The following is a 72,089-nucleotide window of genomic DNA, read 5'->3' on the forward strand; positions in this document are numbered from 1 at the left end:
GCCCTTTCAGAACTGAAACACATACCTTGCCTGGTTCACACCTTGAACCTGGTGGTGCAGTGCTTCCTGAAAAATTATCTGGGGTTACCAGCCCTGCTCCTGAAGGTGCGAAGACTTTGCTCGCACATCCGCTGGTCGCCCGTACACTCCAGCCATATGCAGAAACATCAGCGATCACTGAAGCTTCCCCAGCACCGCCTAATAATCGACGTTGCAACAAGGTGGAACTCCACACTGCACATGCTTCAGAGGCTGTGCGAACAGAGGCGTGCTGTAATGTATTTGTGGGAGGATACACATACACGGGCAGGCAGTTTGATGGCAGACATGGAGTTGTCAGGTGTGCAGTGGTCGAAGCTACAAGACCTCTGTCAAGTCCTTCAGTGTTTTGAGGAATGCACACGGCTGGTAAGTGCAGATGACACCATCATAAGCATGAGCATCCCACTAATGTGTCTGCTGATGCAAAGTTTGAAGCACATTAAGGAGCAGGCGTCTGCAGCCGAGGAGGAGGGAAGCCTTGATGACAGTCAGCCATTGCCTGCTCAGGGAACTCTCCTGGACGAGGTGGTGGACGAAGAGGAGGAGGAGAAGGAGGATGGGGATAAATATTTATGGGAGGAGGATGCTTCTCAGGGGGCAATAGAAACTGGTGGCATTGCAAGGTCAGGTACAGGGTTTTTGCGGGAGACAAGTGATGTTGATTTGCAAGAAAGTGCTCCTCAACCCAGCACAAGCAGTGAATTGACACCTGGAACATTGGCCCACATGGCTGAGTATGCCTTGCGTATCCTAAAAAGGAATCCCCGCATTATCAAAATGATGACCGATGACGATTACTGGTTGGCCTGTCTCCTGGATCCACAATATAAAGGAAAATTACAAAATATCATGCCACATGAGAACCTTGAGCAAATATTGGCTACCAAACAAGCAACTCTTGTAGACCGTTTGGTTCAGGCATTCCCAGCACACAGCGGCGGTGATGGTTCTCACACGAGCTGTAGGGGGCAACATGGCAGAGGTGTTAGAGGTGCACAAATCAGAAGTGGAGTTGGACAGAGGGGTTTTATGACCAGGTTGTGGAGTGATTTCACAGTGACTGCAGACACGACAGGTACTGCTGCATCAATTCAAAGTGACAGGAGACTGCATTTGTCCAGTATGATTATGAACTATTTTTCCTCCCTTATCGATGTTCTCCCTCACAGGTCATTCCCCTTTGATTACTGGGCATCTAAAATAGACACCTGGCCTGAATTGGCAGAATATGCATTGCAGGAGCTCGCTTGCCCTGCTGCTAGTGTGCTATCAGAAAGATTCTTCAGTGCTGCTGGTTCAATACTGACCGAAAAAAGGACTCGTCTGGCTACCCAAAATGTTGATTATCTAACCTTCATTAAAATGAACCAATCATGGATTTCAAATTATTTTGCCCCACCTTCCCCTGCTGACACGTAGCTTGCCTGGAAAATGTCTTGCTTTTGGCCTCCTCTGACTGACTGACCCAATTCCTCTATTTGCAGCTGCTGAATGTCCACCATAGGTCATTTTTTTACCTCCCTAAATGGGCTTACTCCCCCCACAGGGCTGTGGTCACCACCTAGCGCAAGCACCCGTGAGAGTGCCCTTTGCCTGGACAGGTGGGTGTGCCCACTAGGGTTGAGCGAAATGGATCGTTCATTTTCAAAAGCCGCCGACTTTTGGCAAAGTCGGGTTTCGTGAAACCCGACCCGACTCCAGCGTGGGATCGGCCACGTGGTCGGCGATCTTGGCGCCAAAGTCGCGTCTTGTATGACGCCTTCCCCGCCATTTTTTCAGCCAATTAAGGAGTGTGGGCAGCGTGATGACATAGGTTCCGGCCTGGTTTCTGCGGCGTCGAGAGAGAGAGACAGAGAGAGAGAGAGAACATTGACATGCATTGGGTTTCGTGTTCCGGTCCAGAGCCCGACTTTACAGTAGAATCGGCCGATTTCACGCGATCCGACTTTCGAGAAGGTCGGGTTTCACAAAACCCAACTCGAGCCTAAAAAAGCAAAAGTCGCTCAACCCTAGTGCCCACTCTTGGGCGACGGCACTGGCACAGGGTCCCTCATAGTACAATGAAGTGTCTCTGACGGTGGTGGTGCACAACCAACATCAGACACACCGTCGTAATAAGAGGGGCCCTGTGCCAGTACCGCCGCCCACAAGAGAGTGTTCCCCCCCCAGGTCGAACAGTGCTCTACCACTTGCCAAACTTACCTCTTCTTGCTCCACCACTGTGTATTCTGTGCTGTTAAATAGGGTTGAGCGAAACGGGTCGGTCATTTTCAGAAGTCGCCGACTTTTGGCAAAGTCGGGTTTCATGAAACCCGACCCGACCCCTGTGTGGGGTCGGCCATGAGGTCAGCGATCTTCTGAATCTGGTATCGGAATTCCGATACCGAGTTCCGATATGTTTGCGATATCGGGAATCGGTATCGGAATCCATATTTAAGTGTTAAATAATCAAAATAAAAAATATTGATATACTCACCCTCGGACGCGCCCTGGAACTAACCGGCAGGCTTCCTTCCTAAGAATGAGCGCGTGAATGACCTGCGGTGACGTCGCGGCTTGTGATTGGTTGCGAGCGGTCACATGGACAAGCCGCGACGTCATCTAAGGTCCTTCACGCGCTCATTCTTAGGAAGGAAGGCTGCCGGAAAGAAGCAGGGCGCGTCCGAGGGTGAGTATATACCTAATAGGAATGTCCATGTGACCGCTTGCGACCAATCACAAGCCGCGACGTCACCGCAGGTCATTCACGCGCTCATTCTTAGGAAGGAAGGCTGCCGGTTAGTACCAGGGCGCGTCCGAGGGTGAGTATATCAATATTTTTTATTTTGATTCTTTATTTTACACATTAATATGGATCCCAGGGCCTGAAGGAGAGTTTCCTCTCCTTCAGACCCTGGGAACCATAGTATCCCATTGCACTGCATTGGGTTTCGTGTTTCGGCCGACCCCGACTTTTTTATAGGATCGGCCGATTTCACTCGACCCGACTTTTGAGAAAGTCGGGTTTCGTGAAACCCGACCCGATCCTATAAAAATAAAAGTCGCTCAACCCTACTGTTAAATCCTTCAATGGCACTGCCAATACAAATTTTTTGAAATGATAGATGATAGCAAAAATATACAGGGGCCCTGGCCTCCATTTCAACAATACAAAACCCGGCACTCCACTTTGTGGTGAGAAGAAATGAAAGATTTATTGTTTCCCAAATCAGAAAAACGTTTCGGTCACACAAAGGGACCTTCATCAGTAACTGAAACAAGTGTATACATACAATCAAAACAAAGAAAAAATTGGGAGAATATCATTATTTGCCATATTCATATGCACAGGGTATTGCATATGTTGTATATACTTTGTTTTTTTGTTATTATTGATGTTATTTGTATTCTCCCAATTTTGTCTTTCTTTTGATTGTATGTATACACTTGTTTCAGTTACTGATGAAGGTCCCTTTGTGTGACCGAAACGTTTTTCTGATTTGGGAAACAATAAATCTTTCATTTCTTCTCACCACAAAGTTGTGTGCCGGGTTTTGTATTGTTTATTGATTACGGTTTGGGAACCTACCCGTGCACCAGATTTGGTTGTGCACACGTTAATCTAACCACTGGCCTCCATTTAGACGAGTTAATACTTTGCGCCTACTACCACTGTCTGCTACTCAGCAGAGGAGCCCACCCCTGTACCTAGCTATGCCACCTGTTTATTTATGAACATTTTTTGGGCAGACATTTACCTCACTTTATTATATACCAAAAGAGAACTCCTCATATACTTAATAGAAAAAAAAAGAAAAAAACAAATGGGACAATTCCTTCACACATACGCATGTACCAATAGAGAGACAACTGAAGGGGTAATTCCCAATATAACAAATTTTATTGAATATAAAATATCTACAATTAAATAACGTAAAATACCGCGCTACAAGTGTCAAACCAAAACCTAAAAACAGGCCGTGTGTGATAGTGTCACCGCACTAGTCCGTCTGCAGAGGTTGCAAATGTACCCTACTGTACAGAATAACTGATTTCCAAACCACACTCAATAATTGAAATACATTAGGTACGAGCGGAAAGAGGAATATTAGAATAAAACACACAAAGCCTATAACCTATGTAACACTTGCACACTGATGCTGTACACAGCTAAAACACGCGATCCTGGTATAGCCGTAAACAGTGCCTGAGAATCGTGGATGCGCTTACCTTTCTAATGTACGGGGGTGTATGACGGTGTGTGCCCGGTCCCGAACTGCTGATTTACTCCAGGGAGCTGAGATGCAGGACCCGCAGAAGGCACAATCAGCTGCAAATGGCGGTGCTCGCTTGTAGCTGGAGACAAACCCTAATCACATACCAGTCTGAGCGTGCGTGTACCGGCGTGTGTAGAAGCAGATACCGCTAACGGGGATTGCTGGCTGGGGCTTGATGGAGCTACGTGCAGTGCCGGAGACGTCCCTGGATGCACGAGGAAGGATGGCCGGCGCTGACAAGCAGCGTGTGAGGGTCACCCTGATGAAGGAGTGCGGTTCACTCTGAAACGCGTCGGTTAGAATTGACCCTACCTAGTTTCCATAGGCCAGTGACGTCACACGCTGCTTGTCAGTGCCGGCCATCCTTCCTCGTGCATCCAGGGACATCTCCGGCCGGGACGTCTCTGGCACTGCACGTAGCTCCATCAAGCCCCCGCCAGCAATCCCCGTTAGTGGTACCTGCTTCTACACATGCCGGTACACGCACGCTCAGACTGGTATGTGATTAGGGTTTGTCTCCAGCTACAAGCGAGCACCGCCATTTGCAGCTGATTGTGCCTTCTGCGGGTCCCGCATCTCAGCTCCCTGGAGTAAATCAGCAGTTCGGGACCGGGCACACACCATCATACACCCCCGTACATTAGAAAGGTAAGCGCATCCACGATTCTCAGGCACTGTTTACGGCTATACCAGGATCGCGTGTTTTAGCTGTGTACAGCATCAGTGTGCAGGTGTTACATAGGTTATAGGCTTTGTGTGTTTTATTCTAATATTCCTCTTTCCTCTCGTACCTAATGTATTTCAATTATTGAGTGTGGTTTGGAAATCAGTTATTCTGTACAGTAGGGTACATTTGCAACCTCTGCAGACGGACTAGTGCGGTCACACTATCACACACGGCCTGTTTTTAGGTTTTGGTTTGACACTTGTAGCGCGGTATTTTACGTTATTTAATTGTTTTTATTTTTGTGACAGAGTAGGCACAGTATCTGTCTATTATACCGGCAGCACTTGTGTGGCTACTATTTTTAATCTTAGCGCCAGTGTATTTCATCTATTTGAATATAAAATATCATACAAAATGTATAAAGTGCCATAAATAATCACAAAAGAGTACAATTAAGATGGTACAACCATCTATGAATCTGTGTCAGCAGAAAGAGAAAGTGAATGGGAACATAACACTCGGCCCAGAATTAAATCGAATATTGCACTGCATGCTGTACCAAAAACATAGCCTGTGTAGCCATGACATGTAGAATATAATGCAGGTAAGTATATGGGCAAATGGACAATATAAGAGTCTGAACGGGAAATACCTCACAGTGCTAATGCACCTGACCCCCTAAATACAAGAAAGCCATTGGCCCAAAATCCTACACGTACTCCATGGTATGAAAATATGATACAGCTAAAACAGTGAACATCTTTTACCTGCGGTCATGGTGGCCTCAGTGTGCTCCCGAAATGCACAACACCTCGAACATATTTATGAACATTTTTTGGGCAGACATTTACCTCACTTTATTATTTTGGCCTACTAACTGTGTCAGCCACTGCTTACAGTTGTCCTCCACTGAACAAAGCTATGCCGCCTGTGTACTCTTGTAATCAATTTTGAACTGCATGTAGCCTACTTTTTTATTTTAGGCCTACTAAGTCTGTCTGCGCCTCTCCTTACAGTTGTCCTCCACTGAACAAAGCTATGTCGCCTGTGTACTCCTGTAACCAATTTTGGACTGCATGTAGCCTATTTTTTTATTTTAGGCCTACTATATTTGTCTGCGGCACTCCTTACAGTTGTCCTCCACTGAACAAAGCTATGCCCCCAGTTTACTCCTGTTTCGAATACTAAACTGCATTTGGCCTACTTGTTTGGTTGGGCCTACTAACGGTGTCTGCCACTACTTGCTTTTCTCCTCCACTGAACAAAGCTGAGCCGCCACTTTACTCCTGTTTCGAATATTAAACTGCATTTGGCCTACTTGTTTGGTTGGGCCTACTAATGGTGTCTGCCGCTACTTGTTGTTCTCCTCCACTGAACAAAGCTGAGCCACCACTTTACTCTTGTTTCAAATATTACACTGCATTTGGCCTACTTGTTTGGTTGGGCCTACTAACGGTGTCTGCCGCTGTTTGTTGTTCTCCTCCACTGAACAAAGCTGAGCCACCACTTTACTCCTGTTTCGAATATTAAACTGCATTTGGCCAACTTGTTTGGTTGGGCCTACTAACGGTGTCTGCCGCTGCTTGTTGTTCTCCTCCACTGAGCAAAGCTGAGCTGCCACTTTACTCCTGTTTCAAATATTAAACTGCATTTAGCCTACTTACTTTATTGGGCCTACTAACTGCCAGCCACTCATTACAGTTGTCCTCCGCTGAACAAAGCTATGCCACCAGTTTAGTCCTGTTACCGATTTTGAACTGCATTTAGCCTACTTACTTTATTGGGCCTACTAACTGCCAGCCTCTCATTACAGTTGTCCTCCGCTGAACAAAGCTATGTCGCCAGTTTAGTCCTGTTACCGATTTTGAACTGCATTTAGCCTACTTTTTTTATTTTAGGCCTACTAACTCTGTCTGCGACACTCCTTACAGTTGTCCTCCGCTGAACAAAGCTATGCCGCCAGTTTACTCCTGTTACCTATTTTGAACTGCATTTAGCCTACTTACTTTATTGGGCTTACTGACTGCCAGCCACTCCTTACAGTTGTCCTCCGCTGAACTAAGCTATGCCGCCTGTTTAGTCCTGTTACCAGTTTTGAACTGCATTTAGCCTACTTTATTGTCCTGTTACCAGTTTTGAACTGCATTTAGCCTACTTTATTATTTGGGCATATATCTGTGTTTCCGCGTCATCCTGCCCATTGCCCAGCCACTGCTAGATGACTCTGCTGGTACATTGACCCAGACCACTACATTCCCCTTGCACTACACAGCCAGAATCTGACCCTGCTGAAAGTCAGGTTCCCCTTCCCGCATACTATACCACCTTACATGGGGACAAAGAGGAAGGTGCAGATGAAAGTGCAGGTTCCTTCATCAGGTGGGGGGCATACTCGTTGGCAACGTCACTGGCACAGGGCCCCTCATAGTATGCAAAAGTGTCTCTGCCGGTGGGAGGCGCCCCCTCCGTCATACACACGTGCCAGTGCCAATGCGAACGAGTGGGCCCCCCCTTCTTGCTCAGGATCACAGCACTTGCAAAGTTTAAATGCTTATCTCTCCCTGCTCCACTGCCGTGACGTATTCCGCATTTCCTGGGCCAACGAAAAACTTGAGCCAGCCCTACCCCCCCACAACTTTAGCCAAATGACCCCCAGTTTTCAATGCCTAACTATTATTATAAAGTAAATTAAGATTAACAAGCTTCAGTAATAAGAATTGATGTTTTTGGCATTAAAATGGGCACTGTAGGTGTTTTCCTGTCCTCCACTCTCTGCCGACTTTGATTCCCCATTGACTTGCATTGGGTTTCGTGTTTCAGCCGGCCCCCGACTTTTCGCAATAATCGGCCGATTTCACCCGACCCGACTTTTGAGAAAGTCGGGTTTCGCGAAACCCGACTCGATCCTAAAAGCTCAACTCTAGTGGCAACATCATGTTGTGGGGTTGTTTTGCTGCAGGAGGGACTCGGCCATTTCACAAAATAGAGGGCATCATGAGAAAAGAAGATTATGTAGCAATACTGCCAAAATCGTAACAAAGTGGCTTAAGGATAACAAAGTCTATTTTTTTGAGTTGCCATCACAAAGCCCTGATCACAATCCTATTGAAAATTTATGGGCAAAGGTGAAAAGGCAGGTGTGAGCAAGGCAGCCTACAAACCTGGATCAGTTACACCAGTTTTGTCAGGAGGAATGGGCCCAAATTCCAACCAACTATTGTGAGAAGCTTGTAGAAGGATATCCAAAATGTTTGACCCAAGTTATGCTGCTTAAGGCCAATGGTACCAAATACAAATGAAATGTATGTAAACTTTTGACTTTGCAGTAAGTAATAAAAATGCCTTAATACATGCTCTCTCCTTATTCTGGTATTTGGCAAATATTAATAATTATGGTAATCCTAATTGACCTAAAATGGGAATGTTTTTTTCTGATTTCATTTCAGATATTGAGAAAACATGCATATGTGTCTTTTTATATAGTGTTTGTAAACTTCTGATTCCAACTGTTTACACATACAGTACAGACCAAAAGTTTGGACACACCTTCTCATTTAAAGATTTTTCTGTATTTTCATGACTATGAAAATTGTACATTCACACTGAAGGTATCAAAACTATGAATTAACACATGTGGATTTATATACGTAACAAAAAAGTGTGAAACAACTGAAATTATGTCTTATATTCTAGGTTCTTCAAAGTAGCCTCCTTTTGCTTTGATGACTGCTTTGCATACTCTTGGCATTCTCTTGATGAGCTTCAAGAGGTAGTCACCGGGAATGGTTTTCACTTTACAGATGGACCGCAGAGTGAAGGCAAAAGGGCCAAGAAGTGCTAAGCATCTCTGGGAACTCCTTCAAGACTGTTGGAAGACCAATTCCAGTGACTACATCTTGAAGCTCATCAAGAGAATGCCAAGAATGTGCAAAGCAGTAATCAAAGCAAAAGGTGGCTACTTTGAAGAACCTAGAATATAAGACATATTTTCAGTTGTTTCACACTTCTTTGTTAAGTATATAATTCCACATGTGTTAATTCATAGTTTTGATGCCTTCAGTGTGAATGTACAATTTTCATAGTCATATAAATACAGAAAAATATTTAAATGTGAAGGTGTGTTCAAACTTTTGGTCTGTACTGTATATTCAACTTTTACGTTTTAAAAATTACAAAAAGGAAAATGAGTTGATTCAAAAGTTTAAGCACCGTGCATGGCTACTACCTTGTAGCACCTCCTCTTAACCCCTTCATGACCCAGCCTATTTTGGCCTTAATGACCTTGCCGTTTTTTGCAATTCTGACCAGTGTCCCTTTATGAGGTAATAACTCCGGAACGCTTCAATGGATCCTAGCGATTCTGAGATTGTTTTTTCGTGACATATTGGGCTTCATGTTAGTGGTAAATTTAGGTCGATAATTTCTGAGTTTATTTGTGAAAAAAACGGAAATTTGGTGAAAATTTTGAAAATTTCGCAATTTTCACATTTTGAATTTGTATTCTGTTAAACCAGAGAGTTATGTGACACAAAATAGTTAATAAATAACAGTTCCCACATGTCTACTTTACATCAGCACAATTTTGGAAACAAATTTTTTTTTTGCTAGGAAGTTATAAGGGTTAAAATTTGACCAGTGATTTCTCATTTTTACAACAAAATTTACAAAACCATTTTTTTTAGGGACCACCTCACATTTGAAGTCAGTTTGAGGGTTCTATATGGCTGAAAATACCCAAAAGTAACACCATTCTAAAAACTGCACCCCTCAAGGTGCTCAAAACCACATTCAAGAAGTTTATTAACCCTTCAGGTGTTTCACAGCAGCAGAAGCAACATGGAAGTAAAAAATGAACATTTAACTTTTTAGTCACAAAAATGATCTTTTAGCAACAATTTTTTTATTTTCCCAAGGGTAAAAGGAGACACTGGACCATGGACGTTGTTGTACAATTTGTCCTGAGTACGCTGATACCTCATATGTGGGGGTAAACCACTGTTTGGGCGCACGGCAGGGCTCGGAAGGGAAGGAGCGCCATTTGACTTTTTGAATGAAAAATTGGCTCCAATCTTTAGCGGACACCATGTCGCGTTTGGAGAGCCCCCGTGTGCCTAAACATTGGAGCTCCCCCACAAGTGACCCCATTTTGGAAACTAGACCCCCCAAGGAACTTATCTAGAAGCATAGTGAGCACTTTAAACCCCCAGGTGCTTCACAAATTGTTCCGTAAAAATGAAAAAGTACTTTTGTTTCACAAAAAAATTATTTTAGCCTCAATTTTTCCATTTTCACATGGGCAACAGGATAAAATGGATCCTAAAATTTGTTGGACAATTTCTCCTGAGTACACCAATACCTCACATGTGGGGGTAAACCACTGTTTGGGCACATGGTAAGGCTCGGAAGGGAAGGAGCGCCATTTGACTTTTTGAATGAAAAATTATCTCCATCGTTAGCGGACACCATGTCGCGTTTGGAAAGCCCCCGTGTGCCTAAACATTGGAGCTCCTCCACAAGTGACCCCATTTTGGAAACTAGACCCCCCCAAGGAACTTATCTAGAGGCATAGTGAGCACTTTAAACCCCCAGGTACTTCACAAATTGATCCGCAAAAATGAAAAAGTACTTTTTTTTCACACAAAATTTCTTTTAGCCTCAATTCTTTCATTTTCACATGGGCAACAGGATAAAATGGATCCTAAAATTTGTTGGGCAATTTCTCCTGAGTACGCCGATACCTCATATGTGGGGGTAAACCACTGTTGGAGCTCCCCTACAAGTGACCCCATTTTGGAAACTAGACCCCCCAAGGAACTTATCTAGATGCATAGTGAGCACTTATAACCCCCAGGTGCTTCACAGAAGTTTATAACGCAGAGCCGTGAAAATAAAAAATCATTTTTCTTTCCTCAAAAAAGATGTTTTAGCAAGCAATTTTTTATTTTCACAAGGGTAACAGGAGAAATTGGAACCCAATTTTTGTTGCCCAGTTTGTTGTGAGTACGCTGATACCCCATCTGTGGGGGTAGACCACTGTTTGGGCATATGCCGGGGCTCGGAAGGGAAGTAGTGGCATTTGAAATGCAGACTTTGATGGAATGGTCTGCGGGCGTCACGTTGCATTTGCAGAGCCCCTGATATGCCTAAACAGTAGAAACACCCCACAAGTGACCCCATTTTGGAAACTAGACCCCCCAAGGAACTTATCTAGATGTGTGATGAGCACGTTCAACCCCCAAGTGCTTCACAGAAGTTTACAACGCAGAGCCGTGAAAATAAAAAATCATTTTTCTTTCCTCAAAAAAGATGTTTTAGCAAGCATTTTTTTATTTTCACAAGGGTAACAGGAGAAATTGGACCACAATATTTGTTGCCCAGTTTGTTGTGAGTATGCTGATACCCCATATGTGGGGGTAGACCACTGTTTGGGCATATGCCGGGGCTCGGAAGGGAAGTAGTGGCATTTGAAATGCAGACTTTGATGGAATGGTCTGCGGGCGTCACGTTGCTTTTGCAGAGCCCCTGATATGCCTAAACAGTAGAAACACCCCACAAGTGACCCCATTTTGGAAACTAGACCCCCCAAGGAACTTATCTAGATGTGTGGTGAGCACTTTCAACCCCCAAGTGCTTCACAGAAGTTTATAACGCAGAGCCGTGAAAATAAAAAATAATTGTTCTTTCCTCAAAAATTATGTTTTAGCAAGTAATTTTTTATTTTTGCAAGGGTAACAGGAGAAATTGGACCCCAACAGTTGTTGCCCAGTTTGTCCTGAGTACGCTGGTACCCCAAATGTGGGGGTAAACCACTGTTTGGGCGCACGTTGGGGCTTGGAAGGGAGGGAGCACCATTTGACTTTTTGAACGCAAGATTGGCTGGAATCAATGGTGGCGCCATGTTGCGTTTGGAGACCCCTGATGTGCCTAAACAGTGGAAACCCCTCAATTCTAACTTCAACACTAACCCCAACACACCCCTAATCCTAATCCCAACTGTAGCCATAACCCTAATCACAACCCTATCCCCAACACACCACTAACCACAACCCTAACCGCAACACACCCGTAACCCTAATTCCAACCCTAACCCTAATCCCAACCCTAACCCTAATCCCAACCCTAACCACAACTGTAACCCCAACACACCCCTAACCCTATCCGTAACCCTAACCACAAGCCTAATCTTAACCCTATTTCCAACCCTAGCCCTATTTCCAACCCTAACTCTAATTCCAACCCTAACCCTAAGGCTATGTGCCCACGTTGCGGATTCGTGTGAGATTTTTCCGCACGATTTTTGAAAAATCTGCAGGTAAAAGGTACTGCGTTTTACCTGCAGATTTACAGCAGATTTCCAGTGTTTTTTTGTGCGGATTTCACCTGCGGATTCCTATTGAGGAACAGGTGTAAAACGCTGCGGAATCCGCACAAAGAATTGACATGCTGCGGAAAATACAACGCAGCGTTTCTGCACGGAATTTTCCGCACCATGGGCACAGTGGATTTGGTTTTCCATAGGTGTACATGGTACTGTAAACCTGATGGAAAACTGCTACGAATTCGCATCGGCCAATCCGCTGCGGATCCGCGGCCAATCCGCTGCGGATCCGCGGCAATCCGCTGCGGATCCGCAGCCAAATCCGCACTGTGTGCACATGCCATTACCCTAACCCTACCCCTAACCCTAACCCTACCCGTAACCCTAACCCTACCCCTAGTTCTAACCCTAGTTCTAACCCTAACCCTAGTGGAAAACGAAAAAAAAAAAAAAATTTCTTTATTTTATTATTGTCCTTACCTATGGGGGTGATAAAGGGGGGGGTTTATTTATTATTTTTTTTATTTTGATCGCTGTGATAGAACCTACCACAGCGATCAAAATGTACTTGTAAGGAATCTGCCGGCTGGCAGATTCGGCGGGCGCACTGAGCATGCGCCCACCATTTTGGAAGATGGCGGCGCCCAGCGAGGAGACGTACGGACACCGGGAGGATCGGTAAGTATGAAGGGGTGGTGGGGGGGTGGATTGGAGCACAGGGGGGGTAATCAGAGCACAGGGGGGGTGAATCTAAACAAGGAGGGAGCGGACAGGAGGACGGGGGAGCCGGCAGGCGGACGGAGGGGACCGGACCCCATAACGGAGGACTGGGGGGGCGATCGGTGGGTGTGGGGGGGGTCACTTCAGTATTTCCAGCCATGGCCGATGATATTGCAGCATCGGCCATGGCTGGATTGTAATATTTCACCAGTTTTTTAGGTGAAATATTACAAATCGCTCTGATTGGCAGTTTCACTTTCAACAGCCAATCAGAGTGATCGTAGCCACGGGGGGGTGAAGCCACCCTCCCTGGGCTGAAGCACCACTCCCCCTGTCTCTGCAGATCGGGTGAGATTGGAGTTAACCCTTTCACCCGATCTGCAGGGACGCGATCATTCCATGACGCATACGCTGCGTCATAGGTCGGATTGGCACAGACTTTCATGACGCAGCGTATGCGTCAAAGGTCGGGAAGGGGTTAAAGTTTCACAGCTTTTAAATGCTTCTTCCAGTTCTGTGAGATTCCTGTGTTGTCTTGCCACAGATTTTCAGTGATGTTCAGATTAGGGGACTGTGAGGACCATTGTAAAACCTTAAGCTTGCGCTATTTGAGGTAATCTATTGTGGATTTCGACATGTGTTTTAGGATCATTATTCATTTGTAGATTTACAGATGGTGTTATTTTTGCATAAAAAATATGTTGAAATTTGTGGGTGGTCTCCCAGTATTTCAGTGTGATTGGAGATTTAGTTTGTGTCGATGCAGCTGCATGATTTGTGGCTGCTAGACATCCTGCCTGAATACATGTGGGGATTCCCTAATAAACAGGCAATCCCCACATGTATTCATGCTGTCTAGCAGCTGCAAATCATGCAGCTTCGTTGACTAAACTAAATCTCTAAGCACGCCGAATTACTCGGAGACCACCCGAGCATGCTCGGAGAAACTCGAGTAATGAGCATACTCGCTCATCACTAGTTGCAACACAACCCCAAAGCATGATGGATCCACCCACATGCTTAATGGTTGGTGAGATGTTCTTTTACTGAAATTCCGTGCCCTTTTTTCTCCTCACATGCCTTTGATCATTGTGGCCAAAGAGTTTTATTTTATTCTCATCGGTCCACAGGACTTGCTTCCAAAATGAAAAAAAATTGAACCGCCAGAATTACGTTTTTTTTGGCCGACGCAGTATTGCAATAAAATTCAATAACAAGTGACAATGTATCTACTCCAAAATTGTATCAATAAAATGACAGCTCAGAGCGCAAAAAAAAGCCATCACCCAGCCCCAGATCTAAAAAGGAGACGCAATGGGTCTCAGAAAATGATGACATAAGCAAATTATTTTTTCTTACAATTCTGTTTTTTATTTCACCACGTAAATAAAAAAGACTTTGAAACAGGAGAAACAAGAGTCAAAAGTAGCCAATAAATTACAAAATCACATTATTTATTGAAAATTCTGTCACTGATTTTCACATAAAATGTACATAATATTACCAAGTAGTATATAGTAAATGGTTTACAATAACATTGTGACTGCATCCATAGATACAATCAATGACCCAGGTTCACAAAACGGGACAAATGTAAATTCTACAGAAAATGGAGATTTTTACAAATGGACAGCATGTAAATTGCCACCATATGAGTGCTTATACATAGTGACCTAACACATTAGTGCAATCAAATTCACGCCTCTAAAATTTACTACGATGAAATGACGCATGTGTCGTCAAACGCGGCAAAACGCGAACAAACAAAAATGCATGCGTCCCTAATGTTAAATATAGGAATACACAACGCATGCGGATATATGCGGTACAAACGCTGCGGACACAACCGCAAATGTGAAACCAGCCTAACACAGTAGTGCAATCAAATTAGTGTTGGTAGAATCGCTATATATCTCTGTGCAGTTCATACAAAACACATGTTTAAATAAAGGGGATAATTATCCATATGTGCAAATGTCCCGTCTGGATCCTGGTCATTTAACCCCAATGCACGTTTCGCGTGTGATTATTACCGCTTCCTCAGGGGGCATGGCTTGATCAGGATCTCAGTCCGGTTTAAGTAATGATCACATCCGATCATGTGATAATCCAAAAAAGAAAAAGTGCGCATGCGTGAACCGCAAAAAAGCCTCCTCCCTGTGTCTCAAACCTCAGACCAGAACGACAAGCCCCGATCATGTGAGTGAGCCGGAGCCACGCCCACACACCGCGATACAGGGCCGCCACTGGGCAGCAGGCAAGATGCAAGGGATTCTGCCCATCAGCGTGTAAGTGCCGAAAGTATATAAATAAAGTGACTAAGTGCTTATAAAGTGCCTTAATTTGCAATGTACTAGATATATTGCTTACTACACAAATAGCAATACAAAAGAATCTGCCCATATAAAATAAATCAATAAGCAATATTATTATAAATCTATAAAAACATTAATAAACACTGTGGCCATAAACAATGAAAACTAATGTATGGTGACACACATGATACTACAATATCACAAACATATTAGTAGATAATTATAAATCTAAGAATCACATACACCAATCATTTAATTTGATTACATATAGTGGATCTCCATATATCAACAATTGCCTCATTTAATTTATCAATTAGGTTATTAATGTCATAGTCCATATAAACAGATAGTTCAACTTGTAGATCTTTGTGTCTCCTCCATCTACGAACAGTTTATGCCATGTTATAGTTCATCAGTCTTCCGGTTTCACATAAATATCCCCAACATCAAAAGTCATATGGATATGGTCAACAGTACGGCACACTAAAAATATGAAAGAATACGGAACAGAGTCAGTTGCAGGTCACTTCTCAGCAGACAGCCAAGCAGAGCAGTCGGACCACAGCGGACAGCCAAGCAGAGCATACAGACCACAGTACCTTTGAGAAAACAAGCCTCTGAACAATGTGAGTATATCCAGCGTCGGACTGGAGTACCTGGGGCCCACCAGAGAAAAGTCATTCTTGGGGCCCACCATGCAGTTATATAGAAATAGTATAATATATACTACACAAGGGACACATCCTCTATATATTACACCACACGGGACACATCCTCTATATCATACCTCCCAACTTTTGAAGATGGGAAAGAGGGGCAAAGTTTAAATTTTAGGCCACACCTCTGACCACACCCATTCATAATTAGTCACACCCATATCCACGTCCCAACCACACCCATTTAGCACTGCTAATCATACTGTTTCATATACAATAATTATAAACAAAAAAATATGGCCACACAGTGCCCCATACTGTATAATGAACACACATGATGCTGCATACTGTATAATGGCCGCACATGACGCTCCATACTGTATAATGAACACACATGACGCTGCATACTGTATGACTGCACATGATGCTCCATACTGTATAATGACTGCACATGACGCTCCATACTGTATAATGGCCACACATGACGCTGCATACTGTATAATGGCCGCACATTACGCTCCATACTGTATAATGACTGCACATGATGCTCCATACTGTATAATGACTGCACATGATGCTCCATACTGTATAATGACTGCACATGATGCTCCATACTGTATAATGACTGCACATGATGCTCCATACTGTATAATGGCCACACATGATGCTCCATACTGTATAATGACTGCACATGATGCTACATACTGTATAATGGCCGCACATGATGCTACATACTGTATAATGACTGCACATGATGCTACATACTGTATAATGGCCACACATGACGCTCCATACTGTATAATGACTGCACATGATGCTACATACTGTATAATGGCCGCACATGATGCTCCATACTGTATAATGGCCACACATGACGCTACATACTGTGTAATGACTGCACATGATGCTACATACTGTATAATGGCCGCACATGACGCTACATACTGTATAATGGCCGCACATGATGTTACATACTGTATAATGGCCGCACATGATGCTCCATACTATATAATGGCCTCACATGATGCTCAATACTGTATAATGACCGCACATGTTGCTCCATACTGTATAATGGCTGCACATGATGCTCCATACTGTATAATGGCCACACAGTTCTCCATACTGTATAATGATCCCACATGATGCTTAATACTGCATAATGACCCCCCCTCCTGTATTATGCATGGCTCATATTCCCTCTCCTCCTGAACCTGAATGCATGGCTCATATTTCCCCCCCTCCCCCCTGAATGCATGGCTCATATTTCTCCCCCCCCCCTGAAAGCATGGCTCATATTCCCCCCCCTCCCCCCTGAATGCATGGCTCATATTTCTCCCCCCCCTGAATGCATGGCTCATATTTCTCCCCCCCCTGAATGCATGGCTCATACTTCTCCCCCCCCCTTGAATGCATGGCTCATATTTCTCCCCCCCTGAATGCATGGCTCATATTTCTCCCCCCCTGAGTGCATGGCTCATATTTCTCCCCCCCCGAATGCATGGCTCATATTTCCCCCCCTCCCCCCCGAATGCATGGCTCATATTTCTCCCCCCCCCCGAATGCATGGCTCATATTTCTCCCCCCCCCGAATGCATGGCTCATATTTCTCCCCCCCCCTGAATGCATGGCTCATATTTCTCCCCCCCCCCCCGAATGCATGGCTTATCGGGTCCCCTGCCCGCTCGCTCCGCTCCTGCTCCGGCTTATGTCCTCCTCCTTCATCCCCCGTCCCTCATACTCACCTGTCGGCTGTCCCAGACACACCGCGCGGCCGCGCCGACATCCGCTCTGTCCTCACCGGCGCGGCACCTTCTTCCTGCGAGAGCGGTCAGGTGATATCGCTAATTAAAGCTCATGAATATGTGCATATTCATGAGCTTAATGAGCGGTACCACGTGACCGCTCATTCAGGACGAGCTGCAGACGCCGAGACAGGCATCGCTGGAGAAAGGTGAGTATCGTCTTCAAGGAAGGAGGGTGGGTTGGAAGCGGTGAGAGGCGGCTGGCCGGGGGGGGGCCTGGAGCAGTGGGGGACCCTGGAGCAGTGGGGGCCCCAGTCAGTGCCTGGGCCCGATTCTCCGGTGGGCCAGTCCGAGCCTGAGTATATCCTAGCCAATGCCTTTATTTTCTATTTTCTTTCTCTACATGTCCTAATTTATGCCATTTCTTTCTTTCTACATGCATCAGAATGTCTTCTTCGGATTCTTCTCATGAGGAGTTTCTTCCTGGGCCGTCTGAAGTCGAGCATGTCAGTGAGGTGAGTACTTGCCTCGTCAGATTGGTAAGTATTCACTGTCACATCTACACATGTGACAATTTGAATTTTTCTTTTTTTCAGAGCTCTTCTTCTACTGCGGCAGAGACAGGGCAGGAGCAGCGGAGTCAAGGTCTATTGTATCCTCAGTCTAATATTCTTGAATCTTCCTTTCTTTCCATTCGTATTTCTTTACTTTTTTCTTCTGGAATCCTTTTGTATGTTGACTTTCCTATTCATGCCATTTCTCAGCATCTTTTTTCTTTCTTTTTCTTAATTAATTAATTGAGCAAACTTTAATGACTTTGTTTAATTTTTAGGTTTCACAACGGGAGGATGATCTTATTGAGAATGACCTCCTCATCTCCCTGGTCCAGGAGCGAGTCCCGTTGTGGGACACCCGGGATCCACTGCACTCAAACAACATCACGATCCGGCGCTTATGGAATGAGGTGGCTAAAGAGATGTGGGATGGCTGGGACAACGCCCCGAAACGGGTCCGAAATGCATTTGGTAAGTATTGCACTGCAGTGTCAAGCAGCAGAGACCTTGGCCGTGCTCACTCGACTGTGTGTGATGAAAGAAACTCTCAGGAGTTTCTGTCATCACAGACAGTTGTGTGAGCACGGCCAAAAGTCCTTTTTCTGACCACAAATTTTTTTTTAACAGTGGCCAAAGTCAAAACACGTTGGCGTTCGATGAAGGACCGCTTCAACAAGGACCTGCGTCAAGAGAGCTGTGTTCCCAGTGGTTCAGGAGCAAGGATCAGAAGATACAAATACCATTGAGTTCTGGCATTTTTAAGACCGGTCCTTGCCCAGAGAACGTAAGTATTTATCACGTGCATTAGGTTGTATTGTATTGCCATAATCTGTATTTTTATATTCCACAGGATTTTGCATCTGGTTAATTTTTGGTATTAATTTTCTTTTTCCTTTTTTCACAGCACATACAGCACTACTGTTGGCCCAGGTTCTGGAGCGGTCCTTCATCCGACAGCCACGGACCCGTCCCAGCCATCCAGCAGTGCAGCAGCAAGTGGGCCTTCCACACTAACTGGAGACCAGGGAGCTGGTCTATCAGGTCTTCCCCTTTCGCAGTCCTCTTCCACTTCCCCTTTTTTTTGGGTTCCTCCCGGCAGCGGCAGAGGGCTTCGGACAGGTCACTCATGCCCGAGTTTTTGCACTTGAGCTCAGTTTTACACGAAGCAATCAAGGCTTTGGGTGACCGAATGGATGTTTCACATAGCCTCTTGAATGCACGTATCCAGGAGGTCAGGAAAAGCCTTGATCAAGTGAAAGCCAACCTCCAGAGGCCATCACATCATTTTTTTAACCAAATTGAGCAGGGCATGTCGGAACACCTTACTCCTGATCTCCAGCTGAGTGTCATGCAGGCCTGCAATGCTGCTTACGTGCAGGCTATGCAGCAGAGTCGGTATTTCCAGCAGACAGTGGCGGCATATCCACCTGTGCCTTCACTGTCACGATTGACCTCAATGCCGACCTCTGCTGCATCCCACTGCACGGCCACCTCAATTCCTTCCACAGCCGGACACCACTACAGCACCACCACCATGCCGAGTGCAGTTGGACATCCCACCGCCACCACCATGACAACCGCTGCTCCTGCTTGGACCTCCTCCACTGACACCACGATGCAGCAGGACCCTGGCATGGCCTTCCATACCGCCACCACCACGATGCAGCAGGACCCTGGTATGGCCTTCTGTACCGCCACCACCACGATGCAACAGGACCCTGGCATGGCCTTCCGCTCTACAAGCGCTATGGACTCTGGCATGGCCTTCCGCTCTACGAGCACTATGGACTCTGGCATGGCTGCACGCTCTACGAGCACTATGGACTCTGGCATGGCTGCACGCTCTACGAGCACTATGGACTCTGGCATGGCTGCACGCTCTACGAGCACTATGGACTCTGGCATGGCTGCACGCTCTACGAGCACTATGGACTCTGGCATGGCTGCACGATCTACGAGCACTATGGACTCTGACACAGTGCAGCTGGACCCTGACAGGTCACCCACCACCACGCCACACCATATGAGCCCACCAAGACCTCCCACAACCAGGCAAACCCAAAAAAATACACACAAAAAAAGAGGACTCTTAGCATTCCCCCCCTTCACCTCCCAATGTGTCTGTAATGTCATGTTTGTCTCACCCTTCCAGTGCGTCTCAAGCCTCTCATGTGTCAAGCCCCATCCCCGAACTTCCATACCCTTCTAGTTTCATTGCCCCTTCTCCTGCCACCTCTGCGTTGTCCACGGTTAGCCAGGCCTCAGTGCTTCACACCCCCCGTTTACATCACTCTACCCCAAGCCGGTGCAGTAAATACATTTTTTGGTTGTTAAAAAATAAAAAAAATTTGATTTGCCACAATTATGTTTGGTTTATTGTGTCTTCCGCCGCCGGCAACACACACCGTGCGCCAACTAAGAAACTTCGCCACACACTTACTTTTTGGGCCACATCATATCTCCAGTAGTTATAAAAAAAAAGACTGCAGCTTTGTGTGTCTTTAGTATACAGATATGAGGTGGGCCCAAAAATATTAGGTGTATTATCTCCATAATCTCTTCTTGTCTGTGACTAGTGTGGCAGTCTGAAGAGAAAATGGTGGAAATACAGTGCCGAACTCTACTGAACAGGTCAGGTGTCAAAAACTCATTAGTTAGGACACCTGACCTGGTGAGTAGAGAACTGCCTTGAATAACCACCATTTTCTCTTCTTTGTACATAATCTATTACACACAAATTGAAGGGACAATGGTAGTCACACACTGCATATCTATGCTCACCTGCACAGGTGTCAGAAATAGTGAATTCATGAGGCTGTTATATGTGCATCATGAATTCATTATTTCTGACACCTGACTTTATGAGTATAGATCTCTTTAGTGTGACAGTCATTGTCTCTTCAGTCTGTGTCCAATGGATACAGCAGAACAGAATCAGGACGCAATGACGTCAACAAGCTTACCAATAAAGCAACATGGCTGCCATAACACTAGCAGTATGTGGCCAGTGTTTTATATCAGTATTTGTAAGCCAAAACAAGGAGTGGAACAATTAGAGGTAAATTATGATATTAACATAATAACTAGCACCTCTGCATTTATCACCCACTCCCGGATTTGGATTACAAAAACAGATATTAAATACAGACCAAATACTGCCAGTTTTAGGACAGCCTTGGTTTGTAGAGGAAAAACATAGGAGACATGGTCAACACAACCAAAACTAAAATGAAAATAATATTTCTCATTAATAAACATCAGAAAATTACTGGTGTCCTGCCATGACACACGTCCAATATCTAAATCAAAAAAGGCAGCAAATTGGTCCCGCATGTGACCAACTGCTGCAGTTGACCGCAGCGGGTGATGCTGGAAATCGGGCAGTGGGTGTGCAACTGGTTCATCCAGTTCAATGTTGGGTTGCTCCTTAGCCATTATATAATTGTGCAGAACCACACAGGATTTGACCACCTCGTCGACTGTTTCTACTTTTAGATTTATGGCTGATTCAAGAATGCGCCATTTAGCGACCAGAATGCCAAAGGTACACTCTACTGTTCTTCGGGCCCTGGTCAGTCTGTAGTTAAAGATCCTTCTAGTGTGGTTCAAGTCCCGACTGGAATAGGGCTTCAGTAGGTTTTCACACATCTGAAAGGCCTCATCCCCAACCATAACAAATGGCATCGGTGGACCTTGAGTGTTGGGGAGAGGTTGTGGCGGGGGAAAATTGAAATTTTTGCCATACACACGGCGGCCCATATCCGAGTTCTTGAAAGTCTGGGAATCGTTGCCACGGCCAAAAGCTCCAATGTCCACGGCGATGAAGCGACAGTTCGCATCGGCTATTGCCATGAGCATAACAGAAAAATATTTTTATAGTTGAAATACTCCGATCCTGTTCTGGCAGGTTTGATAATGCGGATCTGCTTTCCATCTACCGCTCCTAAACAGTTGGGGAAATCACACACACTCCAGAATTTTTCTGCAATTTCAAGCCACATGTCCAAGGTGGGTAGGGGTATAAACTCATTCCGGAGTACATTCCTCAAAGCCCGGCAGGTGTCCGGAACTATTCCGGACAGGGTGGATATTCGAAGCCGGTATTGGAAGTGGAGGGATGATAAACTCTCTCCGGTTGCCAGAAATCTGTAAGAAAAACAAACCCAAAAAACATTACAATCTATTCTATTTATGGTGTGGTTACGCTAAAGAAAGAAAGGAAAATACCCAAAACATACATGTCAGAAAACACAAAATTTGGACTGTCATTGGTTTAGATTTGGAACGTACCTTAATGTAACCAGCAGACATTCCTCCGGTGGAATCGCTCTACGGAGCTGGGTGTCCTGTCGCCATATGGCTCCTTGGACACGAGCAAGCAAATCCCGGAACGAGTCTTGCAACATCCTTGTGCATTCCTGGAATTTCTCCAGGTTGGCATTAAGCTCGGCATACAGCATGTGATAGGCTCCACGGCTCTCACGTTGTTCAATAATGGGGTGTCTCCAAAAACGCCTACGTTGTCTCCTTCTCCATCTTTCGCGATTTCTGTCTTGCTCCCAAGCAAAAGCACAGGCAAGAAACAGCTTGGTGCTTAAATCCAGGTTGAAATAAAAGCTCTCCATGCGAAGATCCATCATGACACGGCATACAGTAGCAAACTGTTAAGATTTCAGTAGCCCTAGGGTCTATATATATAGAGATCCCATAATACATGCCCTCTGTAGTCCCATTGGCGGTGTCTGGTTATCTTGATTTTTCTCTTGTGAAATTTCTCATCATGCGCACCAAAAACGCAAACACAGGAAAAAACGCATATAAACGCGTACAAACGCGGCGTTATTTTAACCGCATGCGATACCGCATGCGTCTAAAAACGCAGCATTTGTATGCGTTTATATGTGTTTTTTCCACCAACTGCGGATGCGTTTTAAATGCTGCGGATTTAAACGCAAATGTGAAACTAGCCTTAGGTCACTATGTATGTAATAATTATAGGGGATAACTCAGGAGACTCTTTGCGTGGAACAAGACAACTACAGGACACAGTTTTATAAGTGGTAAAGTCTATATTATCACACGGTGATTCAAACAGGTGCAGAGAGAAACTCAAGTCCACAACACGGTGCAAATATCAAATGCAGCTCAGCAGTCTATAGGAAACTTCAGAGGAAAATGCAATCACGCAGAAAGTCTATGAAGCACAATTATTCTTGAGGATACTTGACTCGAATAAGTCCTTGCTTAGTCCAAAACACAGATAGATATGCTTATAAGGCAGTTCAAATAATATCTTAGCTCAACCAGGGAGGTCTGGGTAATAGTCTCAGGTTCTTGCAGAGCAGCAACAGCTTACATGTCCAACAAATGCAGATGGAAGTAAACATGAGCAGCAGATGAAGGAGGATTACTGGAACTGGTGTATGCAGCAGGATAACCCCACAGGTTCACAGGAGCAGGTATATAGCCAGGGAGTCACCAGAGGTCAGGAGCTGGATGCAAGGCAGAATACTCTAGCACAGACTGAAGGCTGGGGTGGTGTTTTATAGCAGGAAGACACAGTGCACATGAGACCAAAGACACCATCTTGGAAAAGGGCAGTAATGCACAAAAGGTAATAAAAAATGTTCAGAGTCCTGACATTACTCCCTCCTTAGAAGCAGCCTCAGGATGATCCTGGACCTGGTTTCTCAGGGAATCTCTGATGAAAACGAGAAATCTTCTGTTGGGCATTGATGTTTTCCACAGGTTCCCAAGAGTCTTCCTCAGGGGGATATCCCTGCCATGTTATCAGATATTGGAGCCGATTCCTGCGAATCCTGGAATCAACAATTTCCTCCACCACAAATTGTTCTTGCCCATCAATCACCACAGGCTGCAGAGGTGGCACAACATGTCCCTGGAAGGTATTAGGAGATACAGGCTTTAGTAAAGATACATGAAAAACTGGGTGTACCTTCATAGTCCTAGGCAGCTTCAGCCGGCAGGCCACAGAGCTCACAATACCGTTGATCTTGAAAGGGCCAATGAATTTCTGTCCAAGTTTTTGTGAAGGAACGTTTAACTTCAGATTCTTAGTTGCTAACCACACAGAATCTCCTACCTTGAACATGGGTGCAGGTTTACGGAATCTATCAGCCGATCTCTTATAACGTTCTTGAGCTGTCGCAGTCAGCCTTTCCTCCACTGCCGGAACCGGAGAATTAATTGGAGACCTAGGTAAGATACACGGATGATAACCCAGATTGGCAAAGAAAGGTGTAATATTTAGTGGAGGCGCTCTGAGAATTGTTATATGAAAATTCGGCTAACGGCAGCAACTCCAACCAATCATCCTGGAGATGGCTGACATAGCATCTTAGATATTGTTCCAGCGTCTGGTTGGTACGCTCAGTCTGACCATTTGTCTGGGGATGGTAAGCGGAAGAGAGACAGACATTAATATTGAGTGCAGAGCAAAACCCTTTCCAGAATCTTAAAGTGAACTGCACTCCACGGTCAGAGATGATCTCATCCGTAACCCCATGCAACCGAAAGACATTCTGTATAACCAAGTTCACTGTATCTTTAGCTGAGGGGAGGCCGATGCACGGAACAAAATGAGCAGCTTTAGTCAGGCGATCAACTACCACTATGATTGTATTCATGCCCCCCGATGTAGGCAGCTCCACAATAAAGTCCATTGATATAGACTCCCAAGGGCGGGACGGAACAGGTAATGGTTGTAGAAGACCCGTAGGTGCCACATGAGGAGTCTTGTAACGAGCACATACCTCACAAGAGAGAACATAGTCCTTGGAATCCTTCAGGCAAGTTGGCCACCAGAAGAATCGGCTCAGGAACTCTTGTGTCTTCTGTACCCCCCTGTGACCAGCCAACTTGGAGTCATGTACCAACTTGAGGATCTGCAGACGGACGACCTCAGGGACGTAGATACGTCGATCTCTGAACCACATGCCACCCTTAAAGAAAAGATTAATATCCACAGGTGGGTTGGCCAGAAATACATCACCGTCATAGGCCTCCCTGCACTCCTTCCACAAGTCCTGATCGTGGATAACTCCGATGAAATTGGCATCAGATAGAATGGTCTTCGGCGGTGCTCCAGGTATAGAATCCGCAGCATGGATTCGGGATAAAGCATTAGCCTTCCCATTACGAGAACCTGGACGGTACGAGATAACAAAGTTAAATTGATTTAAAAATAAGTTCCAACGAGCCTGACGAGGAGAAAGACATCTAGCCGATCTAAGGAACTCTAAATTGCGATGGTCAGTTAGCACTATGATCTGTTGTGCAGCTCCTTGCAGATGATGCCTCCATTCTTTGAAAGCCGCAATAATAGCCAGCAATTCCTTGTCTCCCACGTCGTAATTCTTCTCTGCTGAGGTTAGTCTACGGGAAAAGAAAGCACAAGGATGTAGCAGACCCTTCTGTCCAGTTCTTTGGGAGAGAATAGCCCCCAAAGCATTATTAGAAGTGTCCACCTCCACAATGAAAGAAAGTGTTGGATCTGGGTGTATCAACAGCGGTGCTGATGTGAAACAGGTCTTAAGCCGATAAAAAGCTTCTTGAGCCTGTGATGACCACTTAAAGGGCTTTTCCTTCTTTGTCAAGGAAGTAATGGGACGGACCATATCAGAAAAATTTCGAATGAAGCGTCTGTAGAAATTTGCAAAACCAATAAAACGTTGGACCTCCTTAACGTTCTTGGGTACCGGCCAGTCAAGGATAGCCTGAATCTTACCAGATTCCATGTTCAGCCCCCGGGGAGAGATGATATAACCTAAGAACTGTATCTCAGAATGATGGAACTCGCATTTCTCCGGCTTAATATACAGATGGTTCTCTTTCAGACATCTTAAAACAGTTTTGACATGTTCTTCATGTTCCTGTAGAGAGTCAGAAAAGATTAGTATATCGTCCAAATAGATCACTACAAACTGGTCCAACAAATCGCTGAAAATGTCATTAGCAAGGTGTTGAAATGTTGCAGGGGCGTTACAAAGCCCGAAGGGCATCACAAGAGATTCAAAGTGTCCATACCGGCATCTGAATGCTGTCTTCCACTCATCCCCTGGATGAATACGCACCAAATTATAAGCCCAACGAAGATCCAGTTTAGAGAACACCTTAGCATGGCGGACTCTTTCCAGTAATTCCGGAATCAGAGGCAAAGGGTAACAGTTTTGTATGGTTACCTTATTGAGTTCCCGATAGTCAACACAGGGTCTCAGGGTCCCATCCTTCTTCTTTACAAAAAAGATGGTGCCCCTACTGGTGAGGAAGAAGGACGTATGAAGCCTTTGGCCAGATTTTCATCAATATACTCCTTTAAGGCTTGAAGCTCAGGTGCCGCCAAAGAGTATATGTTACCAAAAGGAATAGCTGCCCCAGGAAGCAACTCAATGGGACAGTCATAATGCCTGTGTGGAGGAAGCTGATCTGCATTCTTCTTGTCACAGATGTCAGAGAACTCTTTATATGCTGGAGGTAAAGAAAATACCTGTACATGTGGTTCCGTAGCCGTGGACTCAGGGACAGCTTCTGTTAACGCTGAGTTGCTCCTTGTTGGAAAGATAATCTCCTTGGTCTCCCAGTAGATAATTGGGTTCTGAGAACACAACCAAGGAATGCCTAAAATCACAGGAAAATGAGGAGAAGAAATTAGCAAGAAAGAAAGTTGCTCCTGATGATTAGGCTCCAACAAAATTTCAAGAGGTACGGTCTCCTGATCCACAGGCCCAGAGATTAAAGGTGACCCATCCACTGTTTCCATGGTAATTGGAGAGGCTCTTTGCTGAATTTCAATACCATGTTCCTTGGCAAATGCGGTATCCATGAAATTGCCACCTGCACCAGAGTCAATCATAGCTGCACTGGAAAACCACTGTCCTGAACACAGGATCTTAATAGGGAGAGAACAGTGAGAGTTCTTTTCCTTAAGCTCCTTGGGGGGTGAAGTCATAGAAAGTGAATGGAATACAGCATTTAAAGGCAGGCTACATTCAGAGATGTTAGATTCATCATCACAGTTGTCATACTCCCCTACTGCTGCTAGCACCTTGTTAGGCCGTCTAGGACACTTAGGACAATTGATCAAGAAGTGGTCAGACTGGCCGCAGTAGAAACATAGACTTTCACGAAGGCGATGCTCCCAGCGCTCATTGATCTCGCGCCTCTGAACGGAATCAATTTGCATGGGCACCTCCTCCACCTCCCGAGATGTTTTACCTGCAGGCTCTTTGGAAGGAAGGGAAAAGTTAGAAATACGGTTATATGCAGCAAACTTCTCCTGCCTACGCTCAGTAAGGCGAATGTCAATGCGCACACAATGCTATATAAATGTCTCTAGCTCTTGTGGTGACTCAGAGTGAGCTAGTTCATCTTTTACTATACTAGACAGACCCTTTTAAAAATAGGCAATTGTGCATAACTGTCCCAATTGGTATCTACCGCTAATCTCCTGAATTCAGTAGCATACTCAATAACAGAACGTTTTGCCTGGCGTAAAGACAATAAAGCAGATTCAGCGGTTGCACGGCAATTCGGATCATCAAACATTAATACCATAGCGGCCAAGAAATCATCCAAGTTATTCAACCGTGGGTCACGAGACTCAATCATTGGATTTGCCCAGGCGAGCGCTCGTGCGGTTAGCAGCATTATTACACACAATACTTTGGATCTATTATTAGGAAAACGGTCAGCATGCACATCAAAATATAGCATATATTGATTCACAAAGCCACAAAATTTGTCGCGATCACCATTAAATCTGAATGGAGGCAACTTAGGTGGGCTAGCTTGTGGGGGTTGCCCAGAGGGATAAGTCGCTTGTGCAGGTATTTGCGTGCTTATGTCCTGAAAAGCCCATCCACACTGGGACTCTATGCCAGCAAGTTTGTTTTCCTGGGCTGCCATGCAGGTGCTTAAATCCTGCAAAGTCTGTCCAAACACTTGTTGATTGTGTTCAAAGTTTCCAAACTTCTATTGCAGACCTTCCACATCTTTCTGCAGTGATCTAATTATGAAAAACACCTGCTCTAGTCTTCTTTCTGCAGTCATTGTTCCAGCAGTCTCCTTTTTTTTAGGATAGAGTATCCTGTAATATATATAGGGGATAACTCAGGAGACTCTTTGCGTGGAACAAGACAACTACAGGACACAGTTTTATAAGTGGTAAAGTCTATATTATCACACAATGATTCAAACAGGTGCAGAGAGAAACTCAAGTCCACAACACTTGGTGCAAACATCAAATGCAGCTCAGCAGTCTATAGGAAACTTCAGAGGAAAATGCAATCACGCAGAAAGTCTATGAAGCACATTTATTCTTGAGGATACTTGACACGAATAAGTCCTTGCTTAGTCCAAAACACAGCTAGATATGCTTATAAGACAGTTCAAATAATATCTTAGCTCAACCAGGGAGGTCTGGGTAATAGTCTCAGGTTCTTGCAGAGCAGCAACAGCTTACACGTCCAGCAAATGCAGAAGGAAGTAAACACGAGCAACAGATGAAGGAAGATTACTGGAACTGGTGTATGCAGCAGGAACTCAGAGCAGAGTAGCAGGATCACCACACAGGTTCACAGGAGCAGGTATATAGCCAGGGAGTAACCAGAGGTCAGGTGCTGGATGCAAGGCAGAATACTCTAGCACAAACTGAAGGCTGGGGTGGAGTTTTATAGCAGGAAGACACAGTGCACATGAGACCAAAGACGCCATCTTGGAAAAGGGCAGTAATGCACAAAAAGGTAATAAAAAATGTTCAAAGTCCTGACAATGTATCTGAGATATAAGCAGTCACATGGTGGCAATTTACACTGTCATGGTTCTCAATGGCAAGAGAACATAGAAAGCATACAAAAAGGACTAGCTCTTGGAAGATGGGAACTCGAGCTGACTGTGAGCTAAACCTACCGCACAAATAACAGTGGCCGGGTAGCGTGCCTACGTTTTATCCCTAGACGCCCAGCGCTAGCCGGAGAACTGACTGACCCTAGCAGAGGAAAATACAGACCTGGCTTACCTCTAGAGAAATTTTCCCCAAAAGGCAGACAGTAGCCCCCACATATATTGTCGGTGATTTCAGAGGAAATTGACATACGAAGTATGAAGATAGGTTTAGCAAATTGAGGTCCGCTTACTAGATAGTAGGAAGACAGAAAAGGGAACTTCACAGTCAGCTGAAAACCCTTTCAAAACACCATCCTGGAATTACTTTAAGACTCTAATATCAACTCATGACACCAGAGTGGCAATTCCAGCTCACAAGAGCTTCCAGCCTCAGAAATAAACAATCACAGAGAACTGGAACAAAAATGCAAAACAAACTTAGGACTACAAGTCCAACTTAGCTGATAGTAGTCTAGGAGCAGGAACATGCAACAGAAAGGCTTCTGGTAACATTGTTGGCCGGCATAGAAATGACTGAGGAGTAAGGCTAAATAGACAACTCCCACATCCTGATGGAAACAGGTGAACAGAGGCGATGAAGCACACAAGTTCAGTACCACCAGTGACCACCGGGGGAGCCCAGAAACCAAATTCACAACAGTACCCCCCCCTCAAGGAGGGGGCACCGAACCCTCACCAGAACCACCAGGGCGATCAGGATGAGCCCTATGAAAGGCACGGACCAAATCGGAGGCATGAACATCAGAGGCAGTCACCCAAGAATTATCCTCCTGACCGTAGCCCTTCCACTTGACCAGATACTGAAGTCTCCGTCTGGAAACACGGGAGTCCAAGATCTTCTCGACAACGTACTCCAACTCACCCTCAACCAACACCGGAGCAGGAGGCTCAACGGAAGGCACAACCGGTACCTCATACCTGCGCAACAATGACCGATGGAAGACATTATGAATAGAAAAAGATGCAGGGAGGTCCAAACGAAAGGACACAGGGTTAAGAATCTCCAATATCTTGTACGGGCCGATGAACCGAGGCTTAAACTTAGGAGAAGAAACCTTCATAGGGACAAAACGAGAAGACAACCACACCAAGTCCCCAACACAAAGACGAGGACCAACACGACGACGGCGGTTGGCAAAATGCTGAGTCTTCTCCTGGGACAACTTCAAATTGTCCACCACATGCCCCCAAATCTGATGCAACCTCTCCACCACAGCATCCACTCCAGGACAATCCGAAGACTCCACCTGACCGGAAGAGAAACGAGGATGAATCCCCGAATTACAGAAGAAAGGAGAAACCAAGGTGGCAGAACTAGCCCGATTATTGAGGGCAAACTCCGCCAAGGGCAAAAAGGCAACCCAATCATCCTGATCCGCAGACACAAAACACCTCAAATAAGTCTCCAAGGTCTGATTAGTTCGCTCGGTCTGGCCATTAGTCTGAGGATGGAAAGCAGACGAAAAAGATAAATCAATGCCCATCCTAGCACAGAACGCTCGCCAAAATCTAGACACGAATTGGGTTCCCCTGTCAGACACGATATTCTCCGGAATACCATGCAAGCGAACCACATTTTGAAAAAACAGAGGAACCAGCTCGGATGAGGAAGGCAATTTAGGCAAGGGAACCAAATGGACCATCTTAGAGAAACGGTCACACACCACCCAGATGACAGACATCTTCTGAGAAACAGGGAGATCAGAAATAAAATCCATGGAGATGTGAGTCCAAGGCCTCTTCGGAATAGGCAAAGATAACAACAATCCACTAGCCCGAGAACAACAAGGCTTGGCCCGAGCACAAACATCACAAGACTGCACAAAACCTCGCACATCTCGCGACAGGGAAGGCCACCAGAAGGACCTAGCCACCAAATCCCTGGTACCAAAGATTCCAGGATGACCAGCTAACGCAGAAGAATGGACCTCCGAGATGACTCTACTGGTCCAATCATCAGGAACAAACATTGTACCAGGCGGGCAACGATTAGGTCTATCCGCCTGAAACTCCTGCAAGACCCGTCGCAAATCTGGGGAAACAGCAGATAATATCACACCATCCTTAAGGATCCCTGTAGGTTCAGAATTACCAGGGGAATCAGGCTCAAAACTCCTAGAAAGGGCATCCGCCCTCACATTTTTAGAACCCGGTAGGTAAGAAACCACAAAATTAAACCGAGAGAAAAATAACGACCAGCGCGCCTGTCTAGGATTCAGGCGCCTGGCAGACTCAAGATAAATCAAATTCTTGTGGTCAGTCAATACCACCACCTGAAGTCTAGCCCCCTCAAGCCAATGACGCCACTCCTCAAAAGCCCACTTCATAGCCAAGAGCTCCCGATTACCAATATCATAATTTCGCTCAGCGGGTGAAAATTTACGAGAAAAGAACGCGCAAGGTCTCATCACGGAGCAGTCGGAACTTTTCTGCGACAAAACCGCCCCAGCTCCGATTTCTGAAGCGTCGACCTCAACCTGAAAAGGAAGAGTAACATCAGGCTGACGCAATACAGGGGCGGAAGAAAAGCGGCGCTTAAGCTCCCGAAAGGCCTCCACAGCAGCAGGGGACCAATCAGCAACATCAGCACCCTTCTTAGTCAAATCAGTCAACGGTTTAGCAACATCAGAAAAACCAGTTATAAATCGACGATAAAAATTAGCAAAGCCCAAAAACTTCTGAAGGCTCTTAAGAGAAGAGGGTTGCGTCCAATCACAAATAGCCTGAACCTTGACAGGGTCCATCTCAATGGAAGAGGGGGAAAAAATGTACCCCAAAAACGAAATCTTTTGAACCCCAAAAACGCACTTAGAACCCTTTACACACAAGGAATTAGAGCGCAAAACCTGAAAAACCCTCCTGACTATTGTCGAGCGATACCGTCCGATACTTGAAAGTATCGGTATCGGAAAGTATCGGCCGATACCGGCAAAGTATCGGATCCAATCCGATACCGATACCCGATACCAATACAAGTCAATGGGACTCATGTATCGGACGGTATCCCTGATGGTTCCCAGGGTCTGAAGGAGAGGAAACTCTCCTTCAGGCCCTGGGAACCATATAAATGTGTAAAAGAAAGAATTAAAATAAAAAATATCGCTATACTCACCTGTCCGACGCAGCCGGGACCTCAGCGAGGGAACCGGCAGCGTTGTTTGCTTAAAATTCGCGCTTTTACTTGGTTACGTGAATTCCCGGCTTGTGATTGGTCAGGGCGTCCATGTTGCCGGGACGCGGACCAATCACAGCAAGCCGTGACGAAATTACGTCACGGCTTGCTGTGATTGGTCCGCGTCCCGGCAACATGGCGCCGTGACCAATCATAAGCCGGGACGTCACTGGAGGCTGGACACGCGCGCTTTTTAAAAAGTGCGCAAGTCCAGCCTCCCGTGACGTCACGGCTTGTGATTGGTTAATGGCGTCCATGTTGCCGGGACGCGGACCAATCACAGCAAGCCGTGACGTAATTTCGTCACGGCTTACTGTGATTGGTCCGCGTCCCGGCAACATGGCGCCGTGACCAATCATAAGCCGGGACGTCACTGGAGGCTGGACACGCGCGCTTTTTAAAAAGTGCGCAAGTCCAGCCTCCCGTGACGTCACGGCTTGTGATTGGTTAATGGCGGCCATGTTGCCGGGACGCGGACCAATCACAGCAAGCCGTGACGTAATTTCGTCACGGCTTGCTGTGATTGGTCCGCGTCCCGGCAACATGGCCGCCCTGACCAATCACAAGCCGGGAATTCACGTAACCAAGTAAAAGCGCGAATTTTAAACAAACAACGCTGCCGGTTCCTTCGCTGAGGTCCAGGCTGCGTCGGACAGGTGAGTATAGCGATATTTTTTATTTTAATTCTGTCTTTTACACATTTTTACATTAATGTTGTTTCGATACCGATATCCGATATCACAAAAATATCGGATCTCGGTATCGGAAATTCCGATACAGCAAGTATCGGCCGATACCCGATACTTGCAGCATCGGAATGCTCAACACTACTCCTGACCTGTTGGACATGAGAGTCCCAGTCATCCGAAAAAATCAAAATATCATCCAGATACACAATCATAAATTTATCCAAATATTCACGGAAAATGTCATGCATAAAAGACTGAAAGACTGAAGGGGCATTTGAAAGACCAAAAGGCATTACTAAATACTCAAAATGGCCCTCAGGCGTATTAAATGCGGTTTTCCACTCATCCCCCTGCTTAATTCGCACTAAATTATACGCCCCACGAAGATCAATCTTAGAGAACCACTTGGCCCCCTTTATTCGAGCAAACAAATCAGTAAGCAGTGGCAAAGGATACTGATATTTAACCGTGATTTTATTCAAAAGCCGATAATCAATACACGGCCTCAAAGAGCCATCTTTTTTAGATACAAAGAAAAAACTGGCTCCTAATGGAGATGACGAAGGACGAATATGTCCCTTTTCCAAGGACTCCTTAATATATTCCCGCATAGCAGCGTGTTCAGGCACAGATAGATTAAATAAATGACCCTTTGGAAACTTACTGCCCGGAATCAGATCTATTGTACAATCGCAATCTCTGTGCGGAGGTAGTGAACCAAGTTTAGGCTCCTCAAAAACGTCACGATAATCAGATAAAAATTCCGGAATCTCAGAGGGAATAGATGACGAAATGGAAACCAAAGGTACGTCCCCATGAGTCCCCTGACATCCCCAGCTTAACACAGACATTGCTTTCCAGTCAAGGACTGGGTTATGAGATTGCAGCCATGGCAATCCAAGCACCAACACATCATGTAGATTATACAACACAAGGAAGCGAATAATCTCCTGGTGATCCGGATTAATACGCATAGTTACTTGTGTCCAGTATTGTGGTTTATTACTAGCCAATGGCATGGAGTCAATACCCTTCAGAGGTATAGGAACTTCCAGAGGCTCTAAATCAAACCCACAGCGTTTGGCAAAGGACCAATCCATAAGACTCAAAGCGGCGCCAGAGTCGACATAGGCGTCCGCGGTAATAGACGATAAAGAGCAAATCAGGGTCACAGATAGAATAAACTTGGACTGTAAAGTACCAATTGAAACAGACTTATCAACCTTCTTAGTACGTTTAGAGCATGCTGATATAACATGAGTTGAATCGCCACAATAGAAGCACAACCCATTTTTTCGCCTAAAATTCTGTCGTTTGCTTCTGGACAGAATTCTATCACATTGCATAATCTCTGGCGCCTTCTCAGTAGACACCGCCAAATGGTGCACAGGTTTGCGCTTCCGCAAACACCGATCAATCTGAATAGCCATTGTCATGGACTCATTCAGACCTGCAGGCACAGGGAACCCCACCATAACATCTTTAATGGCATCAGAGAGACCCTCTCTGAAATTCGCCGCCAGGGCGCACTCATTCCACTGAGTAAGCACAGACCACTTACGAAATTTTTGGCAGTATATTTCAGCCTCATCTTGCCCTTGAGACAGGGCCATCAAGGCCTTTTCAGCCTGAATCTCTAAATGAGGTTCCTCATAAAGCAACCCCAAAGCCAGGAAAAACGCATCCACATTGAGCAACGCAGGATCCCCTGGTGCCAAAGCAAATGCCCAATCCTGAGGGTCGCCTCGGAGCAAGGATATTACAATCCTGACCTGCTGTGCAGGATCTCCAGCGGAGCGAGATCTCAGAGACAAAAATAATTTACAATTATGTTTGAAATTCTGGAAGCGAGATCTATCCCCGGAGAAACATTCAGGCAAAGGTACTCTAGGTTCAGATATAGGAGCATGAATTACAAAATCCTGTAAACTTTGAACCTTCATAGCGAGATTGTTCAGACCAGTAGCTAAACTTTGAGGATCCATTTTCATCAGGTGAAATCAGAACCATTCAAGGATTAGAAGGAGAGAGAGACGAAGGCTGCAGTAAGCAGAGATGCTAGAGAATCAACTAATGAGCAAACTCAGGAAAAAAAAAAAAAAAATTCTCTGCAGACTTCTTTTCTCTCCTTTCTTCTGCCAATAATTTTAACCCTTGGCCGGCCAAACTGTCATGGTTCTCAATGGCAAGAGAACATAGAAAGCATACAAAAAGGACTAGCTCTTGGAAGATGGGAACTCGAGCTGACTGTGAGCTAAACCTACCGCACAAATAACAGTGGCCGGGTAGCGTGCCTACGTTTTATCCCTAGACGCCCAGCGCCAGCCGGAGAACTGACTGACCCTAGCAGAGGAAAATACAGACCTGGCTTACCTCTAGAGAAATTTTCCCCAAAAGGCAGACAGTAGCCCCCACATATATTGTCGGTGATTTCAGAGGAAATTGACATACGAAGTATGAAGATAGGTTTAGCAAATTGAGGTCCGCTTACTAGATAGTAGGAAGACAGAAAAGGGAACTTCACAGTCAGCTGAAAACCCTTTCAAAACACCATCCTGGAATTACTTTAAGACTCTAATATCAACTCATGACACCAGAGTGGCAATTCCAGCTCACAAGAGCTTCCAGCCTCAGAAATAAACAATCACAGAGAACTGGAACAAAAATGCAAAACAAACTTAGGACTACAAGTCCAACTTAGCTGATAGTAGTCTAGGAGCAGGAACATGCAACAGAAAGACTTCTGGTAACATTGTTGGCCGGCATAGAAATGACTGAGGAGTAAGGCTAAATAGACAACTCCCACATCCTGATGGAAACAGGTGAACAGAGGCGATGAAGCACACAAGTTCAGTACCACCAGTGACCACCGGGGGAGCCCAGAAACCAAATTCACAACATTACACGCTGTCCATTTGTAAAAATCTCCATTTTCTGTAGTATTTACATTTGTCCCGTTTTGTGAACCTGGGTCATTGATTGTATCTATGTATGCAAACAATGTTATTGTAAACCATTTACTATATACTACTTGGTAATATTATGTACATTTTATGTGAAAATTAGTGACAGGATTTTCAATAAATAATGTGATTTTGTAATTTATTGGCTACTTTTGACTCTTGTTTCTCCTGTTTCAAAGTATTGCTTTTTGAGTCGCCATTTAAATGTATATGGTATAATTTACAACTGATATTTATTTGTTTAAATAAAAAAGAACCTATACATGTTTGGTACCTGCATACTTGAAGTGACCTGGAGAATCATATTGTCAGGTCAGTTTTAGCATTTAGTGAACATGATAAATGCCGTAATAGTAATAAAAAAAACAATTGTGGAATTGCACTTTTTTACATTTTCAACACACTTGGAACTTTTGTTACCCTTTTTCCAGCACGTTTTATGGTAAAATCAATGGTGTCCTTCAAAAATACAACTCGTCCTGCTAAAAATAAGCCCTCATAGGGCTATATTTATGGAAAAATAAAAAAAAGTTATGCTCTGGGAAGAAGAGGAACAAAAAGGTCATGATGGGGTTTAGCACTGTCTTATAGAAAAGTTCTAAAACTTCCTAATGTTTTTTTTTTCTCAGTTTAGAACCCTTTTTTAAATATTTGTAATCTTTGTGTAAGAAGTACATGGCAAGTTCAGCTCTTAGCTGAGGTGTGAATACTACTGCATGCAGTCTGGGCTCTGATCTGTGAACCAAAAGGTGCAGCTTCTGCTGATGTACATACAGTGTTTAGCTCGTTTTGCAGCCTCTCCATCACTAACAGCAAAAAAGTAATGGGGAACTAAACCAAAGTACATTGGAAAGTTGCATAATGTTTCATTTATATAGTAACTAGAGATTATCAGCCGCAAATAGGAAAATACCTTTAACCCCTTAAAGAGGACCTCCAGTCACAACTGTTGACAACTTGTTTTTTTTTTTCTTTGCAATTTTATCCTGAAATTACTGGCACCTAATGTGTGACATTTTTTATAATTCAGTCGAGCTTTTCATTTCTTTCAGCTCTGTGGGCGACATAGTGGGCTAAAAGGACATGTCCACATTTTAGGTGGCAGTAAATTCACATACTGTATCTCCACAATAAAATGGAGAAAATAACAATGGAAACAAATCTTTTATCTACATTTCTGCTACTACTGTATATGCAGAGTTGTACAGTTTATAAGGTCAATCATTGCGAAAGGTCTTCTTTAACCCCTTAAGCCCCGAGGGTGGTTTGCACGTTAATGACGGGCCAATTTTTATAATTCTGACCACTGTCCCTTTATGAGGTTATAACTCTGGAACGCTTCAACGGATCCCGGTGATTCTGACTCTGTTTTCTCGAGACATATTGTACTTCATGATACTGGCAAAATTTCTTTGATATTACCTGCGTTTATTTGTGAAAAAAAATGAAATTTGCAGAAATTTTGAAAATTTCGCAATTTTCCAACTTTGAATTTTTATGCCCTTAAATCACAGAGATATGTTACACAAAATACTTAATATGTAACATTTCCCACATGTCTACTTTACATCAGCACAATTTTGGAAACAAAATTTAAAAAAAACAAAATTTTAGGGAGTTATAAGGGTTAAAATTTGACCAGCAATTTCTCATTTTTACAACACCATTTTTTTTAGGAACCACATCACATTTGAAGTCATTTTGAGGGGTCTATATGATAGAAATTATATAGATAGACACCATTCTAAAAACTGCACCCCTCAAGGTGCTCAAAACCACATTCAAGAAGTTTATTAACTCTTCTGGTGCTTCACAGGAATTTTTGGAATGTTTAAAAAAAATGAACATTTAATTTTTTTTCACAAAAAATTTACTTCAGCTCCAATTTGTTTTATTTTACAAAGGGTAACAGGAGAAAATGGACCCCAAAGGTTGTTGTACAATTTGTCCTCAGTACCCCGATACCCCATATGTGGGGTAAACCACTGTTGGGGTGCATGGCAAAGCTCAGAAGGGAAGAAGCGCCATTTGACTTTTCAATGCAAAATTGGGTGGAATTGAGATAGGATGCCATGTTGCTTTTGGAGAGCCACTACTGTGCCTAAACATTGAAACCCCCCACAAGTGACACCATTTTGGTAAGTAGACCCCCTAAGGAACTTATCCAGTTGTGTGGTGAGCACTTTGACCCACCAAGTGCTTCACAGAAGTTTATAATGAAAAGCCATAAAAATAAAATATAATTTGTTTCACAAAAATGAACGTTTCACCAACCAATTTTTTATTTTCCCAAGGGTACCAGAAGAAATTGTACCCCAAATGTTGTTGTGCAATTTGTCTTGAGTACGCTGATACCCCATATGTGGGGGTAAACCACTGTTTGGGTGCATGGCAGAGCTGGGAAGGGAAGGAGCACCATTTGACTTTTCAATGCAAAATTGGCTGGAATTAACCCCTTCCCGACCTTTGACGCCACGTAGGCGTCATGAAAACCCGTGCCAATCCGACCCATGACGCCTATGTGGCGTCATGGAATGATCGCGTCGCTGCAGAGCGGGTGAAAGGGTTAACTCCGATTTCACCCATTCTGCATGGACAGGGGGAGTGGTACTTCAGCCCAGGGGGGGTGGCTTCACCCCCCCGTGGCTACGATCGCTCTGATTGGCTGTTGAAAGTGAAACTGCCAATCAGAGCGATTTGTAATATTTCACCTAAAAAACTGGTGAAATATTACAATCCAGCCATGGCCGATGCTGCAATGTCATCGGCCATGGCTGGAAATACTGAAGTGACCCCCCCACCCCACCGATCGCCCCCCCAAGCCACCGATCTGTCCCGTAGTCCCCTCCGTCCTGTGCTCCGCTCCCCCGTCCTCCTGTCCGCTCCCCCCGTGCTCCTATGTCACCCCCCGTGCTCCGACGCCCCCCCGTGCCCCGATCTCCCCCCCTTATACTTACCGAGGCTCCCGGTGCCCGTCCGCCTCCTCCATGGGCGCCGCCATCTTCCAAAATGGCGGGCGCATGCTCAGTGTGCCCGCCGAATCTGCCGGCCGGCAGATTCATTACAAAGTACATTTTGATCGCTGTGGTAGGTTCTATCACAGCGATCAAAATAAAAAAAATAATAAATAAACCCCCCCCTTTATCACCCCCATAGGTAGGGACAATAATAAAATAAAGAAAATATATATATATTTTTTTCCACTAGGGTTAGAGTTAGAACTAGGGTTAGAACTAGGGGTAGGGTTAGGGGTAGGGTTAGGGTTACGGGTAGGGTTAGGGTTAGGGGTAGGGTTAGGGTTATGGCATGTGCACACAGTGCGGATTTGGCTGCGGATCCGCAGCGGATTGGCCGCGGATCCGCAGCGGATTGGCCACGGATCCGCAGCGAATTGTCCGCGGATCCGCAGCGGATTGGCCGCTGCGAATTCGTACCAGTTTCCCATCAGGTTTACATTACCATGTACACCTATGGAAAACCAAATCCGCTGTGCCCATGGTGCGGAAAATTCCGTGCAGAAACGCTGCATTGTATTTTCCGCAGCATGTCAATTCTTTGTGCGGATTCTGCAGCGTTTTACACCTGTTCCTCAATAGGAATCCGCAGGTGAAATCTGCACAAAAAAACACTGGAAATCTGCTGTAAATCCGCAGGTAAAACGCAGTGCCTTTTACCTGCAGATTTTTCAAAAATCGTGCGGAAAAATCTCACACGAATCCGCAACGTGGGCACATAGCCTTAGGGTTGGGGTTGGAATTAGAGTTAGGGTTGGAATTAGGGCTAGGGTTGGAAATAGGGTTAAGATTAGGCTTGTGGTTAGGGTTACGGATAGGGTTAGGGGTGCGTTGGGGTTACAGTTGTGGTTAGGGTTGGGATTAGGGTTAGGGTTGGGATTAGGGTTAGGATTAGTGTTGGAATTAGGGTTACGGGTGTGTTGCGGTTAGGGTTGTGGTTAGGGGTGTGTTGGGGTTAGGGTTGTGATTAGGGTTATGGCTACAGTTGGGATTAGGATTAGGGGTGTGTTGGGGTTAGTGTTGAAGTTAGAATTGAGGGGTTTCCACTGTTTAGGCACATCAGGGGTCTCCAAACGCAACATGGCGCCACCATTGATTCCAGCCAATCTTGCGTTCAAAAAGTCAAATGGTGCTCCCTCCCTTCCAAGCCCCGACGTGCGCCCAAACAGTGGTTTACCCTCACATTTGGGGTACCAGCGTACTCAAGACAAACTGGGCAACAACTGTTGGGGTCCAATTTCTCCTGTTACCCTTGCAAAAATAAAAAATTACTTGCTGAAACATAATTTTTGAGGAAAGAACAATTATTTTTTATTTTCACGGCTCTGCGTTATAAACTTCTGTGAAGCACTTGGGGGTTGAAAGTGCTCACCACACATCTAGATAAGTTCCTTCGGGGGTCTAGTTTCCAAAATGGGGTCACTTGTGGGGTGTTTCTACTGTTTAGGCACATCAGGGGCTCTGCAAATGCAACGTGATGCCCGCAGACCATTCCATCAAAGTCTGCATTTCAAATGTCACTACTTCCCTTCCGAGCCCTGACGTGTGCCCAAACAGTGGTTTACCCCCACATATGGGGTACCAGCACACTCACAACAAACTGGGCAACAAATATTGGGGCCCAATTTCTCCTGTTACCCTTGTGAAAATAAAAAATTACTTGCTAAAACATCTTTTTTGAGGAAAGAAAAATGATTTTTTATTTTCACGGCTCTGCGTTGTAAACTTCTATGAAGCACTTGGGGGTTCAACGTGCTCATCACACATCTAGATAAGTTCCTTGGGGGGTCTAGTTTCCAAAATGGGGTCACTTGTGGGGTGTTTCTACTGTTTAGGCACATCAGGGGCTCTGCAAATGCAATGTGACGCCCGCAGACCATTCCATCAAAGTCTGCATTTCAAATGTCACTACTTCCCTTCCGAGCCCTGACGTGTGCCCAAACAGTGGTTTACCCCCACATATGGGGTACCAGCACACTCACAACAAACTGGGCAACAAATATTGGGGCCCAATTTCTCCTGTTACCCTTGTGAAAATAAAAAATTGCTTGCTAAAACATCTTTTTTGAGGAAAGAAAAATGATTTTTTATTTTCACGGCTCTGCGTTGTAAACTTCTGTGAAGCACTTGGGGGTTGAACGTGCTCACCACACATCTAGATAAGTTCCTTGGGGGGTCTAGTTTCCAAAATGGGGTCACTTGTGGGGGGTTTCTACTGTTTAGGCATATCAGGGGCTCTGCAAATGTAACATGATGCCCGCAAACCATTCCATCAAAGTCTGCATTCCAAAACGTCACTACTTCCCTTCCGAGCCCCGGCATGTGCCCAAACAGTGGTTTACCCCCATATATGGGGTATCAACGTACTCAGGAGAAACTGGACAACAACTTTTGGGTCCAATTTCTCCTGTTACTCTTGCAAAAATAAAAAATTCTGGGCTAAAAAAATATTTTTGAGGAAAGGAAACACATTTATTATTTTCACGGCTCTGCGTTATAAACTTCTGTGAAGCACTTGGGGGTTCAAAGTGCTCACCACACATCTAGATAAGTTCCCTTGGGGGTCTAGTTTCCAAAATGGAGTCACTTGTGGGGAGTTCCTACTGTTTAGGCACATCAGGGGCTCTGCAAAAGCAACCTGACGCCCGCAGAGCATTCCATCAAAGTCTGCATTTCAAAACGTCACTACTTCCCTTCCGAACCCCGACGTGTGCCAAAACAGTGGTTTACCCCCACATATGGGATATCAGCGTACTCAGGAGAAACTGGACAACAACTTTTGGGGTCCAATTTCTCCTGTTACCCTTGGGAAAATAAAAAATTGTGGGCTAAAAAATCATTTTTGAGAAAAGAAAAATTATTTTTTATTTTCATGGCTCTGCGTTATAAACTTCTGTGAAGCACTTGGGGGTTCAAAGTGCTCAACAGACATCTCGGTTAGTTCCTTGGGAGGTCTAGTTTCCAAAATGGGGTCACTTGTGCGGGAGCTCCAATGTTTAGGCACACAGGGGCTCTCCAAACGCGACATGGTGTCCGCTAATGATTGGAGCTAATTTTCCATTCAAAAAGCCAAATGGCGTGCTTTCCCTTCCGAGCCCTGCCATGCGCCCAAACAGTGGTTTACCCCCACATATGGGGTATCATCGTACTCAGGACAAACTGGACAACAACATTGGGGGTCCAATTTCTCCTATTACCCTTGGGAAAATAAAAAATTCTGGGCTAAAAATCATTTTTGAGGAAAGAAAAATTATTTTTTATTTTCACGGCTCTGCGTTATAAACTTCTGTGAAGCACCTTGGGGTTATAAGTGTTCACTATGCATCTAGATAAGTTCCTTGGGGGGTCTAGTTTCCAAAATGGGGTCACTTGTAGGGGATCTCCAATGTTTAGGCACACAGGGGCTCTCCAAACGCGACATGGTGTCCGCTAACGATTGGAGCAAATTTTCCATTCAAAAAGTCAAATGGCACACCTCCCCTTCCGAGCCTTGCCGTGCACCCAAACAGTGGTTTACCCCCACATATGAGGTATCGGCGTACTCAGGAGAAATTGCCCAACAAATTTTAGGATCCATTTTATCCTGTTGCCCATGTGAAAATGAAAGAATTGAGGCTAAAAGAAATTTTGTGTGAAAAAAAAGTACTTTTTCATTTTTGCGGATCAATTTGTGAAGCACCTGGGGGTTTAAAGTGCTCACTATGCCTCTAGATAAGTTCCTTGGGGGTTCTAGTTTCCAAAATGGGGTCACTTGTGGAGGAGCTCCAATGTTTAGGCACACAGGGGCATTCCAAAAGCGACATGGTGTCCGCTAACGATGGAGATAATTTTTCATTCAAAAAGTCAAATGGCGCTCCTTCCCTTCCGAGCCTTACCATGTGCCCAAACAGTGGTTTACCCCCACATGTGAGGTATCGGTGTACTCAGGAGAAATTGCCCAACAAAATTTAGGATCCATTTTATCCTGTTGCCCATGTAAAAATGAAAAAATTGAGGCTAAAATAATTTTTTGGGGAAAAAAAAGTACTTTTTCATTTTTACAGATCAATTTGTGAAGCACCTGGGGGATTAAAGTGCTCACTATGCTTCTAGATAAGTTCCTTGGGGGGTCTAGTTTCCAAAATGGGGTCACTTGTGGGGGAGCTCCAATGTTTAGGCACACGGGGGCTCTCCAAACGCGACATGGTGTCCGCTAAAGATTGGAGCCAATTTTTCATTCAAAAAGTCAAATGGCGCTCCTTCCCTTCCGAGCCCTGCCGTGCGCCCAAACAGTGGTTTACCCCCACATATGAGGTATCAGCGTACTCAGGACAAATTAGACAACAACATCTGTGGTCCAGTTTCTCCTTTTACCCTTGGGAAAATAAAAAAATTGTTGCTAAAAGATCATTTTTGTGACTAAAAAGTTAAATGTTCATTTTTTACTTCCATGTTGCTTCTGCTGCTGTGAAACACCTGAAGGGTTAATAAACTTCTTGAATGTGGTTTTGAGCACCTTGAGGGGTGCAGTTTTTAGAATGGTGTCACTTTTGGGTATTTTCAGCCATATAGAACCCTCAAAATTACTTCAAATGTGAGGTGGTCCCTAAAAAAAATGGTTTTGTAAATTTTGTTGTAAAAATGAGAAATCACTGGTCAAATTTTAACCCTTATAACTTCCTAGCAAAAAAAAAAATTGTTTCCAAAATTGTGCTGATGTAAAGTAGACATGTGGGAAACGTTATTTATTAACTATTTTGTGTCACATAACTCTCTGGTTTAACAGAATAAAAATTCAAAATGTGAAAATTGCGAAATTTTCAACATTTTCGCCAAATTTCCGTTTTTTCACAAATAAACTCAGAAATTATCGACCTAAATTTACCACTAACATGAAGCCCAATATGTCACGAAAAAACAATCTGAGAATCGCTAGGATCCGTTGAAGCGTTCCTGAGTTATTACCTCATAAAGGGACACTGGTCAGAATTGCAAAAAACGGCAAGGTCATTAAGGCCAAAATAGGCTGGGTCATGAAGGGGTTAAAATGGGACGCCATGCTGCATTTGGAGAGCCCTTGATATGCCTAAACATTGAAACCCCCCACAAGTGACACCATTTTGGAAAGTAGACCCCATAAGGATCTTATCTAGATGTGTTGTGAGAGCTTTGAACCTCCAAGTGTTTCAATACAGTTTATCACGCAGAGCCGTGAAAATAAAAATCCTTTTTTTTCCACAAAAATTATTTTTAGCCCCCAGTTTTGTATTTTCCCAAGGGTAACAGGAGAAATTGGACCCCAACCGTTGTTGTGCAATTTGTCCTGAGTACGCTGATACCCCATATGTGGGGGGTAATCACCGTTTGGGTGCATGGCAGAGCTCAGAAGGGAAGGAGCACCATTTGGAATGCAGACTTAGATGGAATGGTCTGCAGGCATCACATTGCGTTTTCAGAGCCCCTAATGTACCTAAACAGTAGAAACCCCCCACAAGTGACCCCATATTGAAAACTAGACCCCCCAAGGAACTTATCTAGATGTGTTGTGAGAACTTTGCACTCCCAAGTGTTTCGCTACAGTTAATAACGCAGAGCCGTGAAAATAAAAAATCCTTTTATTTCCACAAAAATTAAGTTTAACACCCAGTTTTGTATTTTACCAAGGGTAACAGGAGAAATTGGTCCCTAAACCTTGTTGTCCAATTTGTCCTGAGTACGCTGATACCCCATATGTGGGGGGAACTACCATTTGGGGGCATGGCAGAGCTCGGAAGGGAAGGAGCGCCATTTGGAATGCAGACTTAGATGGATTGGTCTGCAGGTGTCATGTTGCATTTGCAAGCCCCTGATGTACATAAACAGTAGAAACCCCCAACAAGTGACTCCATATTGGGACCTAGACCCCCCAAGGAACTTATCTAGATTTGTTGTGAGAACTTTGAACTCCCAAGTATTTCACTACAGTTTATAATACAGAGCTGTGAAAATAAAAAATAAATTTTGTCCCACAAAAATGTTTTTTAGCCCCACAAATTTTTATTTTCCCAAGGGTAACAAGAAAAATTGGACCCCAGAAATTGTTGACCAAATTGTCCAGAGTACACTGATACCTCATATTTTGGGTAAACCCCTGCTTGGGTGCACGGGAGAGCTCGGAAGGGAAGGAGCACTGTTTTACTTTTTCAACGCAGAATTGGCTGGAATTGAGATCGGACACCATGTCACATTTGGAGAGCCCCTGATGTGCCTAAACAATGGAAACCCCCAATTCTAACTGAAACCCTAACCCAAACACACCCCTAATCCCAACCACACCCCTAACCCCAACCCTAACCACATCCCTAACTCCAACACACCCCTAACCCTAATCCCAACCATAACCCTAACCACACCCCTAATGCTGACACACCCCTAACCCTAATCCCAACCGTAAATGTAATCCAACCCCTAACCCTAGCCCCAACCCTAACCCTAGCCCTAAGCCTAACCCTAACCCTAGCCCTAACAGTAACCCTAGCCCTAACCCTAACCCTAGCACTAACCCTCACCCTAACCCTAGCCCTAACCCTAGCCCTAGCCCTAACCCTAATCCTAGCCCTAACCCTAATGGGAAAATGGAAATAAATACATTTTTTTATTTTTTTTATTTTTCCCTAACTAAGGGGGTGATGAAGGGGGGTTTGATTTACTTTTATAGTGGGTTTTTAGCGGATTTTTATGATTGGCAGCTGTCACACACTAAAAGATGTTTTTTATTGCAAAACATTTTTTTTGCGTTACCACATTTTGAGAGCAATAATTTTTCCATATTTTGGTCCACAGAGTCATGTGAGGTCTTGTTTTTTGCGGGACGAGTTGACGTTTTTATTAGTAACATTTTCTGGCACGTGACATTTTTTGATCGCTTTGTATTCTGATTTTTGTGAGGCAGTATGACCAAAAACAAGCTATTCATGATTTTCTTTTTTTTGGGGGGGGGGGGGGGGGGGGAAGGCCTTTATACCATTCCGCATTTGGTAAAATGGATAAAGCAGTTTTATTCTTCGGGTCAGTATGATTGCAGCGATACCTCATTTATATCATTTTTCTATGTTTTGGCGCTTTTATACGATGAAAACTATTTTATAGAAAAAAATTATTTTTGCATCGCTTTATTCTGAGGACTATAACTTTTTTATTTTTTCACTGATGACGCTGTATGGCAGCTCATTTTTTGCGGGACAAGATTATGTTTTCAGCGGTACCATGGTTATTTATATCCGTCTTTTGATGGCGTGTTATTCCACTTTTTCTTTGGCGGTATGATAATAAAGCATTGTTTTTTGCCTCGTTTATTTTTACGGTGTTCACTGAAGGGGTTAACTAGTGGGACAGTTTTATAGGTCGGGTCGTTACGGACGCGGCAATACATTTTGTATTTTTTTCTGACAAAGAAAAATGGTCAAAATAAAAAAACAGTGCTGTCAGACCTCAAAAAATGCAAAGAAAACAAGTTCATAATCATTTAGAAACAACATTACTAATGTTTTAACTCAGGAAGAGTTCAGAAATCAATATTTTGTGGAATAACCATGATTTTTAATCACAGCTTTCATGCGTCTTGGCATGCGTCTTTCCACTAGTCTTTCACACTGCTTCTGGAGCAAAAATGTAAGCAGTTCATCTTTGTTTGATGGCTTGTGGCTATCCATCATCCTCTTGATTACATTCCAGAGATTTTCAATGGGTTCAGGTCTGGAGATTGGGCTGCCTATGACAGGGTTCTGATGTGGTGGTCTTTTAATTTTTCCAGAGCTGTATATTCATAGAGTATCATCTTACCTCAAGGAAGAAATCTGTAAGTGATGAGATTGTAGAGGCAGAAGGATATATACTCATTATGAGATAAGTGTCCATTCATTGAGAGTTCATAGACATGCAGGTAGGGCAAAGAACACCTCAGTGACTCACATTCATTACAGGAAATGTGCTTAATTTACAAAGCAGAATTGTTTCCAGAAAATATATATCAGAATTCCGATGTGCATTGTCAGTGCTGGGAATCAAATAACATATCAATTTCAACACATATGTATATATATGTATACACCACCACACATGCATAGGTACATGGACAACTGCAAAACAACGTTTAAATAAGAAAAAAGAGCACCAAGCAGTCATTAAATCCAATAATAAGAACACTTTATTGATAACACAATAAAAAACCAGACAAACAGTGCATAGTAGTATCACTTAGACCATAAAGCCATTAGGCAAATAGCTCAAATCGGACAATAGTCCAGTTATGAATAATGACTGAATAATAAAGGTAATATTAGAGCATGCACATCACCTCAAGGGGCGCCCCTTGAGGAAAGTACCAAACCGAAACGCATGTCGGGGTGGACGGGTGTCCTTACGCTATCTACCATCGTCATCAGGTGATGTGCACGCTCTAATATTACCTTTATTATTCAGTCATTATTCATAACTGGACTATTGTCCGATTTGAGCTATTTGCCTAATGGCTTTATGGTCTAAGTGATACTGCTGATATTGCTTCTTGCAATCTGCACTTTATAGCCCACCTGTATGTTTGGTTAGGGTCACACCGTACCTTGGGCTTAGCATGATGTTGGTGACATTCTTTGTCATCTTTTATCCCTACTATGCACTGTTTGTCTGGTTTTTTATTGTGTTTTGTATCAATAAAGTGTTCTTATTATTGGATTTAATGACTGCTTGGTGCTCTTTTTTCTTATTTCCCAGAAAATATGCCTGACATATAACAGCAGATTTAACTTATAAATTATGCTTATTCAGGATTGGTATGTTTCTGAATATTACCAGAAAGTAAATATCTACAGATTGAAAAAACCATTAAACATTAGATAGCTTATTCCCTCCCCTTCTTACAAGAGCCATTTTTTTTAACATTTTTCTATTGAAATAGCCATTCAGCATATCCAGATTTGTATAAATTTTTGGCTTGTGTCTCCATGTTTTTATTATTTACAAATTTCCAGAGGCAAATAAACTGTTGGAATCTGTTTAGTTTGTGACTATCCGCCATTTTCTGGTGGTGTTGTGGCTGCTGGTCTTTTCCCTCTTGTGCTGGGTTTGTCTTGGGTCAGGTGATTGTATCACTCTTTATTAACCAGCACCTTCCTCCCAGTCCTTGCTGGACAACAGTGTTAATCTGCTTTAGCTCTGGCTTGGTGCTTTGCTTTATCTTCCGTGTGTGTGTAATTTGTGCAGTACTGGGAGTTCTGGTTCAGCAAGTCTTAGTTTCTGTTTTCTGTTTGTATCTGCAGCCTTCCCTGTGTTTTCTATTAGGAGGTGACCTGTTTTTGTACCCAGTCCTTAGATCTTTCAGCCAAACCCTTCCCCCGATCTATAGGTCTTCGCTTGAGATTAACATAGGATCGTCGGTGGGTCTATTCGCAAGGAATGGGTCGCCCACTCCATCGTAGGGTATCAGCCTAGTGATAGTGCAGGGTCAGTTTTCCCCCTTCTATCCTAGTCCTGTGTTGCAGTTCCGTAACAGTTTGTCCAGCCACACATATATAAAAAAAATAAAAAATCCTCTCCCGGATTCCTTCAATATGAGCAGCGTCCAAGAACTTGCTCAACGCTTGCAAGGGTTAACTTTGGAAGTAGCCAACCTGCAACAGCACGTGAGTAATTACCCTGGAGCACGCTCTGAAGTACCAAAGGTAGGATTACCTGAGTTTTTTTCTGGTAAATGGCAGGATTTTTTTACTTTTAAAAATGCATGTTTGCTATATTTTCGGCTTAGACCTAGATCCTCAGGGAGTGAATTACAGCGTGTGGGGATTATTATGTCTTTATTGCGAAATGAACCCCAAATCTGGGCATTTTCATTACATCCTGATGATCCTTGTTTGACATCAGTAGAAGCATTTTTTACTGCTATGGGGTTGTTATATGATGATCCTGATCGGGTCACATCAGCTGACGCAGAGCTCAGTGGGCTTAAACAGCGTTCTGTTGATGCTGAGAGGTATTGCACCCTGTTCAGACGATGGTCCGCAGAGGTCAGGTGGAATGACCCAACACTTAAGAGTCAGTTTTTAGCAGGTTTGAGTGAAAGAGTTAAAGATTTGCTTATTGCGTATCCTGCACCTGATACTTTGGAAACTGCTATGCAGTTAGCTATCCGTGTGGATAGAAGATTGAGAGACAGGCAGAATGAAGAGAAGGCTCTTATAATACATAGTAACATAGTTATTAAGGTTGAAGGAAGACTTTAAGTCCAACTAGTTCAATCCATAGCCTAACCTAACATGCCCTAACATGTTGATCCAGAGGAAGGCAAAAAAAACCCATGTGGCAAAGAGTAAGCTCCACATTGGGGAAAAAAATTCCTTCCTGACTCCACATATGGCAATCAGACTAGTTCCCTGGATCAACGCCCTGTCAAGGAATCTAGTGTATATACCCTGTAAGGGTATACCTTTCTGGAAAGGTATCCAGTCCCCTCTTAAATTTAAGTAATGAATCACTCACTACAACATCATACAGCAGAGAGTTCCATAGTCTCACTGCTCTTACAGTAAAGAACCCGCATCTGTTATCATTAGTGTTGAGCGATACCTTCCGATATCGGAAAGTATCGGTATCGGAAAGTATCGGCCGATACCGTCAAAGTATCGGATCTAATCCGATACCGATACCCGATCCCAATGCAAGTCAATGGGACGAAAATATCGGAATTAAAATAAACCCTTTATAAACTTGTAGGTTCATTCTACATGAAGGAGAACAACTAAGAATAATGTAGGATGTATTGGGGGACGTGGAGGAGACATTAAAGGCACAGAGGTTTAGCCCAATGTAATAGAATAGCAGGATTTTGTTTTGTTTTTTATGACGTTCGGCGTTAGAAAGATTTTGACTATGTTAATTTTTTTTTTATTTTGTCAGATATTGATGTTTCACTACTTCCACGCCCTTCACCTTCTTTTTTACTTCTCCCACACTTTCTTCTTCATTATCCTCATCATCAGCTTCTTTGACATCAACTTCTTCACCTTATTCATCTTCTTCTTCATCTTCTACCTATAATTTTTTTGGTTACATTGTTCATATTCTTTTTATTTTACTATTATCTTCATCATATTCTACTTCTTCATCATATTCTTATTTGTGACAGGCATTCCCGTAGTTGTTATCTATAAAAGTTTGAAGATTACACCTTCCGTTCTGCCTGTCACAAAACAGTTACATTTGTCCGCGTTCAGTTTGGCCTGCAGCATCAGGCTTTATCCAGGGGCACCACGAGGAGGAACGGACTCACCCCCATACACTGCTTAGTCTTCTTCTGCTTATAATTTAGATAATATCTTTTGCTCTGATATTTAGTCTTATGCTTAATGTTCTTCTGCTCTTTGTTCTGCAGCCTCTTGTTCTTCTGCTTCTCGGTCTTCCAGGTCGTCGTCGTCTCCAGGGTCGTCGTCTCCGGGGTCGTCGTCATCGGGGTGGTCTTCAGGGTCATCATCTCCAGGGTCGTCGTCATCACGGTGGTTGTCGTCTCTGGGGTCGTCGTCATCGGGGTGGTCTTCAGGGTCATCGTCTCCAGGGTCGTCGTCATCACGGTGGTTGTCTTCTCTGGTGTCGTCGTCATCTTAGGGGTGGTCTTCCGGGTCATCGTGTTTAGTCTCTTGAACTTGGAAATGTAGCAGAAGGTACAAGAAGGCTGAGAAAATGCCGAGAAACAGCTGATGGAACTGTAACTCAGATGGCTACCCGAAGGTCCAAGAGCCAATGGAACTACCGAGGACCAGCTGACGTTACTGGAACCCGGTTACTAAGCAGGAGGTACCCGTGCCTGAAAGCACTACCAAGGACCACCTGACGTTGGTGGAACTCGGATACCCAGAGGGAGGCACCTAAGCCAAAGGCTCTGCCCGGAACCAGCTGACGGTACTGGAACCAGGATGGGGAGCAGAAGGTACAAGAGCAAAAGACACTGCCGAGAACCAGCTGACGGTGCTGGAACCCGGATGGGTAGCTGAAGGTCCAAGAGCCAATGGAACTACCGAGGACCAGCTGACGTTACTGGAACCCGGTTACTAAGCAGGAGGTACCCGTGCCTGAAAGCACTACCAAGGACCACCTGACGTTGGTGGAACTCGGATACCCAGAGGGAGGCACCTAAGCCAAAGGCTCTGCCCGGAACCAGCTGACGGTATTGGAACCAGGATGGGGAGCAGAAGGTACAAGAGCAAGTGTCTGCGTGGCTTTTGCAGGACACGATGCCGGCTGCACAGCAGGGGAACAGCTGGCGGTGCTGAACCCCACTGACACATTGGCTGGTGTTTTTCTCTGTGCAGCTAGCAGTACCGGGCCCCAACTGGCGGTGTTGGAGCCCGGGCTCTGCAGGGGGAGCAGAGTGTAGGCCGAAGCCTAATTGAACCAATTTCAAAGGTAACCTTTAACCCCCCCTCAGGGGTTACAAAGTAGAAGAGCCACAGCTTATGCAGCAGTAGTGCTGCACAAGTCAAAGGTTGCTCTTTTAATTTTGCTCCTTGCACACGCTGAATGAAACACGTATAACATTTAGCCCTTTATACCGTCAAACTGTGTTGGAGGCGCGAGTTCCCTTTGTAATGAGACGCAGCACAGATGTCAAGAATCCCACCTTGGTGCTGGGTGCAGCCTCCTGAGCGTTGTTATTTGCTGTACAGGAGTCTGCGCTGTCGTGTTATCCCCTGGCCTAGCGCTGTTAGCGCTGCCCATCTTCTGCCATCATTTAATGTCGGCCGTTGCGGTTCGCGATGACCATGAATCCCAGACCCGCAGTGTCTTAACATTGTTAAAACACTGCGGGGCTGGGATTCATGGCCTGGCGCAGCACATATGTTCGCCTCTCACACTCGGGTCCTTACACCCGCTTCAGACTGTGCGGCGTCAGCTGATCCCTTATCGCATGCCACGGCCATGAAGCCGCACAGTCTGAAGAAGGCGGAAGGAGATGAGGGACAGGCGAACTGATGCACTGCTCATGCCCATCAATCACACCCTCGCAGTCCCAATAAATAAGACACCGAGGGGCGTTGTGTGGGTCAGGGCGGCCGCAGAGGCGCAGGCAGCCAAACAATGATGCCAGAAGACGGGCAGCGCTACCAAGGGGGTTGCAGCGTGTCATTACAAAGGAAAATCACACCTCCGGGACGGTTAAATGGTCACACAGAGGACAGATTTTAGACGTGTTTTCAGTTCCACATGTGCGAGGAGAATACGTTTATGAGCGACCTTGCACACATGCAGCATTACCGCTGTACAAGGTGGCTGTAAAACGTACAAACGCCTGGGGGAGGGGGGACAGGTTCCCTTCAATTTCAGTTCTTGTGTCTGCGTGGCTTTTGCAGGACATGATGCCGGCTGCACAGCAGGGGAACAGCTGGCGGTGCTGAACCCCACTGACACATTGGCTGGTGTTTTTCTCTGTGCAGCTAGCAGTACCGGGCCCCAACTGGCGGTGTTAGAGCCCGGGGTCAGCAGGAGGAGGAGAGGGAGCAGAGTGTAGGCCGAAGCCTGCACTGGCGGCAGCTTTGGGTCTGTTGTGTCTGCGTGGCAGTTGCAGGACACGTTGCCGGCTGCACAGCAGGGGAACAGCTGGCGGTGCTGAACCCCACTGACACATTGGCTGGTGTTTTTCTCTGTGCAGCTAGCAGTACCGGGCCCCAACTGGCGGTGTTGGAGCCCGGGCTCTGCAGGGGGAGCAGAGTGTAGGCCGAAGCCTAATTGAACCAATTTCAAAGGTAACCTTTAACCCCCCCTCAGGGGTTACAAAGTAGAAGAGCCACAGCTTATGCAGCAGTAGTGCTGCACAAGTCAAAGGTTGCTCTTTTAATTTTGCTCCTTGCACACGCTGAATGAAACACGTATAACATTTAGCCCTTTATACAGTCAAACTGTGTTGGAGGCGCGAGTTCCCTTTGTAATGAGACGCAGCACAGATGTCAAGAATCCCACCTTGGTGCTGGGTGCAGCCTCCTGAGCGTTGTTATTTGCTGTACAGGAGTCTGCGCTGTCGTGTTATCCCCTGGCCTAGCGCTGTTAGCGCTGCCCATCTTCTGCCATCATTTAATGTCGGCCGTTGCGGTTCGCGATGACCATGAATCCCAGCCCCGCAGTGTCTTAACATTGTTAAAACACTGCGGGGCTGGGATTCATGGCCTGGCGCAGCACATATGTTCGCCTCTCACACTCGGGTCCTTACACCCGCTTCAGACTGTGCGGCGTCAGCTGATCCCTTATCGCATGCCACGGCCATGAAGCCGCACAGTCTGAAGAAGGCGGAAGGAGATGAGGGACAGGCGAACTGATGCACTGCTCATGCCCATCAATCACACCCTCGCAGTCCCAATAAATAAGACACCGAGGGGCGTTGTGTGGGTCAGGGCGGCCGCAGAGGCGCAGGCAGCCAAACAATGATGCCAGAAGACGGGCAGCGCTACCAAGGGGGTTGCAGCGTGTCATTACAAAGGAAAGTTACACCTCCGGGACGGTTAAATGGTCACACAGAGGACACATTTTAGACGTGTTTTCAGTTCCACATGTGCGAGGAGAATACGTTTATGAGCCACCTTGCACACATGCAGCATTACCGCTGTACAAGGTGGCTGTAAAATGTACAAACGCCTGGGGGAGGGGGGACAGGTTCCCTTCAATTTCAGTTCTTGTGTCTGCGTGGCTTTTGCAGGACACGATGCCGGCTGCACAGCAGGGGAACAGCTGGCGGTGCTGAACCCCACTGACACATTGGCTGGTGTTTTTCTCTGTGCAGCTAGCAGTACCGGGCCCCAACTGGCGGTGTTAGAGCCCGGGGTCAGCAGGAGGAGGAGAGGGAGCAGAGTGTAGGCCGAAGCCTGCACTGGCGGCAGCTTTGGGTCTGTTGTGTCTGCGTGGCAGTTGCAGGACACGTTGCCGGCTGCACAGCAGGGGAACAGCTGGCGGTGCTGAACCCCACTGACACATTGGCTGGTGTTTTTCTCTGTGCAGCTAGCAGTACCGGGCCCCAACTGGCGGTGTTGGAGCCCGGGCTCTGCAGGGGGAGCAGAGTGTAGGCCGAAGCCTAATTGAACCAATTTCAAAGGTAACCTTTAACCCCCCCTCAGGGGTTACAAAGTAGAAGAGCCACAGCTTATGCAGCAGTAGTGCTGCACAAGTCAAAGGTTGCTCTTTTAATTTTGCTCCTTGCACACGCTGAATGAAACACGTATAACATTTAGCCCTTTATACAGTCAAACTGTGTTGGAGGCGCGAGTTCCCTTTGTAATGAGACGCAGCACAGATGTCAAGAATCCCACCTTGGTGCTGGGTGCAGCCTCCTGAGCGTTGTTATTTGCTGTACAGGAGTCTGCGCTGTCGTGTTATCCCCTGGCCTAGCGCTGTTAGCGCTGCCCATCTTCTGCCATCATTTAATGTCGGCCGTTGCGGTTCGCGATGACCATGAATCCCAGACCCGCAGTGTCTTAACATTGTTAAAGCACTGCGGGGCTGGGATTCATGGCCTGGCGCAGCACATATGTTCGCCTCTCACACTCGGGTCCTTACACCCGCTTCAGACTGTGCGGCGTCAGCTGATCCCTTATCGCATGCCACGGCCATGAAGCCGCACAGTCTGAAGAAGGCGGAAGGAGATGAGGGACAGGCGAACTGATGCACTGCTCATGCCCATCAATCACACCCTCGCAGTCCCAATAAATAAGACACCGAGGGGCGTTGTGTGGGTCAGGGCGGCCGCAGAGGCGCAGGCAGCCAAACAATGATGCCAGAAGACGGGCAGCGCTACCAAGGGGGTTGCAGCGTGTCATTACAAAGGAAAGTCACACCTCCGGGACGGTTAAATGGTCACACAGAGGACACATTTTTGACGTGTTTTCAGTTCCACATGTGCGAGGAGAATACGTTTATGAGCCACCTTGCACACATGCAGCATTACCGCTGTACAAGGTGGCTGTAAAACGTAGAAACGCCTGGGGGAGCGGGGACAGGTTCCCTTCAATTTCAGTTCTTGTGTCTGCGTGGCTTTTGCAGGACACGATGCCGGCTGCACAGCAGGGGAACAGCTGGCGATGCTGAACCCCACTGACACATTGGCTGGTGTTTTTGTCTGTGCAGCTAGCAGTACCGGGCCCCAACTGGCGGTGTTAGAGCCCGGGGTCAGCAGGAGGAGGAGAGGGAGCAGAGTGTAGGCCGAAGCCTGCACTGGCGGCAGCTTTGGGTCTGTTGTGTCTGCGTGGCAGTTGCAGGACACGTTGCCGGCTGCACAGCAGGGGAACAGCTGGCGGTGCTGAACCCCACTGACACATTGGCTGGTGTTTTGCTCTGTGCAGCTAGCAGTACCGGGCCCCAACTGGCGGTGTTAGAGCCCGGGGTCAGCAGGAGGAGGAGAGGTAGCAGAGTGTAGGCCGAAGCCTGCACTGGCGGCAGCTTTGGGTCTGTTGTGTCTGCGTGGCAGTTGCAGGACACATTGCCGGCTGCACAGCAGGGGAACAGCTGGCGGTGCTGAACCCCACTGACACATTGGCTGGTGTTTTGCTCTGTGCAGCTAGCGGTACCGGGCACCAACTGGCGGTGTTGGAGCCCGGGCTCTGCAGGGGGAGCAGAGTGTAGGCCGAAGCCTAATTCAACCAATTTCAAAGGTAACCTTTAACCCCCCCTCAGGTGTTACAAAGTAGAAGAGCCACAGCTTATGCAGCAGTAGTGCTGCACAAGTCAAAGGTTGCTCTTTTAATTTTTCTCCTTGCACACGCTGAAAGGAACACGTATAACATTTAGGCCCTTACACAGTCAAACTGATTTTGAGGCGTGATTTCCCTTCGTAAAGAGATGCAGTACAGCTGGCAAAAATGCCACCTTGGTGCTTTGCGCGGCCTCCTGAGCATCGTTATTTGTTGCACAGGAGTCTGCGCTTTTGTATTATCCCTTGGCCTTGCGCTGTTAGCGCTGCCCATCCTCTGACATCATGTAATGTCGGCCGTTGCGGTTTGCGATGACCATGAATCCCAGCCCCGCAGTGTCTTAACATTGTTAAAACACTGCGGGGCTGGGATTCATGGCCTGGCGCAGTACATATGTTCGCCTCTCGCTTGGGTTCTTACACCCGCTTCAGACTATGCGGCGTCAGCTGATCCCTTATCGCATGCCACGGCCATGAAGACGCACAGTCCGAAGAAGGCGGAAGGAGATGAGGGACAGGCGAAGAAATGCACCATTCATGCCCATCAATCACACCCTCGCAGTCCCAATAAATAAGACACCGAGGGGCGTTGTGTGGGGCAAGGCGGCCGCAGAGGTGCAGGCAGCCAAACAATGATGCCAGAAGACGGGCAGCGCTACCAAGGAGCTTGTTGCGTGTCAATACAAAGGAAAATCACACCTGAGGGACGTTTTAATGGTCGCAGAGGACTCATTTTTAGACGTGTTCACTTCAACATGGGCAAGGAGAATAAGTTTCTGAGCCACCTTGCACACATGCACACACGGTGTCACGGCTGTGGCATGCTATTAGGGACCAGCTGACACCGCACAGTTTGAAGAAGCCGTAGGGAGATGAGTGAGAGGTGGAGGTTCAGATATGCACTGCGCATGTCCATGGATCTCAGGCCCCCAGTGGGATTAAATCAGAAGACAGTACGAGGCGGGATCTCGGCCAGCGCGGCCGCACAGGCGCAGCTAGCCTGACACCAAATGATGTCAGAAGACGGGCAGCGCAAAATGTGTGCATGGCCAAGGGCTAACCTAACAGCGCAGGCTACGGGACTGATTCAAACAACGCTCAGGAGGCAGAGCACGGCGCCAAGGGGGTAAGAATGACGGCTGTGCTGCGTCACATCACAAATGAAAGTTCCACCAACCGGACGGTATCACGGTAGGAGGGGACACTTTTCATAAGTGTTAGGTTCAGCATGTGCAAGGACCACCACGAAAAGAGGCGCTTTTTCCCTTTGCATCATTACTGCTGCACAAGGTGGCTCCTTCAGTAACAAACGCCTGGGGGGGGGGGGACAGGTTCCCTTAAATTTAACTTGTTGTGCCTGCGTGGCGGTCGCAGTACACGTTGCCGTATACACAGCAGGGGAACAGCTGGCGATGCTGAACCCCACTAACACATTGGCGAGCTGTTTGGCTCTGTGCGGACAGCACTTCTGGACGGCAACTAGCGGTGTTGGAGCCCATGGACAGGTGGAGGAGGGGGAGGTGGAGGTGGAGGAGGTAGGAGGGATTGCCACACACACAGCAGGGGAACAGCTGACGTTACTGAACCCCAATAACAGAGGAGGGACTGTTGACTGTGCGGACAGCACTTCTGGACGGCAACTAGCGGTGTTGGAGCCCAGGGACAGGTGGAGGAGGGGGAGGTGGAGGAGGTAGGAGGGATTGCCACACACACAGCAGGGGAACAGCTGACGTTACTCCACCTCTCACTCATCTCCCTACGGCTTCTTCAGACTGTGCGGTGTCAGCTCGTCCCTAATAGCATGCCACGGCCGTGACACCGCACAGTCTTAAGAAGCCGTAGGGAGGGGAGTGAGAGGCGAGGATATGCACTGCGCATGGCCACGGATCCCAGGCCCGCGGTGGGATTACATTACACGACACTGCGAGGCGGGCTCTCGGCCAGCACGGCCGCACAGGCGCAGCCATCCTGACACCAAATTATGTCAGAAGACGGGCAGCGCTAAGTGTGCCTGGCCAAGGGATAACATAACAGCGCAGGCTCCGGGACGGAATCAAACAACGCTGAGGAGCCGGGGCACGGCGCCAAGGGGGTAGGAATGACGGCTGTGCTGCGTCATATTACGAAGGAAAGTCCCACCTCCGGGACGGTTTTACGGTATCAGTGGACACATTTTATAAGTGTTAAGTTCTGCGTGTGCAAGGAGCTAAACAAAAATAGCTACCTTTTCCTTGTGCAGCATTACTGCTGTACAAGGTGGTTCTTTCAGTAACAAACGCCTTGGGGGGGGGACAGGTTCCCTTACATTTCAGTTGTTGTGTCAGCGTGGCGGTCGCAGGACACATTGCCGGCTACACAGCTGGGGATCAGCTGACGTTACTGAAACCCAATAACACTGGGTCGTATGTTTTGACTGTGCAGACGGCACTTCTGAGCCTCAACTGGCGGTGTTGGAGCCCAGGGACAGGTGGAGGAGGGGGAGGTGGAGGTGGAGGAGGTAGGAGGGATTGCCACACACACAGCAGGGAACAGCTGACGTTACTGAACCCCAATAACAGAGGAGGGACTGTTGACTGTTGACCTAATTATTTAATCAGGAAGAGGAGTGGCAAATTCCTGCGAGATCCAGGCCTTGTTCATTTTCAGGAAAGTAAGCCGGTCAACGTTATCGGAGGATAGTCGAATGCGACGGTCAGTTAGTACACCACCTGCAGCACTAAAGACACGTTCCGATAATACACTGGCCGCAGGGCAAGACAGCACCTCCAATGCATACTGGCTTAGCTCTGGCCATGTATCCAGCTTTGAGACCCAAAACTTGAAAGGGGAAGAGCCGTCTGGGAGTACAGCAAGAGGGCAAGACATGTAGTCTGTCACCATCTGACGGAACCGTTGCCTCCTGCTGACTGGAGCCGTCTGTGATGGTGTAGACTTTTGTGGTGGGCACAGAAAACTGTGCCACAGTTGGGCCATACTGGTCTTGCCTTGGGCAGAGGCACTGCTTCTGCTCCCTCTTTGTGCAGAGCCTCCACCACTGCCTGGACGCACTGAGCTGCTTTGGAATGCACTAGCAGCACTTCTCTCAGTTGGAATGGAGAAGTTGATGGAATTCACCAGTGTGTCTTGGTACTCCCGCATTTTTCGCTCCCGGTTCAACGGTGTGATGAGGCTTTCTACGTTGTCCCGGTAGCGAGGATCGAGGAGGGTGAACACCCAATAATCAGACATGTTGAGAATGTGGGCTATGCGGCGGTCGTTTCTCAGGCACTGCAGCATGTAATCCACCATGTGCTGCAGACTGCCAACTGCCCAAGAAGCGCTGTCCCCTGCTGGAGGCGTGATCTCTGCCCGCTCGTCATCACCCCACCCTCGCTGTACACACTGAGTACTGGACAATTGTGTAACTCCCTCCTCTGTACGGATGTCTTCCTCCTCCATTGACTCCTCCTCATCCTCCTCACAAACTGTCCCCTGCCTACGCGTTTGTGAGGAACCACGTGGCGCTGACTGTCCAGAAGATGATGGAAATGCTGAATCCTCATCCTCCACCTCTTCCACAACATCATCCCTTAGCGCTTGCAGTGATTTTTCAAGCAGGCACATAAGGGGGACAGTCATGCTGACTAGTGCATCATCTGCACTCGCCATCCGCGTGGAATAATCAAAGGGACGCAAAACCTGGCAGACGTCATTCATAGTGGCCCACTCTGTGGTTGTGAAGTCTGTACGGCGCTGACTGCGACTTCTTTGCGCCTGAAGCAGCTGGTACTCCATTACAGCTTGCTGCTGCTCACACAACCGCTCCAACATATGTAACGTGGAATTCCACCTGGTAGGTAGGTCACATATGATGCGATGTTCCGGCAGGCGGTGTCGGCGCTGCAGAGCCGCAATGCGCGCTTTTGCCGTGCTGGAACGCCGCAAGTGAGCACACTCTAGGCGGACCTTGTGCAGCAGTGCATCAAGATCCGGATAGTCCCTCAGAAAACTCTGCACGACCAAATTGAGCACATGTGCCAGACATGGGATGTGAGTGAGGTTGCCGAGGCCCAGAGCTGCCACCAGATTTCGGCCATTATCACACACTACCATGCCTGGCTGGAGATTCGCTGCCACAAACCACACATCGCTCTCCTGCTTGATGGCATTCCAGAGCTCCTGCGCTGTGTGGCTTCGATTCCCCAAATAAATTAATTTCAAGACGGCCTGTTGACGTTTGGCCACGGCTGTGCTCATGTCGGTCGTAACAGGTACACGTTCAACACGGGTCCATGTGGAGGTGGACTGTGACGGCTCCTGCAGCGATGATTCTGAGGAACTGGTGTAGGAGGAGGAGTCAATGCGTACAGAATGGATTCCTGCAATCCTTGGAGTGGGCAGGACACGTCCTGCGCCACTCGCACGGTCTGTACCCGGCTCAACGACATTAACCCAATGGGCAGTGAGGGAAAGGTATCGCCCCTGTCCATGTTGACTGGTCCACGCATCAGTGGTGAGGTGGACCTTGCTACTGACGGCGTTCAGTAGCGCGTGTTTTATGTGTCCCTCCACATGCTTGTGCAGGGCAGGGACGGCTTGCCTGCTGAAGTAAAAGCGGCTGGGCACATTGTACTGTGGGACTGCCAATGACATCAAGTCACGGAAGCTGTCAGTCTCCACCAGCCTGAATGACAGCATTTCCAGTGACAGAAGTTTGGCAATGCCTGCAGTCAGAGCCTGTGCTCGTGGGTGGTTTGACGAGAAAGGCCGCCTTTTCTCCCATGCCTGTACTACCGATGGCTGTAGACTGGGCTGGGAGTGTGTGGATGACTGGGAAAGTGGTGCTGCGGGTGGAATTACAGCGGGTCTCTGGACAACAGGGCCAGAGGTTCTTCCACGGCGATCCTGGGAGGAAGCCGAACCAGCTGCGTGTGAGCTGGAGGAAGAGGCAACACGAGCTGAAGAGGTGGTAGCTGCCGCTGTTGGTTGGCCTAGCTCTTCAGTGTGTTTTTCTAACTCCGCCGGGTGCCTGGTGCGCACATGTTTCCACATGTTGGAGGTATTGAGGTTGCTGACATTTTTCCCTCTTTTGACTTTGTAATGACACACCTTGCATTTGACATAGCAAATGTCATCTGCAACTGTGTCAAAAAAGGACCAGGCACTGCAAGTCTTGGGAGTGCCCTTTTTGGCTTTTGGAAGAGACATGCTCCTAACGGGTGCCAAAGCGGAGGCTGCAGGATCCGCAGTCTTCCCCCTCCCTCTCCCTCTTTGGGCCGTACGGGGAATCTCTTCCTCAGAGCTGCTCCCACCACCTTCCTGTCCCTCACGCCAAGATGGGTCAAGGACCTCATCATCTACACTACCTTCTGCCCCCAACTGCTCCTCCTGGGTAGTCTCAGCAGCAGAGCACGCACCAGTAAGTGGCACCTGAGTGTCATCATCAGCTGATGCGGCCTGCGATGTGGTGAACGGAGCCACTGGCCCACCCGCCTCTTCAGAGGAAGAGAGAAAAAGCTGTTGGGCATCACTGCACCCTGCCTCTTCTTCCATTTCTCCAATGCTGCTTGGCTGGCCCCCTGTTTCCAAGCCAAGAGATTCAGAGAACAGAAGTAGAGACGGCTCCTGTCCTGGGCTCTCTGTCTGCCTGGGCAATTTGGCAGGTGGTGAAGAGACAGATGGCTGCTCTCCAGTGCTCTGTGTCTGGGAGGATGTGGCACTAATTGAAGTTGATGCATTAGCTGCCATCCATCCGACAACGGCTTCAATTTGTTCTTCACGCAGCAGCGGTGTACGGCGCTCTGCCACAAAGCTGCGCATGAATGACTGTTCCCTTGTGAAAGTGGGTGCTGATGAGTCACCGGTGCCCGCAGCAGGCACAGAATCCCCACGTCCCCTCCCTGCTCCGCGCCCACGCCCACGTGCCTTACTCACTGCCTTCTTCATCTTGGTTGACTGATAAAGATAAGCAGAAAAGTACTAACGGCTTTGTGTGCTTATTCCTGAACAACTCCTCCTAACAGGTATAAGAAACACTAATTTTCTAAAGTGTGGACTAGACTTTAATATGAGCTAATGTGGCCTACACAAATGTAAAGTGGTGTCACTGGTGTGTTTGGTGAACTTTATTATTTATTTATTTTTTGGGGGCTGAACTGACAACGGATAGAGCTGCAGTCACACGGAGACCGTGCAGACAGCCGTAAACGGCGCTGCAAGGCCCAAAAACCCTCCTCTACGTTATCCTATGTAGTGTTTTTCCACAAATTAGCTGGAGACGGGTGGAAAGACACTAATAGAAATTTTTTGAAAAAATGTGCAGCAGCCTGCACTACTTAAAACAAAAGGAAAATTGATTTTGCGGTATGACGCAGTGAAGAACCCTGAGCTGGAGACAACCAGGCTATGGCTGCTCACAGACTACAGGGCGAGCTGCAGTCACACGGAGACCGTGCAGACAGCCGTAAACGGCGCTGCAAGGCCCAAAAACCCTCCTCTACGTTATCCTATGTAGTGTTTTTCCACAAATTAGCTGGAGACGGGTGGAAAGACACTAATAGGATTTTTTTGAATAAATTAGCAGCAGACTACACTACTTGAAAAAAAAAAAAAAAAAGGACAGTATGAGGCAATGAACCACCCTCCCTGAACTGAATACAACCAGCTATGGATGGCCTATGTGGCTGCACTCAGACTAGAGAGTGGGCTGCACTCACACACACACACACACAGACCTTGCAGATCGCTGTGAAAGCAGCGCTACAAGGCAAAAGCAAGGTGAATAGTAGGTGAACACAGCGGTTGCTAAATTAGCCTTTGGAAAGCACAAAGAAGCAAATCGCTATCTCTAAACTGGCCCTCAGTAAGCAAACAGCGTCCTGTCACTAACTGAATTCACAGCAGAGTGATCGCAAAATGGCGCCAGCGACTTTTAAACTGCATCATGACATCATTTCAGCAGCCAATCACAGCCATGCCAGTAGTTTCATGCCCTCCATGCTGAACAGGATGTGCCCACACTTGAAATCATTCTCATTGGCTGAATTTCTGCATTTTGAATCTGGGAACTTCCGATTCCGGTATCCGATACGCGGCAAGTATCGGAATCCCGGTATCGGAATTCCGATACCGCAAGTATCGGCCGATACCCGATACTTGCGGTATCGGAATGCTCAACACTAGTTATCATTAGTGTTGAGCATTCCGATACCGCAAGTATCGGGTATCGGCCGATACTTGCGGTATCGGAATTCCGATACCGGGATTCCGATACTTTTGTGGTATCGGGTATCGGTATCGAAACAACATTAATGTAAAAATGTGTAAAAGAGAGAATTAAAATAAAAAATATTGCTATACTCACCTCTCCGACGCAGCCTGCACCTTACCGAGGGAAGCGGCAGCGTTCTTTGTTTAAAATTTGCGCTTTTCTTTCCTTACGTGAAGTCCCGGCTTTGTGATTGGTTGCATCGCAGTCACATGGGCGACGCAACCAATCACAGCAAGCCGTGACGTAATTTCAGGTCCTCAAGGATTTTAAAATTACGTCCCGGCGTTGTGATTGGTTGCGTCGCAGTCACATGGGCGACGCAACCAATCACAGCAAGCCGTGACGTAATTTCAGGTCCTTAAGGATTTTAAAATTACGTCCCGGCTTTGTGATTGGTTGCGTCGCAGTCACATGGGCGACGCAACCAATCACAAGCCGTGACGTCACGGGAGGCTGGACACGCACGCATTTTAAAATGCGCGCTTGTCCAGCCTCCCGTGACGTCCCAGCTTGTGATTGGTTGCTTCGCGGTCAACCAATCACAAGCCGGGAGGCTGGACACGCGCGCATTTTAAAATGCGCGCTTGTCCAGCTTCCCGTGACCTCCCGGCTTGTGATTGGTTGCTTCGCGGTCAACCAATCACAAGCCGGGAGGCTGGACACGCGCGCATTTTAAAATGCGCGCTTGTCCAGCCTCCCGTGACGTCCCGGCTTGTGATTGGTTGCATCGCGGTCAACCAATCACAAGCCGGGAGGCTGGACACGTGCGCATTTTAAAATGCGCGCTTGTCCAGCCTCCCGTGACGTCCCGGCTTGTGATTGGTTGCATCGCGGTCAACCAATCACAAGCCGGGAGGCTGGACACGCGCATATTTTAAAACCCTAATGGTAATTCACTTACATTCTTTCAATGGAGAAGAGCCTGTTTGCTGGCGGAGAATGGTCATACTACAACTTGCTTTATTAGTTGGGACACGGCTGCTCGTGGCAAGTTCATGGCACGATGTGTTAAGCAAAGACTTAACACATTTTAAACGATGCTTTGCTTAACACATCGTTAACACATTTTAAAATGCGCGCGTGTCCAGCCTCCCGGCTTGTGATTGGTTGACCGCGATGCAACCAATCACAAGCCGGGACGTCACGGGAGGCTGGACAAGCGCGCATTTTAAAATGCGCGCGTGTCCGGCCTCCCGGCTTGTGATTGGTTGACCGCGATGCAACCAATCACAAGCCGGGACGTCACGGGAGGCTGGACAAGCGCGCATTTTAAAATGCGCGCGTGTCCAGCCTCCCGTGACGTCACGGCTTGTGATTGGTTGCGTCGCCCATGTGACTGCGACGCAACCAATCACAACGCCGGAACGTAATTTTAAAATCCTGAAGGACCTGAAATTACGTCACGGCTTGCTGTGATTGGTTGCGTCGCCCATGTGACTGCGACGCAACCAATCACAACGCCGGAACGTAATTTTAAAATCCTGAAGGACCTGAAATTACGTCACGGCTTGCTGTGATTGGTTGCGTCCCGGCCACATGGGCGGCACGCGACCAATCACAAGCCGGGACTTCACGTAAAGGAAAGAAAAGCGCGAATTTTAAACAAAGAACGCTGCCGCTTCCCTCGGTAAGGTGCAGGCTGCGTCGGAGAGGTGAGTATAGCAATATTTTTTATTTTAATTCTTTCTTTTACACATTAATATGGTTCCCAGGGCCTGAAGGAGAGTTTCCTCTCCTTCAGACCCTGGGAACCATCAGGAATACCGTCCGATACATGAGTCCCATTGACTTGTATTGGTATCGGGTATCGGTATCGGATTGGATCCGATACTTTGCCGGTATCGGCCGATACTTTCCGATACCGATACTTTCAAGTATCGGACGGTATCGCTCAACACTAGTTATCATGCTTAAACCTTCTTTCCTCCAGACGTAGAGGATGCCCTCTTGTCCCTGTCTCAAGTCTATGATTAAAAAGACCATCAGAAAGGTCTTTGTACTGTCCCCTCATATATTTATACATTAAAATAAGATCCCCCTTTAGTCTTCGTTTTTCCAAACTAAATAGCCCCAAGTGTAATAACCTATCTTGGTATTGCAGAGCCCCCGGTCCTCTAATAACCTTGGTCGCTCTTCTCTGCACCCGCTCTAGTTCAGCTCTGTCTTTCTTATACACTGGAGACCAGAACTGTACACAGTATTCTAAGTATGGTCGAACTAGTGACTTGTATAGAGGTAAAATAATGTTCTCCTCATGAGAATCTATGCCTCTTTTAATGCATCCCATTATTTTATTTGCCTTTGTAGCAGCTGCCTGACACTGGCCACTGAATATGAGTTTGTCATCCACCCATACACCCAGGTCCTTTTCATTGACGGTTTTGCCCAGAGTTTTAGAATTAAGCACATAGTTATTCATCTTATTACTTCTACCCAGGTGCATGACCTTACATTTATCCCCATTAAAGCTCATTTGCCATTTATTAGCCCAAGCTTCTAGTTTACATAAATCATCCTGTAATATAAAATTGTCCTCGTCTGTATTGATTACCCTGCAGAGTTTAGTGTCATCTGCAAATATTGAAATTCTGCTCTGAATGCCCCCTACAAGGTCATTAATAAATATGTTAAAAAGAAGAGGGCCCAATACTGACCCCTGTGGTACCCCACTGCTACCCCACTGCTAACTGCGACCCAGTCCGAGTGTGCTCCATTAATAACCACCCTTTGTTTCCTATCCCTGAGCCAGCTCTTAACCCACTTACACATATTTTCCCCTATCCCCATTATTCTCATTTTATGTATCAACCTTTTGTGTGGCACCGTATCAAAAGCTTTTGAAAAGTCCACATACACTACGTCCACTGGGTTCCCTTGGTCCAGTCCGGAACTTACCTCTTCATAGAAGCTGATCAGATTAGTCTGACATGAACGGTCCCTAGTAAACCCGTGTTGATACTGGGTCATGAGGTTATTCTTCTTCAGATACTCCAGTATAGCATCCCTTAGAATGCCCCTCAGGATTTTACCCACAGTAGAGGTTAAGCTTACTGGCCTATAATTACCGAGTTCAGTTTTTGTCCCCTTTTTGAATATTGGCACCACATTTGCTATACGCCAGTCCTGTGGTACAGACCCTGTTATTATGGACTCTTTAAAGATTAAAAATAAACAATTTTAGTGATGTTTAGATGCCGCCATACTTCCTGCTGGGTTAAGCAGGTGACATTTAAAGGGGAATTTTTATCACTAGTCATTTTATCTGCCATGGGATTTTCTTGTGTAAATACTGATGAAAAAAAGTAATTTAGCATATTGGCTTTTTCCTCATCCTCATCCACCATTTCACCCAGACTATTTTTAAGGGAGCCAACACTATCATATTTTAGTTTCTAACTATTTAGTTAAAGAATATTTTGGGATTATTTTTACTCTCTCTGGCAATGAGTCTCTCTGTCTCAATCTTAGCTGCCTTGATTTGCTTTTTACTGAATTTATTAAATTTTTTGTATTTATTTAATGCCTCATCACTACCTACTTCGTTTAATTCTCTAAATGCTTTCTTTTTGTCACTTATTGCGCCCCTTACAGCTCTATTTAGCCTTATTGGTTTCCTCCTATTTCTAGTATGTTTATTCCCATACGGTATATACTGTGCACAGGTCCTATCCAGGATGCTAATAAACGTCTCCCATTTTCTTTGTGTATTTTTATGTCTCAGGATATCTTCCCAGTTATTTGCACCAACATCCTCTCTCATCCGTTGGAAATTTGCCCTCCTGAAGTTTAGTGTCCTTGTAACCCCCCTACTACACATCTTATTAAAGGATACATGAAAACTTATTATTTTGTGATCACTATTCGCCAAGTGACCCCCAACCCTTATATTTGATATGCGGTCTGGCCTATTGGTTAATATTAGGTCTAGCAGTGCCCCCCTTCTTGTTGGGTCCTGAACCAATTGTGAAAGGTAATTGTCATAGTTGTCAAAAACCGATTACCTTTGCTGGAACTGCAGGTTTCTGTTCCCCAATCTATTTCAGGGTAGTTGAAGTCCCCCATAATAATGACTTCTCCTTGAGTCCCAGCTTCATCTATTTGCTTTATGAGGATATTCTCCATTGCTTCCATTATTTTTGGAGATTTATAACAAACCCCTATCAGTAATTTATTATTTTTTCCCCCTCCCCTTATCTCCACCCACAGGGACTCTACATTTTCATTAGATTCACCTATATTATCACGCCGGATGGGTTTTGTTGCTGGACCCAGTCTCTCAGGATAGCCCCATCGACAGCGGGGAACCGATGCAACTTGGGGCGAAGTTCTCTCGTTCCCAAGGGAGGGAGAAGAGGTTTTCGCTGGGGCTATGCTTGTATTGTGGTAAGGCTGACCATTTTATTAAGCAATGTGAGGTTCGCATAAGGGAAAAAAAGTCAATCAGAGTATTCCTCCAGTTTGCATTGCATTTATACGGTCAGCAGGAGTTTCTTTTTCTGGTAGTTCTACCTGTCATGGTCATTCAATTGATTTTCAAGTGATGGTGGATTGTGGTTCTGCACTTAATTTGATTGATCAACAATTTCTTGACAAGTATAAGATTGAGTCTCTACCTTTAACATGCCCTTTTCCTGTAGTGGCGATTGACAATACTCCTCTAGAGCATGGGCATGTTTCTCGAAAGGTCACCGGGTTTCCACTCACTGTGAGTATGGAACACCAGGAATCTTTACATTTGTTTGTACTTGATAAATTGCCTTTTCCAGTTGTCCTGGGGTTACCCTGGTTAAAGATGCACAATCCTGTACTGGACTGGTGGTCAAATACGATAGGATCCTGGGGTCAGGAGTAGGGTTGAGCGACCTTGACCTTTTTAGGGTCGAGTCATGTTTTGCGAAACCCGACTTTTTGAAAAGTCGAGTCGGGCGAAATCGGCCGATTACTGCGAAAAGTCGAGGATCGGCCGGAACACGAAACCCTATGCACGTCAATGGGGTTTTTTTTTCTCTCTCTCTCTCTCTCTCTCTCTCTCTCTCTCTCCCCTCCGTCCCAGCACAGAAAATCTCGTGTTACACATTGCAAATCCCTACTGCGCACAAGCGATAAAATGATGATAGCCGTGCACGCCCTTAACCCCTATGTCATCACTCTGCCCACACTCCTTCATTGGCTGAAAAAATGGCGCTAAACGCGTCATACGAAACGCGACTTTGGCGCCAAGATCGCGTACCGCATGGCCGACCCCACACAGGGATCGGGTCGGGTTTCATGAGATGCCGACTTTGCCAAAAGTCGGCGACTTATGAAAATGAACGATCCGTTTCGCTCAACCCTAGTCAGGAGTGTTATGGGAAATTTTGTGATGTACACATTGCTGCTGTTGTGAAAAATGAGCTACCTGAAGCCATTCAGGAATTCTGGAAAGTATTTTCAGAGGTGGAGTCACAAACTCTATCCGCCTCATAGAGATTACGATTGCACTATTGAGTTCGTCCCAGGTGCTACTCTCCCTAAGAATCATTAATTTAATCTGATGATTCCCGAGAGGGAGGCCTTAAAAGAATACCTGCAGACTAGTCTTGCTGCAGGTCATATAAGACCCTCTAAATCCCCTGTGGCTGTGGGATGTGAGAAATTGTCAAGTGGATGCGTCAGTGTACCGTGTGCGCTAGGTCAAAGGATTCTCATGATCCGGTGGCAGGGTTGCTTTGCAAATTAGAGGTTCCTAGTCCTCCATGGACGCATCTTGCAATGGATTTTATTACCGACTTGCTGGTCTCTGAGGGTTTTTCTGTCATCTGGGTTGTTGTGGACCGCTTTAGTAAGATGTGTCATCTGGTCCCATTCAATAAATTACCCTGCGCTAAGACACTTGCCAGGGCATTTGTGAAAGAGATTGTCAGACTCCATGGCATTCCCACGGATATTGTCTCCGATAGGGGACCACAGTTTGTGGCTCGCTTTTGGCATGCTTTTTGTGACAAACTTAAGGTTCATTTGTCATTTTCGACGGGTTATCATCCGGAGTCCAATGGACAGACCGAGAGGAAGAACCAGGACGTTGAGCAGTTTTTGAGATGTTTTGTAGCGGACAATCAGAAGATGTGGTCGGAATATCTACCACTAGCTGAGTTTGCTCTCAATAATCATACGTCTTCTTTGGCTGGGTGTTCTCATTTTTGTTGTTGTACCGGGAAGCATCCATCTTTCGGTCCTTTTTCTAGGAATGGATCAGAGGTGCCTGAGGAGGAGAGCTTTTCTGGAAATTTGGAAAAGGTTTGAACCAGTGTGCGCCATAATCTGAAACAGGCTAATAAGAGGTCTAAGAAATATTTTGACAAGAGAAGAAGGGAGGTGAGGTTTGTTGTTGGGACATGGTTTGGTTGTCCTCTAGGAACCTGTGTTTGAATATTCCTTCTATGTGAATACTTTTCTGCCCAATGATGACAGAAGTATTCTAGGAGTGATACCTTTATTGGCTAACCAGAAAATAATATGTTTGCAAGCTTTCAGAGCACAGAGGCTCCTTCTTCAGGCAAGATTACAAATAGATTAATAAGAAAAAAACACAACATTTAAAGAATACTACAGGAGGACATTTGTTAGGGGGTGGGAAGTGTGATGAGTCCATAGATAAGCCAAGGTAATCCAATTAGGCATTTTCTTACAAATGGAGAGGCAGTGGGAAAAATGTTCTTAAAGGTGCCGTTACACTAAGCAACTTACCAGCGATCGCGACCAGCGACGTGATCGCTGGTAAGTTGCTGTGTGGTCGCTGGGGAGCTGTCACACAGACAGCTCTCTCCAGCGACCAAGCGACTTCGGCATCGCTGAAACTGTCTTCAGTGATGCCGAAGTCCCCATGTAAAAAAAAAACAAAAAACACTACATACGCACCTTCTGTCGTCCTTCATGTCCCTCGGCGCTTGCCGCACTGACTGTGTCTCAGCGCCGGCCGGCCGTAACAGCGGTGCCCAGCGGTGAACCGCTGTTACTGCAGGTTCACCGCTGGGCTCTGCTTTACGGCCGGACGGCGCTGAGACAGTCAGTACGGCAAGCTCCAGGGGACATGACGGACAACAGACGGTGAGTATGTAGTGTTTTTTTTTTTACTTTTACCATGGTATCCATGGTAAATATCGGGTTACTAAGCGCGGCCCTGCACTTAGTAACCCGATGTTTACCATGGATACCAGTGAAGACATCGCTGGATCGGCGTCACACACGGCGATCCAGCGGTGTCAGCGGGAGAGTTGCGACGAAAGAAAGTTCGTCCACTCTCCCTGCAACCAGCGATAGCCCAGCAGGATCCAGATCGCTGCTGCGTGCCAAACATAGCGATATCGCTATGCAGGACGCTGCAACGTCACGGATCGCTGGCGATATCGCCTAGTGTGACGGTACCTTAAAGGTACCTTCACACTAAGTGACTTTGCAACGATAACGATAGCGATCCGTGATGTTGCAGCGTCCTGGATAGCGATATCGTTGTGTTTGACACGCAGCAGCGATCTGGATCCTGCTGTGATATCGCTGGTCGTTGCTGAAAGTCCAGAACTTTATTTGGTCGTCAGATCAGTGTGTATCGTCGTGTTTGACAGCAAAAGCAACGATGCCAGCAATGTTTTACAATGGTAACCAGGTATTTATATTTACCCTGGTTACCATTGTAAATGTAAAAAAAAAACACTACATACTGACCCTCTGATGTCTGTCACGTCCCCCGGCGTCCGCGCTGCTGCTCAGAGCTTCCTGCACTGAATGTGTCAGTGCCGGCCGTAAGGCAAAGCACAGCGGTGACGTCACCGCTGTGCTTTAGGGCCGGCGCTCACACAGTGCAGTGAAGCGGACGCGACAGGCACCGGAATGTAAGTATGTACTGTTTGTTTTTTTTACATTTACACTGGTAACCAGGGTAAACATCGGGTTACTAAGCGTGGCCCTGCGCTTAGTAACCTGATGTTTACCCTGGTTACCAGGGGACTTCGGCATCGTTGGTCACTGGAGAGCTGTCTGTGTGACAGCTCTCCAGTGACCACACAGCGACGCTGCAGCGATCGGCATCGTTGTCGATATTGCTGCAGCGTCATTAATGTGACGGTACCTTTACATTTTCATTAGATTCACCTATATTATCACGCAGGATGGGTTTTAAGGTCAATTTTACATACAGACACACCCCACCCCCTCGCTTATCTGTACGGTCATTTCTGAAAAGGCTATAGCCCTGCAAGTTAACAGCCCAGTCATGGCTCTCATCCAGCCATGTTTCAGATATCCCCACCATGTCATAATTATGTTCCAACAACATTAGTTCTAATTCATCCATTTTGTTGGCGAGGCTTCTGGCATTAGTATACATGCACTTGATGTTCCTCTCTGTACCTCTATTCTTTCTTAAATTACTAACTGTTCTAACCCCACCCCCCATGCCACCGCCACCCCCAACTTCCTTATTTGTGCCCAGGTCTCTATCTGCACTATCTTCCCCTCCTATAAAATGAATACCCTCCCCCCAATCCCTAGTTTAAACACTCCTCCAACCTTCTAGCCATTTTCTCCCCCAGCACAGCTGCACCTTCCCCATTGAGGTGCAGCCCGTCCCTAGCGTAGAGCCTGTAGCCAACTGAGAAGTCGGCCCAGTTCTGCAGGAACCCAAACCCCTCCTTCCTACACCAATTCTTGAGCCACTTATTAACCTCCCTAATCTCCCGTTGCCTCTCTGGCGTGGCACGTGGTACAGGCAGTATTTCGGAAAATACCACGTTGGAGGTCCTTGCTTTCAGCTTGCAGCCTAATTCCCTGAAATCATCTTTAAGGACCTTCCACCTACCTCTAACTTTGTCATTTGTGCCAATGTGCACAATGACCGCTGGGTCCTCACCAGCCCCTCCCAGTAATCTGTCCACCCGATCAGCGATGTGTCGGACTCGAGCGCCAGGTAGGCAGCACACCGTTCGACGATCCCTGTCTTTGTGACAGATTGCCCTATCTGTTCCCCTAGTAGATTGCGCTTAGTAACCCGATATTTACCCTGGTTACCATTGTAAAAGTTAAAAAAAAACAGTACATACTCACATTCTGATGTCTGTCACGTCCCCCGGCATCCACAGGGTTAAACCAGAAGGACTCCA

Source organism: Ranitomeya variabilis, chromosome 3, assembly GCF_051348905.1.
Source record: "Ranitomeya variabilis isolate aRanVar5 chromosome 3, aRanVar5.hap1, whole genome shotgun sequence".
NCBI classification, from domain to species: domain Eukaryota; kingdom Metazoa; phylum Chordata; class Amphibia; order Anura; family Dendrobatidae; genus Ranitomeya; species Ranitomeya variabilis.